General features: G+C 41.6%; 2 protein-coding genes across 2 annotated transcripts; one reads left to right on the top strand and one right to left on the bottom strand.

Moving 5' to 3' along the window:
• Window positions 1–1,021: 1,021 nt before the first annotated feature.
• Window positions 1,022–2,242, bottom strand: LOC141109854 (protein FAM200C-like). Its single transcript, XM_073601112.1, has one exon. It carries the CDS (start codon window positions 2,240–2,242, stop codon window positions 1,022–1,024), a length of 1,221 nt encoding a protein of 406 aa, XP_073457213.1.
• A 13,942-nt stretch (window positions 2,243–16,184) lies between these two features.
• On the top strand, window positions 16,185–69,398 carry LOC141109853 (zona pellucida-like domain-containing protein 1). Its single transcript, XM_073601111.1, has 8 exons — window positions 16,185–16,272; window positions 17,865–18,091; window positions 40,387–40,574; window positions 46,576–46,648; window positions 47,463–47,557; window positions 61,358–61,444; window positions 68,032–68,191; window positions 68,271–69,398. The coding sequence occupies exons 1-8, from the start codon at window positions 16,185–16,187 to the stop codon at window positions 68,430–68,432; spliced, it is 1,080 nt and encodes a 359-aa protein (XP_073457212.1). The 3' UTR covers window positions 68,433–69,398.
• The last annotated feature ends 2,691 nt before the right edge of the window (window positions 69,399–72,089 follow it).

Below are 72,089 nucleotides of genomic sequence, written 5' to 3'. Positions count from 1 at the left end.
TGATACTGATGTAACCAATTGATTTTTTTTTAATGTGAGATCCCTTCAAGACTGCCTATGCTGATGCTGAGTGACTATCCTGTTATGCTGAGTGACAATCCTCTTCCTCCTCAATTTTCATGCTGATAGCTTGTAAGAACATTTTTGGTTCTGGGCACCACCACCAATGGCCAAGGCCCAATTTTTCTGCCCCTGTTTAACAGGGGCGTGTAATTACAATTTTTGATGCAATACTTTGCAGCAGGGCTCATTCCTGCGCTCCTAATATAGCAGTGGTTCTTAACCTTGTTGGAGGTACTGACCCCCACCAGTTTCATATGCGCATTCACTGAACCCTTCTTAATTGGAAAAATAAAATATGATTTTTTCAAATTCAAAACATAGGACTAGGTATATATTTATACATAGGTATATTTTTATACATAGGTGCACAAAATGAACAAAACCATTAAAGAATAAAACCATTAAGAACAAAGAACAAAACCATTAAATACTAAAACATGATTTTCACACAAAAAAAAAAAAAAACATAATAATTAATATTTACTGCAAATCAGTGTGACTTCTGCTGTTGCCTTTCAGAGACCAGTTCAGAAATGGGCGGCTTTACCTTGGCAAGTGCCACTCTCATGTCATTTTCGCAACAAAGTCTGTTCCTTTTCTTCGTTTTTATGTCCAGCATCCTCGAAAAGGATTGCTCGCAAAGATATGTTGTAACAAACGGTATGAAAATCTCCAGAGCTTTCTTAGCAATAACAGGGTATGTTACCATTTGTTGACACCAAAACGTTGAGAGCGTTGTTGTTCTGAAGAGTTGCTGTTGAACCTGGCTCTGCTGAATTTCAATGATTTCATTGAGGTATTCATCATTGACATCTGTTGTCTCAACACTAAACGTGAACGGCTGTCTCACCCATGCTGGATATGACTCTCTTGTAGGGAAGTATCCGTCGAGAGACTTTGCAAGCGAATCTAAGTGCGTGGCAATTGCTTGCTTCAGTTCCGCAGGTACAGAAATATCTCAGATTCCAGATACATCTTCGATCTTACTTACACAGTCGTCTAGCAGGGGAAAGTTTGCAAAGTTATCGTTCTCTTTTCGTCGTTTCCATAACAGTAGCTTTTTTTGAAAAGCCTTCAGGTTTTCTTCCGCTTCGATGATATTGACTCCACCGCCCTGCATCTGTTGATTGAGATGATTGAGAGCTGCGAGGATATCAGCCATGTACGCTAAAATGAGAATGAACTCAGAATTTTTGAAGCAATCTGCATGAAAATGTTGGTGCTCTTGCAAAAACAGAGCTAATTCCACATGCACGGCAAAAACACGATTCAGCACCTGTCCCCGGGATAACCACCGAACGTTAGACAGAAGTACCTCGAATTCAGATCCCATTTCTTTACACAGCTCCCTGAAGATGCGGTGCCTCAGAGAACTATTTGGCACATAGTTCACGCATTCCACTACAATTTTTAATACTTCTGCCAGTTTTGGAGGCAAGGTTTTTGTTGCCAACGCATGCCTGTGCAGAATACAATGCGTAACAATGATGTGTGGTGCATCGGCTTTCACTAGCGCACCAAAACCAGACTTTCTTCCCAGCATGGCTGGAGCTCCGTCCGAACAAACTGCAGAAACCATATCCCACGAAAGATTGTTGTCTTTGAAGAAGTCATCCACAAGTTTCTTCACATCGGCTGCCTTAGTTGTTGTTGTAAGAGGCTTACAAAATAAAAAATCTTCCTTTATCACGTCGTCTTTCACATAGCGCACGAATACTGAAAGCTGGCTTAGATTGGAAACGTCTGTGGTCTTGTCGATTTGAAGGCTTGAAATCAGATCTGCAACTACTTGAGCCAAGATGTCTTTGCTCATGTCCTCTATTCTGTCGCTGATGGTGTCATTTGAAAGAGGAATTTGGGATAACTTAACTTCAGCTGCTTTTCCCAGCATGATATTCGCCATCGTCAACACAGCTGGTTTTATGAGTGTTTCAGCAATGGTGTGTGGTTTGCCCTGCTTTGCGATCAGGTAAGCAACTTCGTACGATACTGTGAGGATCGGTTTGTTGATGGGTACAAAGCTGAGAACAGGCAGAGTAGCCTTTTCTTCTAATCTAGCTCTCTTCACCTTGAATTCAGCGAGCGTTGTGTTCTTGTATTTTCCATGCAGCTTAAGGAAGTGTTCTCTTAGTTTTGCCGGTGCTAGACTAGAATTGCTCAACTTGGCATTGCAAATCATGCAGTTAGGACACTGACTCCCATCACGTTCCGTTATACATGTGAATCCAAATTGTACATATTCGCCCGACCACTTTCTTTTTTTGCTCGACATAGTTAGTATGAAGGGATTAAAATATTAAGAAAGAAATCACACGATGTACCATCACGACAGTTACAATTCGACTACTGGGCGCACCAAATTCCCTGCAGCACACATAGGCCAAGCGATGTGGCGTTATCACCTGCAGCCAATGATGGACAAGCGGGGCGTGTCATCACGAATCATATGAGTCGGGTGTGTGTCTTGACCTCTGCCGAACCCGCGAGACTGACTCACCGAACCCCTGGTGCTTGATCGAACCCAGGTTAAGAACCACTGAACTATAGTATCTGTGAGGGGTTGCAGTGTTGTGGCACCAGCACCAGTGCCCAAGGCACAATTTTTCAGCCCCTGTTTAACAGGGGCGTATAATTACAATTTTTGATGCAATAGTTTGCAGCAGGGCTCATTCCTGCACTCCAACTATAGCATCTGTGAGGGGTTGCAGTGTTGTGGCAGTTTTTCAGCCCCTGTTTAACAGGGGCGTATAATTACAATTTTTGATGCAATAGTTTGCAGCAGGGCTCATTCCTGCACTCCAACTAGAGTATCTGTGAGGGGTTGCAGTGTTGTGGCACCAGTGCCTAAGGCCCAATTTTTCTGCCCCTGTTCAACAGGGACATGTAATTACAATTCTTGATCTAATATTTCACAGCAGGGCCCATTCCTGCGCCCACCAAGAGTAACTGTGAGGGCTTACAGTGTTGTGGCAACACCACCACCACCAAAGGCCCAATTTTTCTGCCCCTGTTTAACAATGGCATGTAATTACAATTCTTGATCTAATATTTCACAGCAGGGCCTGTTCCTGCGCCCACCAAGAGTAACTGTGAGGGCTTACAGTGTTGTGGCAACACCAACACCTAAGGCCCCAATTTCTGCAGAGTATATAGGGCAGGCGCCTACTTTTAAGCACCCAACTTACAAATGACTCCTACTTGCAAACGGAAGGAGACAACAGGAAGATTTCTTCATCAATTCAGGTCAAAATGTATTCTGCTACATATATTTGGTAAAGAAAATTCCAATAAGCATATATGGATTGGTTTGTGCAAAAGTTATAGCATCTACAAACTAGGGGATATTTTTATGTATTTATTTTTATATTTTTACTAATAATGGCGGCGAACTGTGATATTGCGGCAGACAGTCGGGACACTAACTGACACTTTTAACACTTTTTGGGGACCAGTGATCAGTGCTAAAAATACTAATACAGTGATCAGTGCTAAAAAATATACTCTGTCACTGTACTAATAACACTGGCAGGGAAGGGGTTAACATCAGGGGCGATCAAAGGGTTAAATGTGTGCCTAAGATGTGCTTTACTACTGTGGGGGGGGAAGGTGTTTAGCAGAGACACAGGATTCATAATTTCTGTAGTGACAGAACGGTGATCTGCCTTGTTTACGTAAGCAGACCGCTATTCTGCCACTGTACCAAAACATCGGTGGGTGGCGGCGGACATCGAATCTGTCGTACCCGCCAATCAGCTCCCGCTGTATCTAATCACAGCAGGAGCGGGCCGTCGGTGGCCTGCACGCACGTCCCAAACCTAGAAGTGCCGGATCTGGTGCAGGAGAGCCACTTTGCCGCCCTATATTTACAGTGTGCGGTCGGCAAGTGGTTAATTGAACAAGCTGAAGTTAGAAGCTAATTGGTTACTAGGGATGAGCTTCGAGTTTGAGTCGAACTCATGTTCAACTCGAACATCGGCTGTTCGCAAGTTCGCCGAACAGTGAACAATTTGGGGTGTTCGCGGCAAATTCGAATGCCGAGGAACACCCTTTAAAAGTCTATGGGAGAAATCAAAAGTGCTAATTTTAAAGGCTTATATGCATGGTATTGTTATAAAAAGTGTTTGGGGACCTGGGTTCTGCCCCAGGGGACATGTATCAATGCAAAAAAAATGTTTTAAAAACAGCCGTTTTTTCAGGAGCAGTGATTTTAATAATGCTTAAAGTGAAACAATAAAAGTGTAATATCCCTTTAAATTTCATAGCTGGGGGGTGTCTATAGTATGCCTGTAAAGGGGCGCATGTTTCCCGTGTTTAGAACAGTCTGACAGCAAAATGACATTTCAAAGGAAAAAAAGTCATTTAAAACTACTCGCGGCTATTAATGCATTGCCGGTCCGACAATACACATAGAAGTTCATTGATAAAAACGGCATGGGAATTCCCCACAGGGGAACCCCGAACCAAAATAAAAAAAAAAAATGACGTAGGGTGTCCCCCTAAATTCCATACCAGGTCCTTCAGGTCTGGTATGGATATTAAGGGGAACCCCACGCCAAAATAAAAAAAAAAAAAAAACAGGCGTGGGGTCCCCCAAAGATCCATACCAGACCCTTATCCGAGCACGCAACCTGGCAGACCACAGGAAAAGAGGGGGGACGAGAGAGTGCCCCCCCCCCCTCCTGAACCGTACCAGGCCACATGCCCTCAACATTGGGAGGGTGCTTTGGGATAGCCCCCCAAAACACCTTGTCCCCATGTTGATGAGGACAAGGGCCTCATCCCCACAAGTAGTAGTATGGCGCTATATTTTTCTTCTTTGTAGTAAATGTGTTACCTAGTGACCTTATTCCTAAAGAATTGCTTCTAAAACCTGTATGTGTTAAAAGGTTGAATAAAAACTGACTGGTGACATATTTTTTCTATTAAAAGTGAAAAATGCAACATATGGTGCTCCAATTATTCAGCAAAGGTGCATTGTGCGCTTTAAATTAAGTAATAAATTGGGTAAATATAGTTGTGAATATGGATACATTACCACCTAAGTGGAATGTATAAAAAAAGGAAAACAGGAGTAGTATGGCGCTGCCCTTATGGAGACAAAATGACTTTTTCTTTAAAATAAACAATAGCTCTATAATTCCTAAAGTATTGCTTCTAAGCCTGTGTGCCAAATAATTAAATACAATCTGTGACTGGTGCTAAGTACTTACTATTAAAGGTACAATTGCAACATAGGGTGCTTCAATTATTCAACAAAAGTGCATGGTGCAACATCACTAAAGTGACCAGTGTTAAACCATAAAAATGTATACAAAATTGTGCAAGTTATCCATCATATATAGTGCCTGATGTGCTGTGACCAGTATTAATTGGATAGGAAAAGTTCAGTTTATGAAAAAACAAGTTCTTTTTAAAATGTTTTGAAGTGTTCAATCTCTGGATATGGCTGCTGCCTCTACACATACAATACCACCTAAGTGGAAAGTATTAGAAAATGGTAAAAAAAGCAGGAGTAATATGGCGCTGCCCTTATGGAGACAAAAAGATATTTTTCTTCTTTGTAGTAAATGTGTTACCTAGTGACCTTATTCCTAAAGAATTGCTTCTAAAGCCTGTATGTGTGAAAAGGTTGAATAAAAACTGTGACTGGTGACGTATTTTTTCTATTAAAAGTGAAAAATGCAACATATGGTGCTCCAATTATTCAGCAAAAGTGCATTGTGCGCTTTAAATTAGGTAATAAATTAGGTAAATGGATATGGATCCAATACCACCTAAGTGGAAAGTATAAAAAAAAAATAAGGAAAACAGGAGTAGTATGGCGCTGCCTTTATGGAGACAAAAGGACTTTTTCTTTAAAATAAACAATAGCTCTATAATTCCTAAAGTATTGCTTCTAAGCCTGTGTGCGCCAAATAATTAAATAAAATCTGTGACTGGTGCTGAGTACTTACTATTAAAGGTACAATTGCAACATAGGGTGCTTCAATTATTCAGCAAAAGTGCATGGTGCAACATCACTAAAGTGACCAGTGTTAAACCATAAAAATTTATACAAAATTGTGCAAATTATCCATCATATATAGTGACTGATGTGCTGTGACCAGTAATAGTTGGATAGGAAAAGTTCAGTTTATGAAAAAACAAGTTCTTTTTAAAATTGTTTTGAAGTGTTCAATCTCTGAGGGTCAAATATCTGTAGGAAAACTTCTTGTCCAGGTGCTGGTTTCTTTAATTAGTGCCTTGTCTGCATGCTCTGACAATGCTTGCACTCACCGGATTTTTCTTTCCCCTGCAGGTGTATGCACGGTCACAGTGTCTGCCACTGTGCAGCAATCAAGGATGTCCCCCAAACTTTACTTGCATATTGTGGTGTAGTAATTACATGTAAAGGAAAGAAGGTATGCCCATCGCGTAAAACCATAAGAGAACTTTTATTAAAGCTTAATAAAATATATGTACTCACATTTCAAATGAAAAAATCAAGCATAGAAAAAGTTAACGAATTCCCTTTGTTAGAGGTGCTGCAAGACGTCCGTAGCCCGCCCTACGCGCGTTTTGTCGTCAGACTTCTACTGGGGCGTTCATCTTGCTGTACCTCCTGGGTTTAAATAGTGTGGCCCGTAATAAGTGCAACTATTATTGGATCGGCGGCCATTTTTGCTAAGGTTTTGAAGACCGAAGCCTAATGGGATTGTGCATTGGGTTGTTAGCGGCCATTTTCTTGGGGATATTGTAGACCGAAGCCTAGTAGAACTATCCATTGGGTTCTTATGGCGGCCATTTTCTTGGGGATATTGTGGACCGAAGCCCGGGTAGTGTGCATTCGCTTAGCTATTAATGAGGGAACGTTAAGTCCGAGCTGTCAGCAAAGAATGTCACAGTTGACGCTCGGCCGCATTCTTTCTTCCCCCACTTCTAAGCTGGCTTCCGGGTCGGTGACACCCCCCCAGGGCACTGCTAATCGATTTTTTAGAAAAAATATATGCACATACTGGTCCCACTATTACCCTATGTTCTAATGGTTTAAACATACATGACAAAGATTGACATTTTAAACATTGTAAAAAATTATATATATATATATATATATATATATATATATATACATATATATATATATATATATATAACTACATATAACCAGGGGAGGTTATCCTTATACCATTTTTTTAGAACTAAGGTTGGAAGCAGTAATGGGTACTGCATTGGATAAGGGAAGAGGGTGTGTGTGTGTTACACATAATCTATATATAGTTGGGGGCTTTAAATTATATTCTGTATGTGTGCTCCTAAGTGACCTTAATTTGAATTAGAGTGGGAGTTGAGGAGTTTCTTAGGAAGTTAAAGTGCATGTTTCAGATCTCATGGACAGTGAGAAATAGACAATCAATGGGACATTGAAAATAAAATAAAAAATATAGAAATGATTAAAAAAAATTTTTTTAATTTCTTTAAAATTCTTTCAAAAAAAAAAAAAAATTTTTTTTTTTTTCCCCTGATTGTTAAAAATTATGATTATAGTTCTAGAAATTTGTGAGGAAGCAGTTTAGATCCATGTCTATGTTCATTCCTGCCGGTTGGAGGGTGTCCAGCAGGAAGATCCATTTGGTCTCATTTTGTGAGATTTACATTTTTTTATTCTCACCCCTCCAATGTCCTTTAATTTTATGCCCCCCTCTGACTCACGGTGACTTGACGGGACTTCCCTGTGGCGTCACGGGGAATGCCACAGGGAAGTCCCGTCATGTCCCTGTGCGACAGAGGGGGACAGGGTCACCGGGTGGCCCCGCCCCCCGTTATTTAAGAACCGTCAGAAGAGGAGAAGCGTCACACAGCGGGAGCCTCCCTCCATGCCAGCATGGGTGCGGAGCGGCTCGGAGAAGAAGATGAAGAAGAGAAGAAGATGAAGAGAAGAGCGGGAGCCTCCCCCCATGCCATGGATGCGGAGCGGCCCGAGGAGAAGAAGAGAAGAAGACGCCGCGGAGGAGATGCTGGACGAGAACACCGGAGGAAGAACCAGAAGAGCCAGAAGAACCAGATGAAGAAGAAGAAGATGAAGGAAGAGAGAAGAAAGAAGAAAGAAGAAGCATTTAAATAAAGGAATTGTCAAAAACTGTCTCTTGTCATTTTTAACATTTCTGACACTTTTTTAGTGAAATGGTAGGGGTACTTTTGTACCCCCTTACCATTTCACACAGGGGGGAGGGCCGGGATCTGGGGGTCCCCTTGTTAAAGGGGGCTTCCAGATTCCGATAAGCCCCCCGCTCGCAGACCCCCACAACCACCGGCCAGGGTTGTGGGGATGAGGCCCTTGTCCTCATCAACATGGGGACAAGGTGTTTTGGGGGCTACCCCAAAGCACCCTCCCAATGTTGAGGGCATGTGGTCTGGTACGGTTCAGGAGGTGGGGGCGCTCTCTCGTCCCCCCCTCTTTTCCTGCGGCCTTCCAGGTTGCGTGCTCGGATAAGGGTCTGGTATGGATTTTTTGGGGGACCCCACGCCATTTTTTAAAAAATTTTGGCGCGGGGTTCCCCTTAATATCCATACCAGACCTGAAGGGCCTGGTATGGAATTTAGGGGGACCCCCCACGTCATTTTTTTTTAATTTTGGCCGGGGTTCCCCTTAATATCCATACCAGACCTGAAGGGCCTGGTATGGAATTTAGGGGGACCCCCCACGTCATTTTTCTTTTTTAATCTTGGCCGGGGTTCCCCTTAATATCCATACCAGACCCAAAGGGCCTGGTATGGAATTTAGGGGGACCCCCCACGTCATTTTTTTTTTAATTTTGGTTCGGGGTTCCCCTGTGGGGAATTCCCATGCCGTTTTTATCAATGAACTTCTATGTGTATTGTCAGACCGGCAATGCATTAATAGCCGCGAGTAGTTTTAAATGACTTTTTTTCCTTTGAAATGTCATTTTGCTGTCAGACTGTTCTAAACACGGGAAACATGCGCCCCTTTACAGGCATACTATAGACACCCCCCAGGTACAAAATTTAAAGGGATATTACACTTTTATTGTTTCACTTTAAGCATTATTAAAATCACTGCTCCCGAAAAAACGGCCGTTTTTAAAACTTTTTTTTGCATTGATCCATGTCCCCTGGGGCAGAACCCAGGTCCCCAAACACTTTTTATGACAATAACTTGCATATAAGCCTTTAAAATTAGCACTTTTGATTGTTCATGTTCGTGTCCCATAGACTTTAACGGTGTTCGCGTGTTCGAACGAACTTTTTTCCTGTTCGCATGTTCTGGTGCGAACCGAACAGGGGGGTGTTCGGCTCATCCCTATTGGTTACTATGCAAAGCTGTTTTAGATTCTTTGTGCACCAGTTTTTGTAAATCTCCCTCTGCGTGTACACCTGACAATACAGTATTCTTTATTCTGTGTTCATTATTATACAGGGTTTTTTATGACGTTAACAGTTTGCACAGCACTTTACAAAATAAAGAGAGACAGTACAGTTACAAAACAATTCAATAAAATAAAAAAATTGGAATAGTACAATACTAAATTCTGTGAATATCATGAGTAGCGAATACTGTGGGAACATTGATGGCCTAGAGTAGACTTATTCGTTATATTTGCCTGAAGCATATCACATGTCACAAGATACAGTGTGACAGTCACTAAACTAATGTCTGCCACAAAAAACATGCCAGAGGATGGGATTGTCTTTGTTCTGGTCATTGTTCCCTAGCTACCCATGGGTATATCAGGTTTGTTGTAAGCGCACATGCTGTTATAACAGACAACTGGTTCAACCACAGTCTCAACATAATGGAGCATTGTTCTTGGTAAAAGGAAACTGCCTTTGTTGGTATGCAATTTGAAAGTGATTGTAAAGGTTTATTTTGTTTTTTTTTTTACATAACAAACATGTTATACTTACCTGCTCTGTGCAAGGGTTTTGCACAGAGCGGCCATGATCCTCTTTTTCTGGGGTCCCCTGGTGGCGCTCCTGGCTCTTCCTTTTCATAGAGTGCCCCAAGAGAGAGCTGCTTTCCATGGGGGTACCCATGCGGGCGCGCTCACGAGTCCCGCTGCTGCGTCCATTGGCACAACCACATTAGGACTTGGCCCTGCCTCCTGCTGGAGCCAATGGCTCCTGCTGCTATCAATCTATCCAATGGAGCCGCTGGGCTTGTGCTTGTCTCTGGAACGCTTTGGGTTCAGGTAAGAAAAAGAGGGGGGGATCTGGGGGGAAGCTGAAGCGCAGAAGGTTTTTTACCTTGAGACTTTACAACTCCTTTAAGATGCCTATAGTCTTTAGAGGTTTGGATGTGTAGATACTGTATGCCAGCCTGCCCTAAACTCAGCCCTTAATCCTAGACAAAACAGCAAAGTCTGAAATTGGTGAGCAAACAAGAGAGTTTTCTCATAAGGCAGGCCATAGATGATTCAATTTACTTATTTGGGTTGCTGGAAAGAAAAATGCTCAATTTCCCCATCAACACAGTCCCTCCCACAGAGCTATTGTGTTCTCCTGGAGGGGGACACAAGGAGCCGTCCCTGCCGGGGCAACACAGTAATTATTGCTAGTGGCTATAGCCGCTGACAATAACCGCGTGTAAAAATCTGGCATGCTGGTTGTACGGTCGATGGATGAACTTGGGTACAATCAGCCTGCCCATAGGTGGTTTGAATCATATATGATTTGAACCATCTATGGCTGGTTTTAAGTTGGTCTTTATCTATCTATTGGTGAGACTTGCTGGTTGGATGATTGGGCCGCTATCTATACCCATCATGTTTTCTTGTGAAAAAAAGCATACTTTGACCCCTTTCACAAATGTTATAAGGTTACAGTCACAAGGGGTTTGGTTATTACTGACATATTTAATGACAAGAGCTTATTTTGTAAAATCCACATCATTCTCTGCATCAGCACATGCTTGTTTCCTCCTTGTATATTGTAGTGTCTGGTTATTGCTAGTAGATGGCAGCAATGTTCCACCATTACATAACATACAATGCAATGCAAGTGACTAGATTAAGATTGAAGAGAAAGAATAATATGGATACCAATAAAGATATCACAATATATTTGGCTTCTGTGACTATTATAAACATATAACGTTATATTCAGCTTCTGGGACTCTTTTATTTAATTTATTTTTCTAAAATGTAGATGTTCTCCCTGCTAAAGTCAAGTAAATTTATCTCTGAGCAGAAAATCTTTCAACATTTCAAAGTGAGTGTAATTGGGAAAAACTGGGTCCTATCAAATATACTGTACATCCTATAGTATGTCAGGATTGATTATTACTGGCAGATTAGATCATTTTAGACATAGTGAAAAGGTTTTATAAGCAATTTTTTAGTCTCTATTCAGACCTATGTTTTACCAAGTGTTTTGTAACGCATTGGACTTTGTGTGGTACATTGCAGTGCCATTTATCTAGACTTGCACTACAGTGAACCACAATGGGCAAGCCATGCGTTCTGGTATGCATCATTAAAAGAAATGCCATGGGTCAAGATTCGGTCCATTACTGTGTGTTGTTGGCCCATTCATAATGAGTTGAGGCACAGTATACTGCATGGTAACACACCCCAATAGACCATAAAGGTCTGAAGGGCCTTTAAACACTAGGCCCATGAAGAAGAAGATATGAAGATGTGTGAGTAAATTAACCCAACACCTGTGCAAAGGTGAGTGAATGTGCTAATATCAATTATGTCTATAAACAACCAAACAAATAAAAGTAGTGAGCTGGCGGGGACAGCCGTTTACTTTAGCCTCCAAGGTACCCTATTAGGGTTGGGTTTGGCTGCATTTTTGAGTCCCCAGGCAAGGGAAACCTCACACAATATTGGAAGGCTTCTCCAGACTGATTGGCCATTGGTTTGAAATTCAAAAGGGTTATATTAAAACTATCTAGTAAAATCATCTATTTTTGACTCGTCTACCTTTGGTATTAAGCTTACAGTAATTTGTTTTATTTCACTATTACTGGTCACCTTAGAGGGTGGATTCCTCTTTCCTTTTCCCTGTTCAGGGTCTATTATAGGAGAATTTTATGCCTCACATTTTGAATTTGGTCCGTGGATGGATTGAATTGGCTCCCAGTCCATTTTATATTGTGTTACCCCATACCTCAGGGCTCAAAATTGAGCCACTAGCCAGGCCTCAAAGGTTACTCGCTACTAGTTGCCCCACCCAACCCCTACCCTGCCTCATCCCTAATTCCACCCCTAAACACTCCCTCATAGATTATCTCATGAAATGACACTTAAATGTTTTATGCAGAATTAAGTTACAAAAATAAATATTAACTACAACTTTATCAGTGCCCCTCAGCACAGCCTCACCTGTGCTCATCAATGTAGGCTCACCTGTGCCCACCATTGCAGCCTCACCTGTGCCCACCATTGCAGCCTCACATGTGCCCATCAATGCAGCCTCACTTGTGCCCACCATTGCAGACTCACCTGTGCCCACCATTGCAGCCACACTGTGCCCACCATTGCAGCCTCACTGTGTCCACAATTACAGCCTCACTGTGCCCATCATTGCACCCTCACTGTGCCCACCATTGCAGCCACACTGTGCCCTTCATTGCGGTCTCACTGTGCCCACCATTGCAGCCTTACTGTGCCCACCAGTGCAGCCTCACTGTGCCCACCTCTGCAGCCACACTGTGCCCACTATTGCAGCCTCACTGTGCCCATGGCAGCCTCACTGTGCCCATCATTGCAGCCTCACTGTGCCCACCATTGCAGCCACACTGCACCTACAATTGCAGCCTCACTGTGCCCACTGTTGCAGCCTCACTGTGCCCGCCATTGTAGCCACACTGTGGTGTGGGGGGGTGGTTGTTTTCTGCCCCCCAAAACAAAACAGCCGCCACTGCATCTGACCACAACACCTTTTTCCCTGTGGCCTCAGAATCTTCAAGGTGCATTTAAGGTGGTCAAATGAGACCAAATGAAACCAAAAAGAAACAAATCTTTCCTTGGTGCACATATCTAATCACTGAGCTGTGGAAGGGGCTGGAGTGGCTCTTATGCCACGTACACACGAGCGGACTTTACGGCAGACTTTGTCCGGCGTACTTTTCAACGGACTTTACGGCGGACTTTCCGAATGAACGGACTTGCCTACACACAATCAACCAAAGTCCGACGGATTCGTACGTGATGACGTACGACCGGACTAAAACAAGGAAGTTCATAGCCAGTAGCCAATAGCTGCCCTAGCGTCGGTTTTTGTCCGTCGGACTAGCATACAGATGAGCGGACTTTTCGACCGGACTCGAGTCCGTCGGACAGATTTGAAACATGTTTCAAATCTAAGTCCGTCAATCTTTTGAGAAAACAAAGTCCGCTGGAGCCCACACACGATCGAATTGTCCGACAAAATCCGGTACGCCGGACCAAGTATGCCGTAAAGTCCGATCGTGTGTACACGGCATTAGTGGTGCGCTGAAAAGTTTAGCCAGCTACTGTGCAGGCATCTGGGAGCTTCCTGACATTATCGTCGGAAATTTCTGCAGAGCCCAGACTAGCCCTGTGACTTCAGCCGACAGCAGACTTTAGCCCACTGTGGACTGAGTAAGGGTCACAGGAGTGCAAATTGTACCCACAAGAGAAGCATGGCCAAAAAGGTTTGGCCATACTTCTCTTTTAAGTCTCAAGCTCTTTAGATAGATTATCAACTTGGGTGTCTCTTGTTATGCTTCTGTTTATGCAGAAACCAAGCCACATTATGTTTTGCTTTCAGGTTACCTATATATTGTAATTCTGACATTTGTTTTTTCTCTTCTAGAAATATGACTCTTTGTTGGTGATATCATCTTTTGTTCTTGAAAAAAACCCACAAAGATGAAATTCCAGTTGATGTTACAAAATAAAAATTTGCCCAATAGATAGGTATTGGTTGAAACTTCTAAAATTAACTTCCGTCTTTCAACAGCTCTTATAAACCCTTTGAAGGCTTTATCTGCATTTTCTTACCGTCAGCAGCATTGATTAATACCTCTGTATCTGGTGAGTAATACAGTATATTTGTATGTATGACAATTTAAAATATGTTTATAATATAATATAATCTGACCTACAGAATGAAATCTACAACATTTAGCAGAGCTTACTCCTTTATAAAAGCTGTGACTGCAAAGAAGGCAACTAGTTAATTAATCTGTAACAGTTTATTGAATTTGCAATGTATAGTATACCAATCCATTCATCTTTCTCTCAACTCATTATAGTAAGCTATTGTCTATTGGAATGGGTTACTGCACTTAACACAGAATCATTGCCCTTTATACTTTTTGGAGACTAATCTTTATGTCAGCTTTATTGTGAGTTTTCTAGACATTGTCAATAAAGGCATTTTTACAGCTTTTTTAAAAAAGCTTCCAAAAATATTGTGTCATTTAAAATGATTTTCTATATTAATTATACCTATATATCATCATTAGCACCAAGCATAGAGTAAAGCTTTGTTAGCCAAAACGTGTTAGTTGCAATATTGGATTATTTGGATTTTATTGAATAAAGGATTTATGGTTTACGTATGGACTTCAGCACTGATGCTATTATGAAACATTGATGTAGCATTGAACAACGCAACATAATTATAACTAAGGGAATTACTTTATATTTAATAAAACCTCTTAAAATGATAGAAATCTGTACCATCAAACCTGGACTTGCATAGAAATCTGTACCATCAAACCTGGACATGGACAGACAAACGTTCCCAAACAATTATGGGTGGGAAGACATTTGCTTGTTATATACAATGCTGGGATCCAACATTGCTCCTTGTGTGACTCGCTTGGCTGACACATGTGGTGCACTTGCAGTTATTACCTTCCTTCACCCTTCTCATGGATCAGCCAAGTCATAGAGATTTCTTCTAAGATAATGGAAAGATTACATGAATGATAATGAGTATTTCTGATAGGCAGCGGGCCATTTCTGAACACCATTTCAGAAATGTTTCCAGCTTTGGGAATGTAAAGATTTGCTGAGTTATTATTCTTAAAGTTAAATTATAATGTTTTTTGGTAAATTTGATATTATATTTCCTATATAAGTTCATGTACACAGTTTTGTTTACCACATTCATTTATACAGTCATTTTTAAATACTTTGATTTATAGGGGACGCTACACAACTGTTATTCCAGAGAAAGTACAGTTATCCCTGTTTGACTAGCCCCCTTAACAAAATAATGTCCTCTCCCCCATCCCAGACATCTACTTACCTGAAACCAATGGCCCCAGCCAATCTTAAGATTCTTTGGCCACTGTCCATGGCTGCACAGTCAATCCCTATTAACTTCTATGTAGCCATTTCCCAATACAGGGGAAACTCAAGAGATGCCCCATAGTAGTTTATGAGGATTGACTACAGAGGTATAGCAAGAAAAAATTGGCAAAAGGATCTGAAATTGCTGCAGGTGACTTCCATCTGTCAAAAACAGCTACAAAAATTTGCTGCATGGAGGCTTGATGAGGGGTTAACACTGATCTCCATACTGGACACTCCATTCTCAGTGTAGGATCAGCCCCCCCAACACTCCCAGACTGGGAGATTCTTGTCATTGTCCAAGTATACTCATCTCTCATCAGCATCCCTACCCCATATGTTTATATTCAGCAGTTGGCTGGGGAATTTCCTGGCTGACAACTCAAGGGGATTGGGGATGAGTCCCTGGTTGCTAGCACACTGGTCGCTGCTGGCATTAAAGCAATCAAAGTGCCCAGTGTAGAAAGCTTACATTCCTGACAGCTTCCCATCACCTACATGCCCTAATCTGAGCACTGGCATCTCTTTGTACACCAGTTCACAGTTGGACTTAATTAAAGCCAGTTATTTGATTACATACTGCATGCTTGTTATCAGCTGCTAATGGGCCTACTTGTATTGTAAACCTTATTGCAAGGTGTTTATGGTTTGTACCTTTTATATTCCATCTGAATATTAATAAAAATAATTAAACACAAAGGGGTCATACTGCCAGAAAAGTTTTGTAACTTCTTTATTGAATTCCACAATTGTATTTATATGTAATATTTCATGTGTACCTAGAAAAAAAAAAATAGTTTTTTAGTATCATTAATATTATTCTTGTACCTTTGATTATAGGATCTAAAAATGAATTTAGCCTTTATTCTGCTGTTAGTGGTATCTTCGCATCCATCATTTGGACAACTCTGCTCACCAATATATAATCGACTTCCAGGTATGGGTAATGAGGCGCCTATGTGTAGAAAATCTTTATTCCTCTATTCAATGTTGCCTTGAAATCTTCCAGTTGCCACTTTTAAAGCGGTAGTAAACTCTTTGATTAACTAAAAAAAAAAAAATGAGCCCCAGAGTGGTTTAAGCCATATTGTGCTAGTATGCCGCATACTAGCACATTATGGCAGACTAACATTAAAATGAAGTCCTCCAACGGTGCTCTGTCATGTTGACATGGCTTCCATCTTCACCCGGTCTTCCTTCTGGGTTTGCAGGCTCTGGCCCTTTGAATGGCCGAGCTGCAATGACATCACTTCCATTCATGTGCACTGGAGTCTTGGCCATGGCACAAAGCTCTGAAGGGATGAAGGGATGGCACAGTGCTCATGCGCCAGTGACATTAATGGCTGCTTCCAATTTCCAGAATTTCTCCTAAATACCGCAGGTTTAGGAGATATTCACTGCACCTACAGGTAAGCCTTATGGACCTTGCTTTGTGCACTGGTCCAAATCATTTGGTGGAGGGGGGATTATGGTGTGAGGTTGTTTTTCAGGGGTTGGGTTTGGCCCCTTAGTTTCAGTGAAGGGAACCCTTATGTTTGAGAGCTTGCTATAAAATTTTCCGACAACAAAATCCGTTGTCGGAAATTCCGATCGTGTGTACACAAATCCGACGCACAAAGTGCCACGCATGCTCGGAATAAATTAGGAAACGAAAGCTATTGGCTACTGCCCCATTTATAGTCCTGACATACGTGTTTTACGTCACCGCGTTCAGAACAATTGGATTTTCCGACAACTTTGTGTGACCGTGTGTATGCAAGACAAGTTTGAGCCAATATCCGTCAGAAAAAATCAATAGATTTTGTTGTCGGAATGTCCGATCAATGTTCTACCGTGTGTACAGGGCATTAGGTCTTCAGCATACCAAGATATTTTGGACAATTTCATGCTCCCAACTTCGTGGGAACAGTTTGGTAATGGCCCCTTCCTGTTCCAACATGACTGCGCACCAGTGCACAAAGCAAGGTCCCTAAAGACATGGATGAGCGAGTTTTGAGTGGATGAACTTGACTGGCATGCACAGAGTCCTGACCTCAACCTGATAGAACACTTTTGGGATGAATTAGAGCGGAGACTGGGAGTCTGGCCTTCTCGTCCATATCAGTGCCTGACCTCACAAATGTACGGCTGGAAGAATGGTCAAATATTCCCATACACGCTCCTAAACCTTGTGGACAGTATTCCCAGAGTTGAAGCTGTTATAGCTGCAAAGGGTGGGCCAACTCAATATTGAACTCTACGGACTAAGACTGGGATGCCGTTAATGTTCATGTGCATGTAAAGGCAGGTGTCCCAATACTTTTGGTAATATAGTATATTTCTAAATTGGCGTGTATTCACAGAACAGATATTTTTTGCATTGAATCAAAAAATGTTCAAAAAAGTAGACACATTGCCCAGAGAAACTTTAACATGTGAAAGCATGAATGAATATTTCCTATGAAAAATGGCAAAATACAAGTTTTTCAAGTTTTAATATCAGGTGCCCTAAACTGTTGCTGTATTGTATTTTTATTTTTGTCTACCTAGATAACACTGACATTTCTGTAAATTGCGGACCAAGAGATATTCGCCTGTCTATAAAAGTATGCCCAGTTTACTTTGCTAACTTTAATCCAACTGATCTTGCTCTTAATGGAATACACAACAATACAGGATGTCTGGGTACCTGGGATAACTCAACCGATACTCCATTGCTGAATTTTACTCTACTTCTTGATGACTCCAGTAGTAATGTATGTGGAAACATAATTCAAGTAAGTACCGCTGGTATACAGTAAATAAGAGCATCAATAGACCATGTTTACATAGCACCTGATAATTTCTAGCAATAGATAAAGCTCTTGATTTTTGTGCATGGGTTGTTGTGATCTGGATTATAGGGAAATGAAAGACAAATTGGTAATGAATGTATTCACTGATTGGAAATGTACTGGGCCATTTTAAGGCAGAAGGTTTGATATCTGTTAAAAATTACTGGTATGCATGGAATATTAAATGGTAACTCCACTTTCATGAAAAAAAAAAAGCAAATACAAATAAGTAATATAAGATATAAAATTGCTACACAAGTCATATTGTAATTTAATGTTATTAAAAATTACATTTTCTTTTCAATCTGCAGGTGCTGTAATTTTCTGTAAAATTCAATGCAGTATGGCAACTTGGAGGATTTCTGTACACAGATGGTGTACAGAACTTCCCCAGAAATTTCATTTACTGCTTGTGTGATTGGCTTACTGATTTTCCCATAAGTTTGCACTAAGATACAAGTAAAATTTTAGACATCCTTCGCAATGGCCATTATACTGTATATTTGGTAAGATACTCCCTTAAAGTTAACTTCTAAAGGGATGCAAACACTGCAACTTTCCTCATTCGAACACAGAAAGAGCACCAGATAATTAGAATAAACACAGACACTCCCATTCAGGAACCATACTTCCAAGGACATAGTAGAACATGCAGCGTTTTATTAAAAACAGAGACAGGAAAGACTCAGCTACAATGTTTGCTAAAAAAACTTGCAACAAATATACAGTGGATCTAAAAAGTCCACAACCCCTGTTAAAATGTCAGGTTTCTGTGATGTAAAAAAATGAGACAAAGATAAATAATTTCAGAACTTTTTCCACCTTTAATGTGACCAAATAAACTGTACAACTCAGTTGAAAAACAAACTGAAATCCTTTAGGTGGAGGGAAGTAAAAATAAAAATCTAAAATATTATGGTTGCATAAGTGTACACACCCTTAAACTAATACTTTGTTTTTCTTACAGCACTCAGTCTTTTTGGGTATGAGTCTATCAGCATGTCTCATCTTGACTTGGCAATATTTGCCCACTCTTCTTTGCAAAAACACTCCAAATCTGTTAGATTGCGAGGGCATCTCCTGTGCACAGCCCTCTTCAGATCACCCCACAGATTTTCAATCAGATTCAGGTCTGGGCTCTGGCTGGGCCATTGCAAAACTTTAATCTTCTTCTGGTGAAGCCATTCCTTTGTTGATTTCTATGTATGCTTTGGGTCATTGTCATCCTGAAAGATAAAGTTCCTCTTCATATTCAGCTTTTTAGCAGAAGCCTGAAGGTTTTGTGCCAATATTGACTGGTATTTGAAACTGTTCATAATTCCCTCTACCTTGACTAAGGCCCCTGATCCAGCTGAAGAAAAATAGCCCCAAAGCATGATGCTGCCACCACCATGCTTCACTGTGAGTATGGTGTTCTTTTGGTGATATGCAGTGTTGTTTTTGCGCCAAACATATCTTTTGGAATTATGGCCAAAAAGTTCAACCTTGGTTTCATCAGACCAGAACACATTTTCCCACATGCTGGGAGACTTCAGATGTGTTTTTGCAAAATTTAGCCAGGATTGGATGTTTTTCTTCATTAGAAAAGGCTTCCGTCTTGCACTCTGCCCCATAGCCCAGGCATGTCCAAAGTCCGGCCCGCGGGCCAATTGCGTTTCAAACGGCCCCACTGGTAATTTGGCTATATATATCTTTTGTGGCCCTTAACGAATCCCCGAGCGGCCTCTGTAATAGGAAATCCCGTCTCCTGGGCTGCCATTGGACGACTGTTCTGTCTATCATAAGAGGCGGGACTTTATATTAAAGAGGCCACTGCATTCATGCAATGGTGAGGCTGCAATCATGCAATGGTGAGGCTGCATTTGAGGCTGCATTCATGTCAATGGGGAGGCTGCATTCATGCAATGGTGAGGCTGCATTCATGCAATGGTAAGCCTGCATTAATGGCAATGGTAAGGCTGCATTCATGGCAATGGTGAGGCTGCATTCATCGCAAGGGTGAGGCTGCATTCATGGTACTTGTGAGGCTGCAGATGGGCACTGACCCTTATTTTGCCTCACAGTTCTTTATTTAAAATTTATTTTTTTCCTGAAACTTCCCTCTTAACCACCTCAGCCCCAGAAGGATTTACCTCCTTCCTGACCAGAGCGTTTTTTGCGATTCGGCACTGCGTCGCTTTAATTGACAATTGCGCGGTAGTGCGACGTGGCTCTGAAACAAAATTGACGTCCTTTTTATCCCACAAATAGAGCTTTCTTTTGGTGGTATTTGATCATCTCTGCGATTTTTATTTTTTGCGCCATAAACAAAATAAGAGCGACAATTTTGAAAAAAAACGCATTATTTTTTACATTTTGCTATAATAATTATCCCCAAAAAATATATAAAAAAAAATTTATTTCCTCAGTTTAGGCCGATACATACTCTTCTACATATTTTTGGTAAAAAAAAATTGCAATAAGCATTTATTGATTTGTTTGCGCAAAAGTTATAGCGTTTACAAAATAGGGGATAGTTTTATGGCATTTTTATTAATAATTTTTTTTTTTTACTAGTAATGGCGGCGATCAGCGATTTTTATTGTGACTGCGACGTTATGGCGGACATGTCGGACATTTTTTACACATTTGTGGGACCATTGTCATTTATACAGCAATCAGTGCTATAAAAATGCATTGATTCCTGTATAAATGACACTGGCAGTGAAGGGGTTAACCACTAGGGGGTGGGGAGGGGTTAAGTATGTCCTAGGGGAGTGGGCTGGTGTGTGACGTCACTGATCTTTGCTCCGATGATAGGCAGCAGAGATCAAGTGACACTTGTCACTAGACAGAACGGGGAAATGCTGTTTACAACGGCATCTCCCCGTTCGTCCTCTCCGTGAGGAGATCGCAGGTATGCACGCGGCGATCTAGTCCGCGGGACCCGCGACCCGACTCACGGAGATCGCGGCAGGCAAGCGCGCACAAGGCGGCAAATTCAAAGTAACGTACGGGTACGTTACTTTGCGCAGCCGTGCCATTCTGCCGACGTAAAAGTACAGGAGCCGGTCGGGAACCGGTTAAAGTGAAGGTGCGTGGTATATGCCGATAAATATGGTATATCCAAATAACACACCCAAGCTCATCCTTAGTCCTGAGCGTTGCTCTGGGATTCATTGGGGGCCACAAAAGATATATATATCCAAATAACATGCCCGAGCTCATCTTTTCACAACACACAGCCACACAGCCACTAGGCAGTGTATTAGTGCTCGGACGAACACAACTAATTTTAATGGTTCAAAGAATGTCAGGCAAAATGGTTGGCCCTCATGCATGTTCACTTCATCAAATCTGGCTCTCTTTGAAAATAGTTTGGACACCCCTGACATAGCCCCATAGCCCCACTTGCCCTACTATTCCTGCAGCTCCATTATTGTTGCTGTAGGCCTCTTGGGCAGCCTCCCTGACCAGTTTTCGTCTCGTCTTTTCATCAATTTTGAAGGGACATCCACTTCTTGGAGTTGAGTTGTATTGAGTTGAATTGTGCAGTTTACAGGTCACATTAAAGGTGGAAAACATTCTGAAATGATTTATCTTTGGTTCATTTTTTACATCACAGAAACCTGACATTTAACAGGGGTGTGTAGACTTTTTATATCCACTGTAGATCACCCAGGGGGAATTTTATTTTCTTGACAAAAGTGGATTTACTCTTTATCAATGATCTTCTTATCAAGTCTTTATAGTGTTAGCAATGCAACTAACATTTTCAGAATCAAATATCACAAAATCCTGACAAGGCTTCCTTGAAGGAACCATGGAAATTGTGATTCATGAATTGTACAATCTGCAGGTTGGACCAATTTTCTTGTATATATTCAGGATAATGAAAAGTTTGCAATCCTTATTTTGGCTGGTTCGCAAACAGATTTGCTTATCGCTAAACATGACTAGCCTACTGCCACATACCTGTCAATGGAATTTAAGATGAAGAGGCTGGCCTCTTACACAGTTCATGTCCATGCACCCTTAGTAGACACAGGGACTGCTATGGCAACAGAAGTGTGCAGGTGCCAGGAAGTTGAATCAGCAAATTTGAGCTTGGAAATACTGAGGTCAGATAAGCAGAAGCGTGGAGTCAGGTCACAAGCCAAGTTGGGTAACAGCCAGGCAGAATTTAACAGAATCACGATCAAAGTCCAGGTCAGAAACAGGCAAGCGTCAGCAACGTGCTGGCAAAGTACAACATTAGAAGGCAGAATCTTATATAAAAATTCAAGGCCGAGGTTGGTAACACTGGTGAGCAGCAGAAATGAGCAGGCAAGGGAAATTCGGAGAAGCAGTAATCGGTTCAGTGACAGGATCAAGCAAGCTTTCAAGAACACTTTACACAAGGGTATAAGCTGTAGACTACCCAGAGATAATATCATGCAGGCCTTAAAGCGGAAGTAAACCCATCGATTTAATAGTTTTAAAAAAACAGTTACTTTCCCGGCATGCCGGAAATACTAACTGTCATATTGGTTGTGCTCTCAACCAAACTGTCAAACCATCCAATGGCTGGTGTCATAACTGATTACATGTGCAGCACCATGGAAGTTGAAGATTAAACGGAAGCCAAGATGGCAGCTTTCTTGGCTCAAAATGATAGCAGGGTTTACTTCCACTTTAAGTTTTAAATAGGCCATCAGATGATAGGATCTGTGGCAGACACACCTTTGCATCCACGTGTGCACTGTGGTGCGAGCATGGCTGGCATGACGCTCCTGACACCTACTTGGCAGAGAAACTGTTTGTTTAAAGGTGATGCGTTGTTGCCTCTAAATGGTGCTTAGAGCCCTTTCACACTGGGGTGGGGGCGGCGTCGGCGGTAAAACGCTGCTATTATTAGCGGCGTTTTACTGTCGGTATGCGGCAACTAGCGGGGCGGTTTTACCCCCGCTAGCGGCCGAGAAAGGGTTAAATACCACCACAAAGCGCCTCTGCAGAGGTGCTTTGCCGGCGGTATAGCCGCGCCGTCCCATTGATTTCAATGGGCAGGAGCGGTAAAGGAGCGGCATACACTCCGCTCCTTCACCGCTCCAAAGATGCTGCTAGCAGGACTTTTTTTACCGAACTGCCAGCGCATCGCTCCAGTGTGAAAGCCCTCGGGGCTTTCACACTGGAATGAAAGCAGAGGCACTTTCGGGTCGGTTTGCAGGCGCTATTATTAGCGCAATAGCGCCTGCAAACCGCCCCAGTGTGAAAGGGCTCTTAGTGATTTCTTAGGGAAAATACTAGTGTTAAAAACATAGAGAATTTAATTGTTGATCCATACTGCATTTATAAATAGACCCTTTAGTGTCACCTTTACTATTTATTGAGCAGATGGATATGAATTTCAAACTAATCTTTAACACAATTTGCCCTAAAAAGACCAAGTAATAGTTCTTATTTGGGCAAAAATATGTAAGTTCATTATCCCTTCAGAATCCAGCAAATACTCTTTCTCTAGATTGTATATGAGCAGATCATTCATTCAAACAGCAACAAATTCCATACACATGCTCCCCCTATGCTGTGATTTTTTTATGGGGTGCATATGGGGGCGATGGGGGTTCCTTCCTTTTTAAAAAAAATTTACTTTATATAATTATTTTTTTTTTACATTTGTTTTTATTTATGTTTTGCTACTTTATTGCTATCATAAGGGGGCTAATAAGCCCCGTATGTGATAGCATAGGCAGGTGACAGGGGTCCTCTTATGGAGACACTGGTGGTCTAGTAGACTCGGATGTCTCCCGTGCAAAGTTGCTTGAAAAGCTGTATCCTCAGCTATACTAGTCATCAATAGGGATGAGCCGAGCACCCCCTGGTTCGGTTCTCACCAGAACTTGCGAAAAGGCAAAAAATTTGTGCAAACCCTGTTAAAGTCTATGGTACACAAACATGAAAAATCTAAAGTGCTCATTGTAAAGGCTTATATGCATGTTATTGCCATAAAAAGTGTTTGGGGACCTGGGTCCTGCTTCACGAGACATGTATCAATGCAAATAAAAGTTTTAAAAACGGCCGTTTTTTCGGGAGCAGTGATTTTAATAAAGCTTAAAGTGAAACAATAAAAATGAAATATTCCTTTAAATATCATGCCTGGGAGTGTCCTTAGTATGCCTGTAAATTCGCACATCTTTCCTGTTTTTAGAACAGTACCACAGCAAAATTACATTTCTAAAGGATGTCATGCTCGCGGCTTTAATAAATTGTCGGATCCCGGCAATATAGATAAAAATCATTGAAAAAAACGACATGGGTCCCCCCCAGTCCATTACCAGGCACTTTGGGTCTGGTATGAATATTAAGTGGAATTCCGCACCAAAATAAAAAAAAAAATGTGTGGGGGTCCCCCCAAAATCCATACCAGACCTGAAGTGTCTAGTATGGATATTAAGGGGAAACCTGCACTAAAATTTAAAAAAAATTGCGTGGGGGTCCTCCCTAAAATCCATACCAGACCATATCTGAGCACGCAACCTGGAACCTGGCAGACCACAGGAAAAGGGGGGGACGCTTTCTTTTCAGGAGGGGATGCTTTCCCTCCTGAACCATACCAGACCACATGCCCTCAACATGAGAAAGGTGTTTTGGGGTCCCTCAAAACACCTTCCAACGGGGGGCTTATCGGAATCTGGAAGCCCCCAAGGGGACCCCTAGATCCCGCCCCCCTATGTGAATGGGTATCGTGTACATTGTACCCCTACACATTTACTAAAAAGTGTCAAAATGGTAAAAATGACAGTAGACAGTTTGGGAGTCCTTTATTAAAAAATAAAAAAAATTAAAATGTCCCGCTATGTCCATTCATCTTCGATCCAAGCACCGACAACCCGAGAAAAAAACCCAGAAAAACTCCACCTCGATGAGAGGCGTCCCGCGACTGCAGGCTTTTTAAAATGACAGCTGTTATATAGCTGAGGGCGGGGCCATCAGGTGATGTAAATGGGTGGCCCGCCCTCAGCTATATAACAGCTGTCATTGCAAAAAGCCTGCAGTCGTGGGACGCCTCCCATCGAGGCAGAGTCTTTTTTTTTTCCTCGGCGTTGGCGCTTGGATCAAAGATGAATGGACATTGTGTGACACTTTTTTTTACATAGAGGACTTGTCCCAAACTGTTTCCTGTCATTTTTACCATTTTGACACTTTTTTGGTGAATGAGTAGAGGTACAATGTATCCGATACCCATTAACATAGGGGGGCCGGGATCTGGGGGTCCCCTTGTTAAAGGGGGCTTCCAGATTCCAATAAGCCCCCCTGCTGGCAGACCCCCACAACCACCGGGCAAGGGTTGTGGAGAAGAGGCCCTTGTCCCCATCAACATGGGGACAAGGTGTTTTGTGGGACCTTACTCTATGGGCAGAGTAAATTTAATAAAAATGCATTTTTATTGCCTACATTTCTTAATATACTTGCGAATTTCCTGCGCGCGATCCTCGAAAATAATTGAAGCAAATTGATGATATCTGCTCTTAATTCCTACACAATATTAAACCTCCTAGGTTATTCTTCACAACACTTTAATTACTAGTGGGACTGGCTTTTCCCAATTTCTATCTATACTATCTTGCAGCCCAATTGACTCCAATACACAATTGGCTTAGGCCCTACCAGGGTAACCCCTGTATGGCAAAGAAGGCAGCTGTTATGTCCTTATTTTGAATCTTTACATAACTCTGTGTATAGAAAAATCACAGGTTTTATACCAGGTGCCGCCATCATAAACTCCTCTCTTAGAAACCTCTGATATGTTAATTGATTCATATATTGTACAGACTGGGGTTCTTCTATTATTAATCCCATTTCCCCAGAGCTCCTTAAGGTGCCCAATTCTGGATTCTGGGCCTCAAAGGGTCTAAAGATTCTGCACTAGTTATTCCATGAAGGTAATATGAAGCATTTTGTTATAATATGGGAGGAGTTCAGGATCCCTTGGTACCACTTTCTCTTTTATCTTCAGCTGCGACATGTGGTTCATGCTCAATTTCAGTGCCTCCCTTACGCTACACCAAACACCACTGGAGAAGCTCCTGCTATCATCTTATGAGATCAAATTGATTTCACGTTATTACTCAAAAGTTCTTAGTAATAAAGTAGCCTCCCCCTCCTGAGCTAGGTCTAAGTGGCATGAGATGATACCCAAGTTATTGGAGACAGATTGGGAAAATGTGAAGGAAACCTATATGACCCCAGTTAGATCTTCCAAGGATAGGCTTATACAGCTTAAGTTATATCATCAAAACTATTGTAAACCTCACCGCTTATAGAAACTTAATCTCAGATAAATTCCACTCTGTTTTTGCCTTTGTGGTCTAGAGGTGGACTTTTACCATGCCCTGTTGCTATGCCTTTGGATACTGTCAGAGAGGTTACCTCGGTGGACATGGTGTTGCTCGCCGTGGTGTGCGTCGGGGTGCGCGCTCGCACACGTCCCTGTTCGTCCTGGCGTGCGTGCTCCTGTAGGCAATAGTGTGTGCGACTCGGCTGGCCCTGCTGTGCGCGCTGGTGTACAGATGCGTGCACGGGTGCGTGCGCGTTCCTTTGGGCACTGATTCGCATCTTCCGGTGGATGCTGATGTGCACGCCGTTGTGCGAGTGTGTGTGCGTGGGCATATGAGGGTGCGCACGCCCGTGCGCTGTTTGGCGCCAATCTGCCTATTTAGGCTGGCTGCACTCTCTGCTTGGTGCTGCCCGATCAACAGTTCTTCCGTGCCCTTGTTCCTGTTTCCTGTGCCTGTACTTTGATCACCTGACAAACCCAGCTTGCTTCTTGGATTCCTCTGAACTCTGCCCGCACCTGACCTCTGGCCTGTTTGACTACTCTTCTGCCTGCTCCTTTGTACCTCGTTGCCTGCCTGTTGCCGAACCCAGCCTGTATCCGGACCTCCCTGCTCAGCTCCTGTTTGCCTGTGTTTCAGCTTGCACCTTGCTGCTAAAGGACTGTCTACCTACCAGCATCTGGACTCTATTACCAGGCTCCCATACCACTCCGCACTCCCGTGCTTCCTATATACTCTACCAGGGGCCGCGAGTTGGACGCGTAAGGGAGCCTACCCTCTGCCCAAGTGGAATCGCCGGTCAGGTACGTAGAAGTCTGATAGTATCAGGCAGCCATGACCGAGTCCGGGCAGGGGGCTTCCCCCATGGATGAACTCTGCAGACATCTGGTGGGCCTGACCCAAGCGGTAAAAAGCCTACAGGAGGGCTAGTCATGATTGGAGGAACAAGTCCAGGCTCCTTCCTCGCCCACCAGTCCCCAGGGGGCTTCGTCTGCCGGATTATCTTCCGCACCCTCCGTAGTTATGCTCCCTCCAGAGCCCAGAGTACCCATACCTAAAAGGTTCTCCGGAGTTTGTAGCAAATACCGTGCGTTCCCAAATGCCTGTGAGCTCTACTTTGCCTTGCAGCCCCGTACCTTCTCACTAGAAGCAACCAAGGTGGGCTTTGTCATTTCCCTGTTGTCCGGTGAGCCTCAAACCTGGGCCCACCGTCTCCTGGAGCAAAAGTCAGACTCTTTAGGAAGTCTGGATGCTTTCTTCCTGGTGATGTCTCAGCTCTACGAGGACCCCCAGCTGACTGCAACTGCTGAAGCCGCATTGCACTCCCTCCGACAAGGCCGCAGGGCGGCTGAAGATTATGCAGTTGAGTTCAGACGCTGGAGCTCTGACACGGACTGGAACGATGCCGCCTTGCGTCACCAGTTTCGGATGGGATTATCTGACCCACTTAAGGATGAGCTGGCACGGGTCAGAGTGCCTCAGTCCCTGGATGAGCTCATCAATCTCTCCATCCAAATTGACCGTCGCCTGAGAGAACGAAGCACCGAAAGGTCTACCAGTGCTTTTCGCCCCACCTGGATGCTCCCGCAAGTTCCCAGTCCCCCCAGTCGGCCCTCCGCTACATCAACTGCTCCAGTCCTAGATGCTCCAGAACCCACGCAGCTTGGCCTGCTTCGCCCTTCCCTGACCCCCGAGGAGAAGTTACGCAGACGTGCTCACAATTTGTGTCTGTACTGTGGGGAATCTGGGCATTATGCAAGTGCCTGCCCAAACAAGACGCGTAAGTGCCATTCTACTTCTCGTATGTGTGCAACTGTTATGCCTAAACCTAGTACTCACCTTGCCATCTCTATCACATTGCAGCTTCCAGGAAAGACTATCCCAGTATCAGTCATCATTGACTCCGGAGCATGCAGCTGCTTCATTGACCTGATTTTTGCAGCCGATCACGGCATTCCACTTTCTACCCAAAGCCCAAGGCCTTGCTGTACACCTTGCAGATGGTTCCAGCCTCAGTTCCGGTCCTGTCATACAGGAGACTGTCCCTTTATTAGCTACCATGGGCCTTCAGCACCAAGAACTCCTTTGTCTAGATGCCATCTCCTCTCCTCTTTTCCCTATCATCCTGGGAATGCCTTGGTTACAAGCTCATAATCCCCGTATTAATTGGGCGCAGGGAAAATCGAGTTCCTCTCTGAGTACTGTCAACAGCATTGTCTGCAGGGAACAATCAGTAAGACTTCTCAACTTCTCTGCTTAGATTCAGATACAGAACTATGCCAAACTATCCCAGAACCCTACCAGGACTTCTCGGATGTTTTCAGCAAAAAGGGAGCAGAGATCCTTCCCCCGCACAGACCTTATGACTGCCCAATAGAACTTTTACCCGGAACTGAGGTACCCTTCGGGAGGATCTTCCCATTAACTGAGCAGGAGTTAGACACATTAAAGAAATATATTGATGCAAATCTGGAAAAAGGATTCATCCGCCCGTCCACCTCCCCGGCCGGTGCTGGCATATTTTTCGTGGAAAAGAAGGATCACTCCCTTCGTCCGTGCATTGATTATCGGGAGTTGAATAAAATAACGATTAAAAACCATTACACGCTACCTCTGGTACCTGAACTGCTCCAAAGGTTGGGAACTGCAACGGTTTTCACAAAACTGGATCTCCGCGGAGCTTATAATTTAATCCATATCCGAGAAGGGGACGAGTGGAAGACCGCTTTCCGTACTTGCTTTGGGCATTTCGAGTACCTCGTCATGTCCTTCGGTCTCTGCAATGCACCAGCAACATTCCAACACTTCGTCAATGATATCTTTCATGATTACCTTGATTACTTGAATGTCTTTGCTCGGCTCAGGCAACATGGACTGTATGCTAAATTCGACAAATGTGAGTTCGAACTCCAATGCATTCAATTTTTGGGTCTCATCATTTCAGTCGAGGGCATCAGGATGGACCCTCAAAAGGTGTCTGCCATCCTGAACTGGCCTGCACCAACAGACAAAAAGGGGATTCAGCGCTTCATCAGGTTTTCCAACTTTTATCGGAAATTCATCAAAGACTTTTCTAAAATCATTGCTCCTATCACTGAATTAACTAAACAGAGAACCCGATTCTGCTGGACTCCCAGGGCGCAATCGGCCTTTGAGAAACTTAAAGAACTATTTACCTCGGCCTCCATTTTGAAACACCCTAACCCTGCCCTGCCATTCATTTTGGAGGTCGATGCCTCAGAAATTGCAGTAGGAGCAGTGCTCTCCCAACGTCAAGGTGCCAAGGCTCTCCTATTTCCAATAGCTTTCTTCTCACACAAACTCTCTACATCTAAAAGGAACTATGACGTAGGGGACCGGGAACTTCTGGCCATCAAAACGGCTCTGGAGGAGTGGCGCTATCTACTGGAGGGTGCTGCACAACCCATTCTAATTTACACCGACCACAAAAATTTGGAGTACCTGAGATCCGCCAAAAGACTAAGACCATGACAAGCTAAATGGGCACTCTTCTTTTCTCGCTTTCAATTTCACATTACTTACAGACCCGGCTCTAAAAACATCAAGCCAGATGCACTTTACCGCATGTTCCATGACTCCAAGAAGACAGTTTCTCCGGACACTATCCTTCCTGCTGGAAATTTTTTGCTCCTTCAAGGGGATCTAATCTCTAGGATAAGACAGGCCTCTATGGGACTACCCCAGCCTGCTGAAACCAACCTGAAGGACAGTTTGCTGTGGCACAAAGGCAAGATTATGGTTCCTAAGGACCTAAGGGTGCCGGTACTGGAGCTTTGCCATGACCATAAGCTGGCAGGTCATTTCAAGGCCCTGAAGATGGCCGAGCTGGTACAGCGTACTTTCTGGTGACCACAACTGGTCATTGATTGTAAAAACTATGTGGATTCCTGTCACACCTGTGCCCGAAGTAAGAGCAGCCGGACAAGAGCTTGGGGCCTATTGAATCCCTTACCCATTCCTGAGAGACCGTGAAAAATGATCTTGATGGATTTCATCGTGGAACTCCCCCCATCAGAAGGTTTTTCTACCATCCTTGTTGTAATAGACAGATTATCCTAGATGGCACATTTTCTTCCAATCAGGGGTAAACTCTCAGCCATGGAGACGGCGAAGATGTTCATTAAGGAGATCGTAAGGTTGCATGGGGTTCCTTCAAATATTGTCTCTGATCGATGTGTCCAGTTTACCTCAAGGTTTTGGAAGGCCCTGTGTGGTTCCCTTGAAATAGAACTGGCGTTCTCTTCGGCTTACCATCCCCAGATGAACGGCCAAACAGAGAGAACCAATCAAACTTTGGAGCAATATCTCCGTTGTTTCTCCACCTTCTCCCAGAATGACTGGGTCTTTCTGTTACCTGTTGCGGAGTTCTCTTATAACAACTCTCTGCATTCTGCCATCAATCAAACGCCATTCTTCGCCAACTATGGTTTTCATCCATCCTTTTTACCCAGTTCAATACCTGAATGCACCATCCCTGCAGTTTCCGAAACTATGGAGTTCTTCTCTGCTAATAACAAACTCCTACAAGAAACCATGCCCAAATCCCAGGCCTATTACAAGAAGATCTTTGACAAAAAGATACGTGGGGAACTCATCTTGGAACCTGGTAACCAAGTGTGGTTGTCCACAGCTAACTTGAAGATGGCCTGCCCTTCTAGAAAACTGGGGCCTAAATTCATGGGTCCTTTTCCGGTGAGGAGGAAGGTTAACGATGTTACATATGAACTTGATTTGCCTGACTCTTTTAACTGGTTCCCGACTGGCTCCTGTAGATATACGTTGGCAGAATGGCACTTCTGCGCAAAGTAACGTACCTGTACGTTACTTTGAATTTGCCGTTGTGTGCGCATTGTAAACAGCGCTGTTGTAAACAGCATCTCCCCGTTCTGCCTAGTGACAGTGTCACTGGATCTCTGCTCCCTGTCATCAGAGCAGAGATCAGTGACGTCACATACACAGCCCATCCCCCCTACAGTTAGAATCACTCCCCTAGGACATACTTAACCCCTCCCTGCCCCCTAGTGGTTAACCCCTTCACTGTCAGTGTCATTTACACAGGAATCAGTGCATTTTTATAGCGCTGACTGCTGTATAAATGACAATGGTCCCAAAAATGTGTAAAAAATGTTTGACATGTCCGCCATAACGTCTCAGTCACTATAAAAATTGCTGATTGCCGCCATTACTAGTAAAAAAAAAAATTAATAATAAAAATGCCATAAAACTATCCCCTTTTTTGTAAACGCTATAACTTTTGCACAAACCAATCAATAAACACTTATTGCGATTTTCTTTTACCAAAAATATGTAGAAGAATACGTATCTGCCTAAACTGAGGAAAAAAAATGTTTTTTTTATATATTTTTGGGGGATATTTATTATAAAGCATAAAAAAAAGGAAAAACCGCGCTGAAAAATAGTATAAACATTTAAAGCTGCACGAATAAAACACCAATACCTGTGTACAATAAAATTAAAAGAAAAACAAACGTGCGCTCATAATAAACATAATCTGTGTAAAGAATAAATAATCAAAATTCCTGTAAAAAAAAGTGAAAATATACATCAAAAATAATATTGATAATTATTGAGTAGTGGAAAACTGTGAAAAGCGTGCTTAAAAAATATATATATATAATGTTATGATATATATTTTTTAAGCACGCTTTTCACAGTTTTCCACTACTCAATAATTATCAATATTATTTTTGATGTATATTTTCACTTTTTTTACAGGAATTTTGATTATTTATTCTTTACACAGATTATGTTTATTATGAGCGCACGTTTGTTTTTCTTTTGGATATTTATTATAGCAAAAAGTAAAAAATAATGTGCTTTTTTCAAAATTGCTGCTCTTATTTTGTTTATAGCGCAAAAAATAAAAATCGCAGAGGTGATCAAATACCACCAAAAGAAAGCTCTATTTATGGGGAAAAAAAAGACGTCAATTTTGTTTCGGAGCCACGACCACGCAATTGTCAGTTAAAGCGACACAGTGCCGAATCTCAAAAAGTACTCTGGTCAGGAAGGGGGTAAATCCTTCCGGGGCTGAAGCGGTTAAAGTGCACCCGGATTTCCATGTGTCTCTACTGAAACCAGTTGCCTCTAATCCCTTTACTGGCCGTAGTACTGGCCCCCACGAACCTGTCATGATCAACAATGAGGAAGAATTTGAAATTGAAGCAATTCTGGATTGCAGAAAGAGGCGCAATCAAATCCAATACCTTATCAAATGGAAGGGGTGTGGACCCGAGGATAACTCCTGGGAGCCCGAGAGTAACCTTCATGCCAAGGAACTGTTGCAAACATTCAAAAATTCCCATGCAACCAGATTGGCCCAACTGGGCATCCGTAGGCTGCCCTTGAGGAGGGGGCACTGTCAGAGAGGTTACCTTGGTGGACATGGTGTTGCTTGCCGTGGTGTGCGTCAGGGTGCGCCGGTGCGTGCGTTCCTATTCGTCCTGGCGTGCACGCTTCTGTAGGCACTGGTGTGTGCGACTTGGCTGGCCCTGGTGTGGGCGCCGGTGTTGAGACGTGTGCGCGGGTGCGTGCTAGCGCACGCGTTTCTGTGGGCACTGGTTCGCATCATCCGGTGGATGCTGCTGTGCACGCCGGTGTGCGGGTGCACACGCGTGGGCATGTGCGGGTGCGTGTGCCTGTGCGTGTCGGTGCGCACGCACGTGCGCCATTCTGCCTACAAGGCTGGCTGCACTCTCTGCTCGGTGCTGCCTGATCAACAGCTCTTCCGTGCCCTTGTTCCTGGTTCCTGTGCCTGTACTTTGATCTCCTGACAAACCCAGCTTGCTTCTTGGACTCCTCTGAACTCTGTCCGCACCTGACCTCTGGCCTGTTTGACTACTCTTCTGCCTGCTCCTTTGTACCTTGTTGCCTGCCTGTTGTCGAACCCAGCCTGTATCCGGACCTCCCTGCTCAGCTCCTGTTTGCCTGTGTTTCAGCTTGCACCTTGCTGCTAAAGGACTGTCTACCTACCAGCATCTGGACTCTATTACCAGGCTCCCATACCACTCCGCACTCCCGTGCTTCCTGTATACTCTACCAGGGGCCGCAAGTTGGACGAGTAAGGGAGCCTACCCTCTGCCCAAGTGGACTCGCCGGTCAGGTACGTAGAAGTCTGATAGTTACAGTCATTTTGGTCACAAGTATGTGGATTTCTTGAAACAGTTGTAGGTCGGGGGGCAGGAGGCAGAGCCTAGCAGAGCAGACATGCATTGTTAGAGCTCCACACCTCTGAGGAGAGAAGAGAAGGACAAAGCGGAACCTGCAGACTCAAAAAGTATCCATTTGAACCTTTTTGCCCCTGGGAACAAACTGTGAAAGCAGCTCCAGTCACCTCACAAGATACAGCATCAGGGCGCTCTCACAGACAGAAAATGTCACAGCAAGACTCTCCATTTGAGTCAGATACAGAACAAATCCTCTCACAAACTTCTCCACAAGCCTCCTCAGTATCCCCAGTAATATTATTACAATTTGAAAAGATGCTTCATAAGGCTTTAAAACAAACCTCAGACCAAATATCAAAAAGCCTAACCAAAGAAATAAGAGAGCTGGGAAACCGCCTTAGAAATAAAAATGGATGAAATTGAAATTACAACCCAAGAAAATATAACAGAATTGGAACAATTAAAAAAAGATAATTTAATACTTCAAACTAAGCTCGAAGATTACGAAAATAGAGCCAGACATTCAAACTTGCGCATAAGGGGAATACCTGAAACTGTGACAGACCTGCAATCTACTATTACTGCTCTATTACAAGAACTAAAGCCAGATATCCCTATTGAACGTTTAGAACTGGACAGAGTACACAGAGCCCTCACAGCCAAAAAGAAAGATGGACCCCCACGTGATATAATCACAAAATTTCATTATTACAGAACGAAAGAACAAATACTAATTGCTGCAAGAGAAAAAAAGGAACTTAATTTTCAAGGACACAATTATCAAATTTTTGCTGACCTATCCCAACTTACTATTACTAAAAGACGATCCATGAAACCCCAACTAATGGAACTGCAACGCCACAACATTATGTATCAATGGGGCTTCCCCTTTTCAGTCAGATTTAACTACCAAGGTACAATTTACAGAAGCAGATCAGCAGATGAACTACAACAAACCCTTTTAAAATTAAATCTGACGGAACCCACAAGCAGCAACACTCCCACACGCAGAAGAATGGCATCATCTTCACCTTCAGGCAGCACCCAGAAAATTTCAGAACAAAATGGGAATCATCATTCTCACAAAAGAGGCCGTTATGCCACATCATCCATGGACCAAGAAGATTCAATGGACTGACATCCTAATTCCTGATATCTCTTAATTTATTATACTAAGAGATGGTTCTCTATAAAAAACCAGTATTTATAACTGAATGTAACTGCATTCTGATAGTCACACACTGTGTGGGATCATGTTACATTCCAGTTATATTTCTTATTACTTCTGATTCATATAGCCTTAGAATATATAAGTGAAATAAGGAAATTCTTGTTCAGTTATATATTATCAGGTAATAACAATAGATTTATTACTTTTTAGGACAAATATGTTCAATAATCCAGAAGTAATTGAAGCTTTTTCTTTCTTTTCCTAAAACAAATATATTATTACCTAACTAGTTCCTAGAATTATGTTTTTGTTTATTCTAATCTGAAGCAATACAACCTCAATTTTATGAGTTAACATATCTAAACAGTTACATATGAATAAAATATGTAATTGTTTACTCTAAAAGGGTTAAAATCCCAAAATAATGCAAACTATCTTCATCAATACCAAAGTTATTAACAGTACCTTTCTAACTGAATTATTTAGCCTAGGGCAAGACTAACCATATACAACCACCCTGGAATAAATAATTTCAACAAAAACTATATTCTGCACTCCAATTAATGAAACATCATTTTGATGTCTTTTGACATAGCACTTCTCTCCTGTAAGCGGAAGATCCGTGTACCCCCATTAGCCCTCCTCATTCTCCCAACCATATTATGTGGGAGTGTGACGAAGGCACTTATTCCCCTGAGAGAGATATTTATTCTCTTTCATGGGTAAATTGTGATTACTTGCAAAAAATAATTTATACAATGTATCATCTAATCTCATATGTTTTTTGTTTACTCTTTACTCCAGAATTCACTGGTTTCTTTTCTATCTATTCATCTCTTCAGTCCACACAGGTTGATCTGCGCAGTCAGCTCTGCATAACAAAAAGTAAGTCAAAACTATTTGATCTATTGCCATGGCACCACTGAATATACTTTCCCTGAATGTTCAGGGAATAAATGTCCCTCAAAAAAGGACCAAAGCCTTCCGTACTTTCCATAACAAGAAGGCTCACATAGTATGCCTCCAAGAAACACACTTCACCAAAGATTCTACTCCAAAATATATTTCTCCTTTTTATCAACAAATTTACACGGCTTCTGCCTGTACCAAGCAAAGGGGAACTCTAATTGCATTTCACCGATCCACACCATTCACCTTATCATCAGAAATTAAAGACCCAGAAGGTAGATACCTGATACTCATGGGTTATATAATGGATACAGCAATCACGGTGATTTCCTACTACGCTCCTAACAAACAACCTACACCATTCCTCTCACATATATTACAAGTGATTAATACACACAAAATAGGAACAGTGATAATGTGTGGGGATTCGAACCAGGTCCTCCTCCCATTTCTAGATAAATCACCTTTTACACCATCCAAAATAACCTCTAGATTACCTTTTTCTCAACTTCTTTCCAAATACAATCTGGTAGATTCATGGAGAGAAATTAACCCAATGAAAAAGAAATTCACTTATTTCTCGCACCCTCATCAAACCTTCACCAGAATAGATCATATTTTTCTAACAATAGGAATGATACCAGAAATTATTGCATCAGATATAATTCCGATTCCGTGGTCTGACCATAATGCAGTATACACTACTATAGCCTCAGCCATACCAAAAGCGCATGACCCAACGTGGTACTTACCGGACATAATGCTCAAACACCCACTACATCAGATGGCCATTGAACAAGCTTTAAAGGAATTCATATCAATTAATAATACAACAGACATCTCCCCAATAACACTGTGGGAAGCTCATAAGCCTGTCTTGCGTGGTACAATACAAAGACAAATGGCACTATTTAAACGGGAACGCAAAAATTTAGCAAAAAAACTAGAACTCAATTTTAATGCAGCCTACATATCATTTCAAGATAATCCATCTCAGAGTACAAATTCTCATCTGGAAAAATCTAGATTGGAATACGATCTATTTCTCACTGAGTCAGTTGATAAATCCCTCAAACGCTCCAAACACAATTTCTACATGAATACAAACAAACCAGGTACATATTTGGCTCAGGCATTAAATTCAACTAACAAATCTTTCAAACCAATACGTTTGAAATTATCAAAAAATGTTTACACTTGTAATCCAGTTAAAATAGTCCATAAATTTCACTCACATCTCGCAACTTTATACAAGACAAACAACGAATTTAATCCTACAGAGGCTGAATCCTTCTTCTCAAAAATAACCTTACCTGAGTTATCTCAGAATCAAAAAAGCAGTTTGGATGAGCCTATAACTATAGATGAAGTTGCTAACGCCATAAAAGACCTAAAACTTAACAAAAGACCAGGCCCAGACGGCTACTCGGCTTTATACTATAAAACATTCTCAGAAATACTCTCTCCCATTCTCACTGAAACTTTTAACAAACTTCTAGATGGACATTCTTTTCGGCAAGAAACACTAATGGCAATTGTTTGTATGATCCCAAAACCCCTTTCTGATGATACTTCCTGTGTGAATTATCGGCCTATCTCTCTGTTAAACCTCGATATTAAATTATTAGCAAAAATAATAGCAAAACGCCTCAATAGCCTTATAGGAAAATTAATACATAGAGATCAAGTAGGCTTCATGCCAAATAGACAGGCAGGCGATAATATACACAGGGCAGTGTTATTGGCACATATTGCTAAAAAATGGAAAATCCCTTTATGTTTTCTATCTCTCGATATTAAGAGGGCATTTGACACAGTATCCTGGCAATATATGCAATATTCATTACAAAAATGGGGTTTTGGACCCCACTTTTTAACATGGATCAAAGCATTATATAATAAACCCAAAGCCTATATAAAATATGCTGGATACAAATCTGAAGCCTTTAATATCGAAAGAGGTACCCGACAGGGTTGCCCATTATCTCCCTTATTATTTGCCCTTATACTCGAACCCATGGCCCAATACATCAGAACAAACCAAACTATAACTGGCATTGAAGTAGGAGGTATTACACACAAATTATGTATATTTGCAGACGATATATTACTTTTTCTATCATCACCACAGGTCTCTGGTCCTAACTTAATACCAGCTCTTGATGGATTTGCAGCCCTATCCGGCCTTATGATTAATCCTAAGAAATGCCTAGTGCTTAATATTTCACTCACAAACATGGAATTGATCCCGGCTAGGGCTGCACTCCCATTCACATGGGCAGAAAAATCAATCCCATATCTTGGAATTCATTTAACAGCATCTCATTCTGACTTATTCTCAACCAATTATCCTCCTGTATTAAGACAGATCACAAATCTAATAAAACAATGGTCGCAACTTCCTTTATCCTGGATGGGGAAGATTAATGCAATCAAAATGACTATTCTACCCAAATTGCTTTATCTATTCAGAGTCCTCCCTATTCCAATTCCTTCCTATTTTTTGAGAATAGTACAAAAAAGAGCAACTTCGTTTATATGGGGCTCTTCTAAACCACGTATACCTATACACACACTACATCTTCCCAAAAATAAAGGAGGCCTGGGATACCCTAATTTTACTAACTACTACAGAGCAGCACATTTGGCCAGTCTGTCCAAATACCATGCAAAACAGGAAATCCCATTATGGGTATTTATAGAGGCTTCAGAAAATGACCCTCTATTAATATCAAATTTATTATGGCTTGATCCTAAAGACCGCTTTAAAATTCATAATCCCATAACTAAACACTTCTTATCTCTCTGGGATAAACTAAAAACCAAATATCAGTTACAATCTCCACACAATCCTCTCCTTTCTTTTATCAGAAATCCGGCCTTTTATCCGGCATGGATCTACCCAAATTCTTTTAAAGCTTGGACAACATCAGGCATTCAGACACTAAATGACTTCATAGCATCTAAATCATTCCTTTCATTCCCATCGCTTAGAGAAAAATATGATCTACCAAACTCTGAGATATTTAGATATCTCCAAATCAAAAATTTCTATACACCATTCCTAAAGGGGGATACACCATTATCCCAATTATCCATTTTTGAATCAATCTGTACAAAAGATCCATTTGCTAAAGGTACAATTTCATCACTTTATAATCAATTATATGGAGTAGCAAATCTTAATAGACCCTCTTACGTTCAGAGGTGGGAGGAGGACCTGGGACGAACTTTAGAAGACACGGACTGGTCTAACATATGGCTCACATCTAAGTCATCTTCACCCAACATCTTAGCACTGGAGACAAATTATAAAGTCCTAACTCGCTGGTACCTTGTACCCGCTAGAGTGGCAAAATATTCACCTAATACCTCAGCTCTTTGTTTTCGAGGATGCCCAGAAATAGGCAAATATTTACACATATGGTGGACGTGCCCAGTAATCCAAACCTTCTGGAAGGAAGTCTTCGTGATTGCATCTAAAATATTAAAAAAAATAATACAACCAGATCCATATTTAACTTTACTTAATCTAAAACTGGAATGGTTAACACTCTCTCAATTCAAACTAATGATCCAACTAATAGCGGCTGCAAAACAAACAGTGGCCAAGGCATGGAAATCTCCTACATTGGTACTAGCAGAAACAATTCACAGAATGAATATTACAATGTCCCATGCTAAGATGGTAGCCATCGATCAAAATCAAATTCCAAAATTTGAAAAACTTTGGCATCCTTGGATAAAACAACAGTTCCTGTCAAACTTCAATGACTCTGTCCTGTTGCCATGGTAACAGATTAAATGACTTACAGAGACACCCATTCTAAGGCTTCAAAGAGAACTAAAAAGAATAATAAACTGACGAGCGGGACAACCTTGTGGACCATACCTCTACCTTTCAACCCTTTTTCTTCTTTCTCTTTCCTTTTCTCCACCTTACGATTAAAGCTCATTATCATAATTTATTTGACCTATATACACTCTACTAGTAAACAATATGTATAGTAGGTATAAATCATTTAAATACCTACAAAAGTAACTAAGGAAATGATATATATCTTTAATTTAGGTTTACGTGAACCCAATGTTTAATATTTGAAATTTCATGATATTTACCTATATAAACCCTACTGTAAAACAATGAGCTTACTTTATAGATCCTTGTAAACTTACTTTATGTATCTTTATAACATTGTATACTCAATAAACTTCTTTTGACAAGGAAACAGTTGTAGGTCTCCCAAATGTCCAATGCAAAGAAGATTATTCTGGTCACCTGAGAAATACCCTTTCCACCAACCCTTACAGAATCGGAGCATTTGATTAACGCAGCCCTACCATTATACCAACTTACCTACACATTTTTAGGAGCTCTCCTAAACAATTTGATAAAATATGGGCTGCGGGGACTGATTCCCTTCTTACTGTCTGATCCACTTTGGTTCCATGATTTATGCTGTACATTCAATCTAATTTTTTTCGACTATATATATATATACAAGATGAAGGTTTCAGTATGTAACAACTCTAATATATATTACACAGAACACCATTATTGGTAATCTGGCTTTATTGTAACTGTCATGGTGGGATTTTTTTTGAAATATAAAACAAGGTTACCATTTTTTGCATTTTTTTTTCATATGTACACAGATTGTGAATGAAGCTGGCAGTGGAGCATTCAGCCAGTATTCAAATGTCCAAACAGTGATCATCTCTGGATTTGTGGATTCTAGCCCATCAATAGATACGGGAGTTGTCTCCTACAGTACAAACTTACACTATGATTTTTCTTGTCGCTATCCTATGCAGTACCTCTTGAACAATACTGAACTTTTAACGTAAGTGTATTTAAAATACGGTATTTAACATCTAAATTTGCTTAAAGGTCTTATAATGGTTTTGCTAAGAAGTCTTATTTAGGTAGTTATTGAAAATATGGCAAAAAGTATGTGGACAACCCTGTAATTTATTGAGTTCAGGTGCTTCCAGTGAAGGGTACTGTTATTGCTACAGCATATGATATAAAGACATTTCAGACAATTATGTGCCTCTAGGGCCATAGATATTTTTTCCTGGGGAGGGGGTAGGGGGAATCTGCCTTGAGTACCCAGAGGAGTATAAATTGTGGGTGTGGAAAAATTGTGCTAACAGTGAGAGGGGCTTAACCCTTTCTCTGCCAGGCCCTGTGCTCCATTTTGTACACTCAGGTGGCCAGACCATTTTTGCAATTTTTCCTTTGCTTTTTTATTTTTCACTTCTAGCTTTCAGAGTTTGCAAAAGACCCCCCAAACCATATATTTTCTGAAAGCACATGACCAGTAGAATAAAAAGAAGGTGCTACTGATTTCTAAGGTCCCACAATATTTGCGCAAATGTTTATCAAATCAATATTTTTGCTAAAAATCAAGTAAGAGCAGGATTAGCAGATACATGCACAGCACATTTTACAAAATTTCTACTAAATATAAAAGCTTAACCTGTATTGAGTTAATAAATAACAAGTATTTGTAACATTTAAATTGCGCCTTTTTGTGAATTGGTGAAAACTGAACAGACGGAAAAAATGTAAATATCCAAATTTCTCTAAAAATCTGAAGGTTTTCATTTTTCCCTTACGGATTTCAGAATTGTGACCCCCAAAACCATATATTTTCTGAAAGAATATGACCTCAAGAATAAAAAAAAGGTGCTACTGATTTTTTAGACCCCATGGTATTTGCACAAATGTTTATCAGAAAAAATACACTAAAACCATTAGTAGCAGATAAGAACACAGCTAATTTTACAAAATTCCTGCTAAATTCCAATTAAATATAAAAGCTTAACCTGTATGGAGTTAATACATAAAAAATATTTGTAATTTTTACATTGCGCCTTTTTGCAAAATGGTTAAAATCGAACAAACATACGCAAAAATGTAAATATGCAAATTTCTCTAAAAATTGGAAGGTTTTCATTTTTGCCTTGCAGTATTCAGAATTTGTGAAAGACCCCCCCAAACCATATAATTTCTGAAATCATAGGACCAGTAGAATAAAAAGAAGGTGCTACTGGTTTTTAAGGCGCCACAATATTTGCGCAAATGTTTACCAAAGCAATATTTTCGCTAAAAATACACTTATCATTATTATCAGATACAAACACAGCAAATTTTACAAAATTCCTGCTAAATTACTACCAAAGATAAAAGCTTAACCTGTATTGAGTTAATAAATAACACATATTTGTAAATTTGAAATTGCGCCTTTTTGAGAAATAGTGAAGATAGGACGTACGCAAAAGTTTCTTTGAAAGTCTGGAGCTTTTCCTTTTTTCACTTACAGCTTTCAGAATTTGCAAAAGACCCCCCCAAACCATACATTTTCTGAAAGCATATGGCCAGCAGAATAAAAATAAGGTGCTACTGATTTTTAAGGCAGCGAGATATTTGCACAAATGTTTATCAAAACAATATTTTCGCTAAAAATAGTGCACATACAGTATATGCAACATAACTTACAAAATTCCTGCTAAATTACTACTAAAGCATTTTTCACATGTAGCATAATAAAGTGTACGCCCATGGAGGGCCATGTTTACTCGCACAGGGTTGCACAGGTGTTCCATGAATCCCCATACAGGCAGTCCCATTTATGCAAATTTGGATGCAAATAGCTGCTGCTTCCAATCTGATATCCGTGTGGGTACATGACCCCTAACACAGGCAGTGTGTGCTCAGGGACATGCATGCAGAGCTACATGGATGTAAAATTGGGAGCAACGGCTCTGTTAATGCAGTTGCTACATCCCAAATGACATTAATGGGACTTCTGGCACAGAGATGCACCAAACACCTGTGCATCCCTGTAAAGGTACACTGTGTATGCCTATATGTTTATTTGGTATGATTGATAGATCAATCTAGTGGCTATAATGCAGTATTTTCCAAAATACCTCAATTAGGAAAATACTGTATTATGGCCACTAGAAGGAGGTGAGGAGAAGAGAAAATAAACATACTGTATCTGGCAAATTATGGTAATTATTTTTAATGGCTGTGTGTGACCTAATACTGTACCTTTCTTACACAGTGAAAGAAAACAAGAAACATTTCAATAAAAGTATAGGCAAGAGAAAAGAGAGTGACTGAAAACATTGCACTTTATTGACTCATACAAGGGCATATGGTCCCCTTTTTTAAATGCTTTTGCACTTTTTTTAATGTCTGCCTGCCTTAAAGAAGCTCATTTATAAGCTCATATATCTTTTTGAGCTTTGAACTTCACATCTTTAAAACTGCATATTTTGCCACGTTCTCATGCACCAAAAAATACAGCTCTTGCTTGGAACATTCGGGGTGCCATTATTGGCACTGCAAGCACGATACAGGTTTAACTGTGCAGTTAACCCTTAACAGCTGCCATCACATGTTTTAACTGCAACATGCACCATTCAAAGTATCTGCTGTAACAGTTCTGACCTTTGGGAAACGTATAGCACTCACTGCCAGACAGAAAGAAAGGTATCAGAATTTCAAACATGGTGCTCTCTTCACAGCAATTAGTCAGCTTGAGCCTGGGTTCACACTGGTGCGAATTTACAGCGGGTTTGATGCATTTAGGAACACACAGATTCGCAGGTCATGTAAAAAGCATAGTATTCCATGGCTTTGGTTCACATCTATGCTTTGCGAATTTGGTGCAAGAAAAAAAAGGGTCCTGTGCATGTTGACTGTGAGTGCGATGCTAATTCTTATGGTGCAGTGCGAATTTTACCTTCAAGGCTTCAATTGAACTTGCAGTAAACACGTAGCACACAGTTCACATCTCTGCGAATTGTTCACTGTCTGCCTCCTGAAATTTGCTGTAAAATCGCGGTAATTTGCGGTACATTCGCACCTGTCCACCTCAAAAACCAAGGCAAATTCGCACCTCACACAGGACAAAAAATGGATCAAATTCGCAGTACATCTCATTGCAATAGTGTAACCCTAGGCTTAATCAGCTTAATTTTTAAATAGCGGTTAAATGAAAGAAAGGAATAGCAGTGCAAGAAATATATTTAGAGAAAAGATATTACAAAACACAGAAAATTGTAACAGTAAAATAAATAGGAAAAAAGTGATAAATACTTAAGGTGGAATTTCACCCAAAAGGAGAAGTTCTGCTTGTTTGCCCTTCTCCCCCCTCATTTGGCACTTTTTGTGGGGGGGTACCTGGTTTTGACGGGTACCTGTTCCCTCTTCCACTCAGATTGCCACAGCAAACCAAGCGGAAGTTCACCCCCTCTCCACCCTAAGCCTCCTGGAACACATCACAAGTCCCAGAAGACTGCAGGACCATTCACAAAGCGCAGCTCATGCATGTGCAGTGGGAAGCTAGCTGTTAAGCCACAAGGCTTCACTGCAGGTTTCCCTTAAAGTGGTTGTATATCCTTTTTTTTTATATATATTTACCTACAGGTAAGCCTATAATATTTTTTTTTTGTGCGGGTATACAACCGCTTTAATTAAGATGCCAACACCTGGACCCAAAGCCCATTGAAGAATTGGCTCAGGTGAGGACAGCGCTGGATCCCTGAACAGGTAAGTGTCCTTTTATTAAAAGGCAGCTGCTACAGTATTTGTTTTAATTTTTTCGGAGGAGACTGAAGTTCCTCTTTAAGAAGGTTTTTGCTGGTCTTTCAGCAGAGTCAAATTCTGACAGCTCTTATAAATGACTCTCATTATACGTACATAGTTTTGATGGAAAATTGAGAGCTGTTGAGCTGCAGATGCAGTCATCTTTTCTAGTCCCTTAGATGGGCATTTACAAAAATAGGTTGAGGGGTGATGAAGTGTTTTAGTCCAGCAGCTACTCCCTTAGTTCCAGTTTTTCTATTGCATCAAAATTTCCAGATGCCCCTGTTTTTCAGTCTGACAGCCAACATATTATTGCATAAAGTGAAATCATGACTTGATAGAGACCAAATATTATATAATCCAGTGGTATACATCACCTAGCAGATGTAATATGACCAGTTTGTCTTCTGTATATATTTAACATTGGCAGGTTTGGTCTGATCGGTATTCTTTCTTGCATTTGTGTAAACATACGGATGTGTATTGTGGGATCATGTACCACATGGACATTTTAGGACCATTATTAGCAGGCCTAGACTAAGAGATATCCTGTTAATAGGGTTTGCAGCATCAAATTAGCCATTTATGACTAGGCTCATTGACAGGATTTGTAGATTCTGACTAATCAGGATTTATGATACTGCTGAAATTGTAACCATATTCTACCATTGAAGGTTAATGGAATTTATTACAGCCTGCTTGTCTTGAGCTGGGCTGTGTTCAAATGTGGGGGTTATATGGAATGGTCAGCTTTCTGAATTGCCCTACAAATACAAGATTTGAATCTAATGGTCCAACTTGCATACTGTGGGTAAATAATAGTGGCACTGGATTTAGTATGATTCCCCATTCTCTTTACTCAGTTAGGGGTTTATCTGACTTCCCTACTGTCACAGAGATCACCCAACTTCCATTTACTGAGTATTTTTAAAGTAAACTGCCATACAGAAAATAAAGCCTGCCCTGATTAATGTTACAAAGAAATACATTATTTTTTAAATACCTTTGATTTTTTGGCACTTATAGTGAAGACTAATTTTCTATTAAAATATTATTGTTATATGCATCTCTTTTGAGGAAATTTCTCCACACTCTAGGTCTATGTAACACCAAAGCTAGAGATAAGGGAAATTAATGTCTATGGGACAGAAAGAAGTAGATAGCAAATGTAACCTGGCATAGGTTCTAACATTTCCCCACAAATGTTTTTTATATCTGTTTTGCTCCCCCATTGGAGAGATTTTCCATTATCCCAGTCCTTGTGACATTAGGACAGGAAGAGAGGAAAATATTCTCTGTGGGAGAAAGAGAATGCAATAACACTCTCAGAGGTATGATTAGCCCATCCTCATAGCAAAAAATCCCGCCTGAACTTAAAGTGGATGTAAACCCAATGTCATCCTTTCTAAACTACTGCTATAGGGGTTATCTATAAGGATATACATGCCTCCTGCATGTATCTTTACCTGTCAAATGTCTCCCCTCTGTCTGTTATGAGAGAACCGAAAAACTGCAGATTCTGTGGGTGGGTCTGTTGTCTGAATCTCGGTGGGTTGAGTCGTGATGTCAGTAGACTCCCCGCCCACCTCTAACTCCCCTTATCAATATGCATTTTCTCCTTGTATTTCTTACACTGAACTTCTGCTATGATCTCTAACATCCAGTGAAAAGACAGGAAAGTAACCACATGACTTCAGCAGGCCAAATCATGCTCAGGTGTGGAACAGCCAATCCTTGCAGAGCTGCTGAAGAAAGGAGTGCTGGTGGGAATTAAAAAATAATGCATGTCTTAGGCTAGTGCACGAGATATGTAAATCACCTGTCACTCACAGCAAGGGGAGGATTTGACAAAGTTTTTCTCTGTTTGTCAAGTTTTATCTCACTGAAAAATAAAAGAGGATTTCTCAGAGCTGGATTAACTCTTTGTGGCATTTCTCAAATGATAGGAAATCTTATACTCTACATCAGGGATATGCAATTAGCGGACCTCCAGCTGTTGCAGAACTACAATTCCCATGAGGCATAGCAAGACTCTGAGAGCCACAAGCATGACACCCAGAGGCAGTGGCATGATGGGACTTGTAGTTTAGCAACAGCTGGAGGTCCGCTAATTGCATATCCCTGCTCTACATTATGACATCAAAAAAAAATAAAAAAATTTTGGGTTTACATCCACTTTAATATTTCAGTATTTTGTCTTCTGGGGCACATTTGATGTATTCTTTCTCTCTTTTCCTTAGGTCATTTGGAGATGTAGCCGTTAACAGCAACAATGGTAGCTTTATCAGTACCTTGCGAATGGAGATTTTCACTGTAAGTTTGCATGAGAAACATTCAAATGTCTTTGTATTGTAAAGAATGATTACCAGTTTTTAGGTGTGATTACTGCATTAGTGTTAGTTTTTCAGATGAAGAACATTTTTAGCAAGTACAGAAAATCCCTGTAAATCTTGCCAGATACTGTCTTCCTGTGAATCAAAAAAAAAGCACAAACCTCCTCGTCTTAGTTACATAGTTACATGTAACTTTCTTTCGTAAATTACTATTTCCATCAATCCACCTTGCAATGTTGACAAACAAATGGCTCCCTCTATAGATACAGGAGAGAAAATAGTGTAGACATGAATGGACAGGCAATGTGTTATTTAAAGGATTACCAAGTGAAAATAAAGGGAAAAGATCCTGAAAAGGGCTTGAACCTCTGTTTTGTATTTATTTTTGTCTGTGTCCCTGCTAGATAAGTACTTGTTCCGGTGACAACTGTCTAAGAAGGGTTTTATCTCACTATGGAGAGATTTCCTTTCACTTCGTGTGAAGTGAAGGATTTTACCCTATCCTTACTCCTTCCAAAATTAAAAAAGTAATAAATTATGGTTTAAAATATATTTTTAAACCCCACAAAACCTATTCAGGCTGCCCATATACTCTGGTGAAGCAAATGTTGTGTCCAATCATATTGGCAGTAAATCAAATACTAATTTGTTTGTCTATCTCTATGCAAGATATTTCATTAAAAGCAGAATATATAGTAACTTTTTGTGTTTGCTGATTGTTATTGTTCATCTGATTAATTGTCAATTATTATAGCTATAAAGTGTTGCAATCATTTCTTACCTGTTTTGAATAGGATCAAAACTTTTCCACAGTTGCATCAAACCAGCCAGTTTTTGGCCTGAAACAAACAATATATGTTCAAGTAAGCAGTAATAACACAGCAACAAGGTATGCAAGCTTTATGTAATAAGAAGTGGTAATTTGTAAAAAAAAAATGTGTAATTATGTAAAACGGATAGCATTTCTTCTAAATAAATAAATAAATAAATAAATAAAGACATAAATCCTGCCATCTCTACACTGGTACCAATTTTGTATGTGGTTAAGGCGGGTTACCCAACTATGGCTCTTGACAGCTATTGCACAAAACTATCATCTTTTAATTACCAGAGTTAGGAAAATCAATATTACAAATAGGTATTTCAACTCAATCTCCCTGATTTATCCTTGATTTTAGATGATTTGGTTCTTGCTCATTCAATGTATCTTCTTTTAATAAGGCACAAATACAATGTAGGAATGCAATCACCTCTATCAACCTATCATCCATCATTGTTCTAACATCTCTAAACTGATTAACAGTTGATAGGTTCTGTGGGTCTGTCTTCACCATTCCTTTCTACACTTCTTAATTTAATACATTTATATTTTTATACTGCTTTTAAAATTAACTTTTGCCTTTGCGTAAAAAAGGTTCAGTGACTCAGACTATTCACTGATCAATACAAGTCCCTGATGAACCAAACAAATTTCGATCAGTGTATGGTCAGCTTTAGTCTTTTTTCGACAGAAAATGTTTTCGGACAACTAACAGAACCCTTTGCTTTTCTGAACGTAAATAGGATCCAATGTGGCAATTATGTTACAAAAGGATGAGGGTGCATTTCCCTACATTTATAAAACCAATAAATTGTAACTTTTATTAGGAATTTTAAATAAAATGCATATCAAAGACTGTACGTGCTTATTTACTCATGGGGAGTGGGGGGCTGTTAAAAGCTCCAAAAATGTACAAGTGCACAGAGATGTTGGTGATCATAATTAACTACTTGCCCTCTGGAAGATTTTACCCCCTTCATGACCAGGCCATTTTTTGCTATTCGGCACTGTGCTATTTTAACTGGCAATTGCGCAGCCATACAACACTGTACCCAAACGAAATTTACATACTTTTTTTCACACAAATAGAGCTTTCATTTGGTGGTATTTGATCACCTCTGGCTTTTTTATTTTTTGCAATATAAACAAAATAAGACCGAAATTTTGAAGAAAAAAAAATATTTTTTACTTTCTTCTATAAAACATATCAAATAAAAATGTAAAAATCAAAATTTATTATGAATTTAGACCAAAATGTATTCTGCTACATGTCTTTGGTAAAACAAATACCAATAAGTGTATTACGTGAAAGTTATAGCATCTATAAACTATGGTATAGATACTGGAATTTTTTTTTTTACTAGTAATGGTGGTGATCAGCGACTTATAGTGGGACATAAAGGCTGCATTCACACCTGAGCGTTTTCAGCTCATAAAATGCCCAAAAAAAGCCTGAAAAATTCCCAACAAGCAAAATCCTATTCATTTCAATGGCACCTGTAAAAATGCCTCAGGCTGCATTCACACCTGAGCGTTTCAAAGTCACGCGTTTGTATCACGATTTTACCGCAATGTTAAACGTGTTTTTACCACAATTTTGCCGCGATTTTGTATAGGTCACCAATGTAAAAAGCTGAAAAATGCCTGCCCCAAAGAAGCTCATGTTCTTTTTTGAGCTTGGGCCTTTTTCAGGCGTTTTGCTTCAGGTGACAAAACAAGCAGTTATAAAAAACTGGTCTATAAACAAACAAGTCCCCACTAATTCCACCCCATAGTATTCCTGCAGAGCAAGGATAAATGGTGCCCATATAAAAGGAAACCACCAGCACTGGTGATAACTGTCCTTTTGCATGATATTATAACCCATTGTATGAGGCCATAAAATGGAGGTGCCAAATAATTCTGTAAAAATCTGTGACTTTGGTGACAAAGGCAAATCCCCCTTTTTTATCTGGCACTATACCTCCTCCAAGTAACATAGCTGGGTTATTTAAATGACCACCATCACCTCAGCAAGGAGATCACCAGCCCCCACCCCAGTAAACCATGTGTATCCTCAAAAAGTAATCAAAATTCAAAGAGTGCTGTCAAAAGACCCAACACGTTTCACTCCAATAAACTAGAGCTTCGTCAGGGGTGCAGAAATAAATCAAAAGAAGCAAAACAAATCAAAATAAGAAGAGGTGCAAACTAAACCCACATAGTTAAAAAAATGAGGGCTCTGTTTGTATTTCCCCTATTTATAGTGTTATTCAAAGATGGACGCCATGCTCATTGCACGATTACATTATCACACTTGCCACATGAAGACGTCATCAAGCATGCAGCATCATGATGTCTGCGCATGTGCGATATGTATATAGAATATGACATCACCGTATAATGAGCATGGTGACCATGTCTGAATGACTAGTATATAACTCTATATTTGAATAAACTCTAGTTTATTGGAGCAAAACATATTGGGTCCTTTGGGAGCACTCTTTGAATTTTGATTATTTTTTGGGGGTGCACATGGTTTATTGGAGTGAGCACTGGTGATCCCTTGCTGAGGTGATAGTGGTCCTATTAAATTGTTATTTTGAGACAAAAATCATTACCGGATTTGGCCACTTTTCTGGCCTGACAATTAACTGGTCTAAGTCGGCTCTGATGTTGCTGGACGAGGGGGGAGTGGTGAATCTGCCATATTCCTGCTCGGTTCCAGTAACGTCATCATTTAAATATTTAGGCATACAAATTTCACCTAAACTAGCGGAATATTGTCCTTTAAATATACATCCCCTGCTATCCAGATTTAGGGACAAAATTAATACATGGAACAGGCTCAAACTTTCACTGGCGGGTAAGGCAAATTTAAAAAAAATGATACTAATGCCACAGCTACTCTATTTCTTACACAACTCCCCAGTAGTGATACACTTAAAGATTTTTAGGGTGGTTAACACTCTCTTCCGAAGATTACTGTGGAGTACGGGCACACCTAGAATCAAGTTGGAACAACTACAAAACCCTAAGGACAGCGGAGGGCTGGCAGTACCCAACCCTTGGCTGTACTATATAGCAGCTCAGCTGCAGCATCTGGTTGGCTCCATGGCCCGGGACCCTACTGGCTCATCGGCGCAGTTAATGCTGATTGGGACAGGGGCGGAAACAATCCCGATGGGCCTCGAGGCCCAGGTGTTTCACAAGTCCAATAAACTGACAACCACTTTTACTTTAATACAGAAACTTTGGAACAAGGGAAGGCAGCTGCAGGAAGTGACAGGTTTCACGGAATATAGCCCAATATGGGGGAATCTCTCGTACGTCGAGTTAGCAAAGCTGCAACAGGGTCCCAAATGGCGCTCCTTTGGTGTTATTCTTTTATCCCTTATATTTAGAGATGGCAGGCTGCTGACGTTTTCAGAGTTACAAGCTAAATATAACTTGCCAAATACTATGTACTATTCCTATATCCAGCTCAAACATGCGGTGGACACACAGGGAAAAGCTGCTCCCTGGACTCTGTCAACCACCCCTATTTTTCATTTGATACAGTCCAGCACAGAAACTAAAGGATTCATCTCGTATTGCTATCAAATGTTATTGATGCAACTTTTGAAAGCGCACCCGACTAGGGCACCATCCCTATGGGAGCAGGATATAGGTCCAATTACGGGAGATCAATGGGAAGAAGTTCTACAATCCACTAATGTATGCTCTCTCAATGTGGCCCAAAAGCTATCCCAACTATATATAGTATTTAGAGTGCACTACACCCCACTTAAACTCTATAATATGGGTAGAAGGCCTGATCCTTTATGTAGTAGATGTGAACGACATCAAGGTGATCTCATTCATCTACTTTGGAGATGTCCAAAACTCCATAGGTATTGGAGTGAGGTTATGGGAACACTTAACCAAGTGTTCCAGACTAACATTCCCCTAGACCCAATTCACTGTATTTTAGGAGTCCTAGAAGATATTGTTCCGGAAGAGATGACTAGAATAGCACTCACTAGGGCACTGTTCCAGGCACGCAAACTTATATTGCTTGGCTGGAAATCGACCTTGCCGCCATCAGTGAAATCTTGGATAACGCATATGGGTAACACCTTGATTATGGAAAAATGCATTTACCAACATAGAGGCAGCTCTAATAGATTTGAGAGGATTTGGGCACCATGGTTGGATACCCCTGGACTGAGTCCTAACGAGCTGGTAATGTCCAGACTGCTACAATGTCCTGGGGGGGGCACATGAGGTTCCTTAAACGATTATTGACCATAGAGTGGTAGAGCACTGGAATGTTATAGAATTTTCGGTAATAAATGATGATTGGAATGTACTATTCACATGAATGTATATTGCTGAATGATGCTTGTACAATGGAAGCTATGTAAACTTGCTCAATAAACACCTTTTTGATTTAAAAAAAAAAAAAAAATTGTTATTTTGAGGAGGCATAGTACCAAATAAAAAAAAGGGAATTTACCTTTGTCCCCAAAAATCACAGAGTTTTAGAGAACTATTTGGCACCTCCAATTTATGTTGTGCAAAAGGACAGTTATCGCCAGTGCAGGTAATTTCCTTTTATCTGGACACAATAAGATTTATATTTTCTGTCTCTTATCCCAGAGATCTAAAACTGACCTTTGGGATGTTATGTATGTCCCCTTGCTCTGCAGGAATACTGTGGGGTATTATTAGTAGTGAGGACTTGTTTATAATCACCAATAGAGATAGGCCTGCTGTTCGAGTCAAGAACAAATGTACATATGGGGCGCTCACGGGACGTTCGACCGCTGACAAGCACCCTATAATGCACTGCGTGATCGCAGTGCATCAAAGGCTGCTGAATGGCCAAAGCATGCACCTGACCTGTATGCTTTGGCCAATCACAGTGCAATGTACTGTGAGAGCCATGATTGGCCAAAGGCAGGGTGCAAGTGCAAGACCAAAGGCAGGTGCAAGGGCGGGGCCACCCAGTGACATAACCGGGTGACCCTGCCCCTTCTGACACCATGTTGACATCAGAAGGGGGCGGGGTCACCCGGTTACATCACCGGGTGGCCCTGCCCTTGCACCTGCCTTTGGCCTTGCCCTTGCACCCTGCCTTTGGCCAATCATGGCTCTCACAGTACATTGCCAAAAAAGTGTGGTTTTTACTTTTTTGACACTTTTTTGGTGAATGGGTAGGGGTACAATGTGCCCGATACCTATTCACATGAGGGGTGGGATATGGGGGCCCCCCTGTTAAAGGGGGCTTTCAGATCCTGATAAGCCCCCCGCCCGCAGCCCCCGACAACCACTGGCCAGGGTTGACTCGAAGGGCCTGGTATGGACTGGGGGGGGACCCCAGGCCATTTTAAAAATAAATAAAAATTTCCATCTATATTGTTGGGAGTCGGCAATACATTACAGCTGCAAGTAAGTTTTTTTTTTTTTAATTAAATGTTCTTTATTAAGATTATAGAAAAAGAAAAACATGCAGTTGCCGACATTTTTACATAAGTTAATTGAGTTAATAACTGATAAATCCTTGCAACAGACAACCATAGAAGCATTTTTCCTTTGCTTTTTCTCCCCTTTCTTGTTTCCCTATCCCCTCTCTTTCCTGAATTATGTCTGCCCACCCCCCTCCCTCCCCCAGAGGATCCCCCCCCCCCACCCATCCCAATCACTATTCTTAGAAAAGAGTGCTTTTTAATCTAACTAATATAGTGTCCAAAATCCGTTTACTAAACAGGGTTACCCTAATTTCCTTCCACCACCCCTCTGTATTCCCAGGTTCTCTTCTACTTGAGCTTTCTTTTGGATTCATATGCAACTCAGAGGGAGATGCCCAACCAATGTAGCCAGGGTCTCCATATCTTTATAAATTTACCGTAGCTACTCCTCCTGATATAAACTGTCTTTTCTGTCCACACCAGCTTATCCATTATAGTAACCCACTCTTCTGGCGTTGGGGGTGTGGCAGAGAGCTAGGACTGTGCTATCAGTTTCCTTGCTTGATAGAGGCACCTCACAATGGCAGTATTAGTACTATTATTCCCTATATTCTCTCCTGTCAGGCCAAGGACACATACCTTGGCCTCCAGGACCAGTTTAATTTTAAACCTAGTTTCTATAATCTTTACTATCTCTGCCCAAAATCTTACTAGTTTTGGGCATCTCCACATCATATGAATGAGATCTCCTGTATCCAGGCACCTGGGGCATTTATCATCCAGTCTGTTACCGAATCGAAATAGGCTCTGTGTAGCAGGAGGAGATGCGAGGCCTGCTGCGACGGAGAAACAGACACCAGCGGGCCAGACTCCAAAATCCTTTTCCACTGGTGGTCCGTAATCTCCCCCACATCTACTTCCCATCTCGCCCTAAAACCCATAGTCGCTTGTGGGGCAAGTAGCTTTTCAGCCAATTGTCCATATGTCATTGCAATCAGGCCTTTAGTATTGTTTGTTCTAGTTATTCTATTAAGACGTGGAGCTTTGCACCATTCAGGTGGGCAGTTCCTAAATTAACTGTCCAAGGCATGCCTGGTCTGCAAATAGCAATAGAATGTTTTATTTGGAATTCTGTATTCTCGTCTCAGCTCAGTAAAGGATTTTAGGATATTATCTTCATATAACTGGACCAACCTGCATATTCCATAATGTTCCCATATCCTGTTTTTTTCCAAGGCTAACAATTCTTGTAAAGATTTGTTATGCCATATGGGTGAGAATTCGGTGAAGCCCCTATAACCCATAATCCTCTTAACAGTCTGCCAGACTTTGGTAACTAACCTGTATGTTGGAAGCCCTTCCTGTAATGAACCAGCCTCCAATGCCTTCGCCAGGGAATTATGTGGATTGCCCTGCAGCATGATTTTATCACTAGTGTCCATCATTCCTTGGGTCTCGCATCCCCCTATGTGCTGCAGCTGAGCAGCCAGAAAATAGCTATATGGTTGGGGTACTGCCATTCCCCCCTCCCTAATAGGTCGCTGTAAATTTGTAAGCTAATCCTTGCCTGCCCTTTCCTCCATATTAATTCTCTAAATAAGGTGTTTATTTTTAGAAACCATTTCTTCCCAATCCAGACTGGGGAGTTATGGAGCACATACAATAGTTGTGGCATCCATATCATCTTGACTAGGTTGGCTCTACCTGCCATAGATAAAGGGAGTTGGCACCAAATGTCACTTTTCCTTTTGAATTTTGCCAAGAGGGGGACTAAGTTATCTCCAATATATTGGTAGGGGTCATTAGAGACAACTATGCCCAGGTACCTCATCTTCTCTGTTACCCTTAACCGAGATATATGACCAGTAAAAGCATTAATAGTTGAGTCTATCGGTAAAAGTGTAGATTTTCCCCAGTTAACTATCAATCCCGATAATCTCCCAAACCTTTCCACAAGCTGTATCACTTTTTCTAGGGATGGCCCCGTATCACCCAAAATAGTAGCACATTGTCTGCGTATAACGCTATCTTTTCTTCCCCATCACTCTTCCTAAATCTTTGCACATCGGTCGATGTTCTCATTACTTCTGCTAGTGGCTCCATTGCTAGAGCGAACAGCAGGGGTGACAACGGGCACCCCTGCCTCGTCCCTCTCTCAAGAGGCAGCCATTCTGAGTATTCATTATTTATCTTTAGTCTGGCGCTTGGGTGGGAATATAAAGTTTTCACCCATCTAATAAACATAGGACCAAACCCGAATCTCTCCAGTACCCACCAGAGATATCCCCATTCCATGCTGTCGAATGCCTTGGCAATGTCCAAGGACAAAATCGCTCTGGAACCCTTACCCCCTGTCGGGGACTGGAGATTCAAGTACGTCCATCTAATGTTTACACTGGCGGACCTATTAGGGATAAACCCTGCCTGGTCCGGATGTACTAATCCCGAGATACATTTATTTAGCCTAATTGCCATTACTTTTGCCAAAATTTTGATATCAGAACATAGAAGTGAGATTGGTCTACATAAAGATACATCGAGATGATCTTTCCCCTCTTTCGGTATCAGTATTATGTTGGTCTCTGACATCGAAGAGGGCAGCCTACCCTCTGTAGCCGCCCAGTTCAATGTTTTCAAAAGTAGTGGAAGCAATACCGCGCCAAAATGCTTATAGGTTTCCAAGGGCAGTCCGTCCGGGCCTGGGGATTTTTGGTTGGGCATATCTGCTACTGCTTGTTTTTGTTCTTCAAGAGTTATGGGAGATTCCAATCCGATCCTGTCTGCATCAGAGTCGGCAAACTGACACCCAATAGGAAACTTTCAATCTCTCTCGGTTCTAACCGATGTTGTGACTTATATAAGTCTTTATAAAATTCAAAGAATGTTTCCTTAACTTTCGAGGGATAGGATGAAATTTCCCCACTAGGAGTCCTAATCATAGGCATCGATGATGAGGGGGAATTGGTGTTAACCAATAATGCCAACATTCGACCCACTCTTTCCCCCTCTCTAAAACACCTCTGCCTCTGAAAAAGTCTCCTATTCTCAGCATTTCTGGTTATATCAGTCTTATACTCCTGTTGCTTTTTCAAGCATAACTCCTGATTTTCTGGGCTTGGATCTTCCACATATTGCCTCTCCAAATCCAACACCTCTTTTCTAATCTGCTCACCCCTTGCCTTTGATTGTTTCTTAACCCTTATTACCTGTTGCATTAAAATCCCCCTAAGAAATGCTTTTAGGGAATCCCAGACCACCCCCTCCGACGCTGATCCCAGATTATTTTCTATAAACTCTTCTAATTTTACAGATATGTCTTCTGTATCCCCTATAATCTCCAGCCACACTGGGTTTAACGCCTATAATCTCTGAGTATATCTATCATGAACTTTTACCACCAGCGTCAGAGGCGAGTGATCCAATATCCCCTTCGGGCGATATTCTATCTTTCTTACAAGGGGCTGTGCTACCCCATTACTTATCGCCAAGTCAATGCAAGATGGTACGGTGTGACCCCGAGAAACAAGAGTACCACCGGTCCTTTGGGTTTCGAGTTCTCCAAAGGTCGCACCACCCAACCTCCTCAAAGAACTGGGCAAGCCACCCCCTAGATGCCCTTTCCACCCTGGCCCCTGGTGGAAACCTATCCAGGCAGTTGTCAAGGACCATGTTGAAATCGCCCACCGCTATGATCGGGATGTCGGCTTTATCCTCCACATACTCCAATAAACAATACAGAATCTCCATCTTAAAGGGGGAGGGATATACAAATTTGCTATAATAAAGGGGTTACCCTCTATAAAGCAGTGTAAGAAAACACATAGCAACCCAGTGCATCAATCTTGACATCCCTGCAGGAAAACGCCAGACCTTTTTTGACCAATATACTCACTCCCCTTGAATAAGAGGAATACACTGAGTGAAATTGGGCTTGAAATTTCTTATTCCCGACCAATAATTTGGACTCATTGGTCAGGTGTGTCTCCTGCAAGCACATCAATCCCGAGCCGCGGGACTCCAACTCCGAGAATACAGTGGCCCTCTTAATAGGGTCGCCCATTCCCCTGATATTCCATGAACTTATTCCTACTGTTCTAGGCAGCATTGGCAAAAAAACTAAATAATCAATAATAAAAGGAAATTACAACCCTTGCAAACAGGGGGCCGAGAAAAAAGAGACTGTCTTAAGTGACTGAAAACACTCATAACCCTTCTACCATGACCAACCTGTCTAGAGTACCTATCTTTTTGTATATCTTTCCCTGCCACACTCAACTCCACACTCAGCACCATTACTAACCTTGCTTTACTATTCTTAATTGTGCGTGAATATCTCAAAAATCTATGTGCCATTTTAACCTTTTCTATCCCCAGCTTTTGTTCTAGTGCGGTGTAACCCTTTTTTATTAATTGAAACTTATGTGCTTCTTTACCCTCTTGTGACCCCACCCTCCTCCCCCCAAGCCTAACTTGGCAAACCCTGGGGACAAACTTTGTGACCCTTCTGACCCCAACAACATACTTTTTTAAAACACTCCTTCCCCCAATCAAAATATACTCCCTTACTTGTCCTTACTTGCCCTCCCCTAATTCCCTCCCTTCCCCTAACCCAAATTTCATACAGTAATGTTATCAAAAAAAACATCAACTTGCCACCCTTTACCATCTCTCATTAAACACCTTCATCAACCATCCCCTCCCCCTCCAGCCCTGGCTGCAAAAAAAAAAAACCCCATCAAACATCAAAAATAATTTTCACTCATTATATTCCAGCTCTAAAAGTTCTTCTTGTTGTCTTCGAGCCACTTTGCGGCCCTATCAGCAGAGTCGAAAAATTGTGTTGCCCTTAGGGCCTCAATGCGCAAACGCGCCAGGTACAGCAAGGCATATGATATTTTGAGAGTCCGCAAACTGCGCTTAATATCCGCAAATCCTGCCCTTTTCTTCTGTAGGTCCGGTGAGTAGTCTGGATATAATGAAATTCGGGCGCCATTATAAAAAATATCCCCCCTCTCTCTGGATTTCTGCATCAGTGCCACCTTATCTTTATAACTAAACAGTTTCATAATCAATGGTCTGGGGCGAGTGCCTGGTGAGGTAATCCTAGTGGGTACTCTGTGCGGCCTCTCAATAGCAAAAAAGTGCGAAAATGTCTCAGTTCCAAAGACCTCCCTGAGCCACCCTTCCAAGAATTCTTCAGGACAGGAACCCTCGCTTTTCTCTGGGAGGCCCATCACCCTCACATTATGTCTACGTAATCTGTTCTCCATTTCATCCATTTTAAACTTGTATGTATCTAACTGGGTTTTCATTACTTTAAATTCTTGTCCATTGGGTATAAGACATCTTCAACTTGACTTAGCCTCTCCTCCAGAATGGAGATCCTTTCCACAGCTTTTTGTAGTTCTTGACTCATAGAGCATAGCTCTTCCTTAAGACCCCTTAACTGGTCACATAGATTGCTCAGTGATCCCCTGCAGGAGTTGACTGCATTCAGTACCTCTTTTAATGTGGGCTCAGGTCCGCCAGTTTCACTAATATCAAGGGTAACTTCTGGCGCTTTTTCCGAGAGATCCCTCTCAGGACTTTTTTTATTCGCCATTTTAGCGGTAGCTAACGATGTTGATGAAATTTTACTTATGCTTTTTCTGTCCCCCGTACATCCCAGCTGTGTCTTCTCATGAGATAGCTGGGGAATGTGAGAGGGAGTGCGCATATATCTCTAGTTTAGCCGCCACTGCCATTGCAGATGCCGCCTGGTTCCCCTTCTCTTTGCGTGAGCGGGTAGACTGGGCCGTTGAGCTTTCCTGGGTGTGCTGGGCCTGTTCCTCCCCCTTTTTTCTAGTCATGATGCAGCTATGCAAAGATAAGGTGTAAAGTAGACAGAAAAAATAATAATAATAAAGGGGGGGTACCAGAGTGAAAAAGAAAGTTCCTTTAGTAAGATAAGACGTTACTGCTCACCAAGCACCTGCACTCCCCCGGCTTCACTAAGAAATGTACATGACCTCCATTGCTTAATGCCGCACAATGTAAAAAATACCAGTTCCACCGCAGTTACCTTTTGGCGCTTCCCGGTATCAGGGCTATCAGGCGGCTATCAGGCAGCATGGACAAGCCCTCCCAGCGGGTCTCTCACTATTCCTGGATCCAGGACCTGGTCCTCCGATCCTGTAGCGTCCGCCACGAGGAGTGTCTGTCAGACCAGTCACCGCTTTCCCCTCCAACTCCTACGGGGTTCTCTCGGCTCTCACGAGAGTGCAGAGCCGTTGCCGAGCAACCAGCCGGCGCGAGCAGCCCAGGACGCCGTCACCAGGCAGCCAGGCGTCCAGCCTCCACCAGCGTCAGTCTCCCGCGCACACTCCACTGTCTCCAGCCAGCCAGTCCGCACGCCTCGGAAGTCTTGAGAGACGGTAAGCCGGGTAGGAAGGGGCAGGATCAGACGAGAAGAGATAGCCAGATACGTAACGCTGGATCAGTTCATTAGGGGTGGCAGCAAGGAGCTAGAGCGAGGAGGGAGCTCACACACCTCCACTCACCTCCACATCCGGTCACGCCCCCCAAGTAAGTTTAAATTACATCTTTTCCTTTAGACATGTCATTATTGCTGTGGCATGTTCTATACATTGTACAGATGTGCCACTTTACGGGGAGACTAAGGGGACCCCCCAGGCACGAGATTTAAAGGAATATTTAATTTTTATTGTTTCACTTTAAACATCATTAAAATCACTGCTCCTTTAAAAACTGACGTTTTAAAAACTTTTTTTTGCATGTGATACATGTCCCCTGGAGCAGTACCCGGGTCCCCATATACTTTTTATGGCAATTACGTGCATATAAGAATCAAAAGTATGTAAAGTAAGTTATTCCTGCGCTACCTAGGAAAAAAGGTGTACACGCGGACAGCTGCGGACACCGAATGGGATCAAACAAAGCCCACAGGCGGTAAAAATGTAAAAAGTGGGTGCTGCGCTGACCTAATAAAATAACGGGGTATAATACCCTATAACAGTGTAAACTTAATACATAAAACTGTGAAATCATATATAGATAGACAGTACCAATGTACACGGTGTGTAACCTGTAGAACACTTTCTCGTGCTATAATCATCAATATGTGTCCAATGTAGCAATACTAAGCATGCAGGGAATAAGCATAATCAATCCTCATGCATGCGTAGCAGCTTGTGTAAAAACTTAAAGTGCTATTGTGCTGATGTGAAAAACAAAAAATAAATAAGAATATTCTACAAATATGTCTGCCTGTGCAAACAAATAAACAAAATTGCTTGATTTTGCACAATTTTGCTTATTTGCACTATATTGTATATTTTATATGTCATTTGGTTATTTTATGCAAAAGGAATTGTTTTTGATCCCTGTAAGTTCACAGTATTTGTTTGCACAGGCAGACATATTTATAGAATATTCTTATTTATTTTTTGTTTTTCACATCAGCACAATAGCACTTTAAGTTTTTGCACAAGCTGCTATGCATGCATGAGGATTGATTATGCTTATTCCCTGCATGCTTAGTATTGCTACATTGGACACATATTGATGATTATAGCACGATAAAGTGTTCTACAGGTTACACACCGTGTACATTGGTACTGTCTATCTATATATGATTTCACAGTTTTATGTATTAAGTTTACACTGTTATAGGGTATTATACCCCGTTATTTTATTAGGTCAGCGCAGCACCCACTTTTTATATTTTTACTTGCATATAAGCCATTAAAATGAAGACTTTTGATTTTTCATGTTCGTGTCCCATAGACTTTAATAGGGTTTGCATGTTCGCTAGAACTTTTTGCCTGTTCGAGGTGTTTGCCTGTTCAAACTGAATCAGAGGGTGTTCGGCCCATCCCTAATCACCAACCATTCTCTGTACACCTTTTTGCAGCTCCCTCTATGAGTAAATAAGCACATAGTCTTTTATATACAGTACATTTTATTAAAAATCCCTAATAAAGGTTAAGTTTTATTCCAGTGGCTATTGGTGTGTAGGGAAACGCACCCTTGTCTTTTTGTAACATAGAAAATCTTTTCTACAGATCTCTTTTACAAATTCTACATTTATTATCCAGTAAGAGTTTCTTACAAATTGTAGTTAGAGTTAGGCCCCTTTCACATGACAAGTCAGCTCGGATCCGGATTCGAGCGGGCCATCCGTTGACTCCTGTGGGGAGATGGATGTCAGTGGAGATGTGTCTGCTGACACCCGTCTGCCATCCGATCTGCTAAAAACAGGTGTATGGAGATACGTTCGCCATCCGCCTCGCTAAATGGATCCGCCTCGTGTGAAAGAGGCCAGTCGTTTTTACAGGTTTATATGTGAGTATTAATAGCTCCCTTGAGATTTATAGCATAGATATACAACATACAACAAACACAGTATTAAAGGACTGTCATTCTCATTTCCCCACAGCTACAATGTATACCTAGATCGATGCTTTGCTACTCCTTCTCCTTTGGTTTCACCTGCACAAAATGAATTCTACGATTTCTTCACCGGGTAATTGCTCATATTATATCTTATGTAAGAAAGTGGCAATACATCTAGTTTTACCAAATGATAACATCAGTTTATATAATAATAAAAAAACATAGACTTATGAGAATATATCTATATGGCTATATTATTGTTTTTCAGAAAGCAGGAATTCTTTAATGTGTTGATGTTTCAGATGTAGCACTTGAGTAGTACTCTTTGATATACATTTAATATTATATAGGTTTAATGTCAATCTCATAAGTTATATGTAAAATGTATGGATTTCTTAAACTAGCCATGGGCCAAAAATACCTCCTCTCGTTTTATTTTCATACATATGCTTCTAAATGGGATATTATCCTGTAAAACAGATGTTAGTAAGCAAAAGAAACCAGTCATACTCAAAACACTCTCTGTCGTTACTCCTGAGATGCATCTGCTATTGGTGTCAATCATTTTGTAAATGTTTTGTTGGCTGATCAACGAAGGGCTAGCATTAGGAATGGGGTCAGGCTTATGCTTAGTGTTAGGTTTAGGGTTAGTGTTTGAGCTACTAGTAGGGTTGGCTTTGTTTATCAACAAAGGCACTGATCACCATTGCAGCTTTGAGATGATGGTCATATGGTTTTGTTAAAACATAAAACAATATGGGGGCAAGTTACTAAAACTGGTTCACTCAGAATCTGGTGCGGCTGTGCATAATAACCCATAAGCTTCTAACCTCAGATTGTTCAATTAGGCTTTGCCAATAAAACCGAGACGCTGATTGGTTACTATGCACAGCTGCACCAGATTCTGTGTGTACCAGTTCTAGTAAACCCCCCGTGTTTTTTTTTTTTTTGACTGGTAACATTTGAGGCTGATTTAAACAAAATTTAAGTAATTTTATTGCAAAATCAGTTTTCCCATCACTCCGCTTAATTCTCATAACTACATTATTTGTGCATAAATTTACCTTTCTTTTTTACACCAGAAACAGAATAACATTTTTGTTATCTTCATCTTTTTGGCGTTTTAGATATATGTGAATGAACCTACAACACTTATTCTCAAAGACATAAATAAACAATCTTTTAATGGAGTTACAATTTCTATTCATAATGGTGTTACATTTAAAGTGATTGTAAAGGTTTCTTTTTTTTTCAAAATAGCAAACATGTCATACTTACCTGCTCTGTGCAAGGGTTTTGCACAGAGCGGCCTCGATCCTCCTTTCCTGGCAGTGCCCCCACGGAGAGCTGCTTTCCATGTGGTCACTCGTGCGGGCGCACTCCTGAGTACTGCTGCTGTGTCCATTGACACAGACAGCAGGACTTGGCCCCGCCCCTGGCTCCCATGTCACTGGATTTGATTGACAGCAGCAGAAGCCAATGGCTCCTGTTGCTATCAATCTATCCAATGAGGACCTGAGACAGAGCCTGGAGCTGCTGTGCTCATGCTCGCCTCTGGAATGATCGGATTCAGATAAGAAAAAGGAGGTCTCTAGTGGGCAGCTGCAGCACAGAAGGTTTTTCACTTTAATGCATAGCGCTTAACGTTCCAGTCGTGCAATGTCTATAATTTCCTTTGTCACTGCCAACATCTTTACTTGATCTCCTTTTGGGTTAGTGTCTTCGTCTATTTTTATTGATTGGTCTAGGGCAGTGATGGCGAACCTTGGCACTCCCGATGTTTTGGAACTACATTTCCCATGATGCTCATGCACTCTGCAGTGTAGTGGAGCATCGTGGGAAACATAGTTCCAAAGGTTCCAAGGTGCCAAAGGTGCCAAGGTTCACCATCACTGGTTATCTCGTGTGCATGCGCATGGGAGCTAATTCATCCTGGTATGATATGCTGAGAATATATACTTATGCCCTGTACACACGGTCGGACATTGATCGGACATTCCGACAACAAAATCCATGGATTTTTCCGACGGATTGTTGGCTCAAACTTGTCCTGCATACACACGGTCACACAAAGTTGTTGGAAAATCCGATCGTTCTGAGCACAGTGACGTAAAACACGTACGTCAGGACTATAAACGGGGCAGTAGCCAATAGCTTTCATCTCTTTATTTATTCTGAGCATGCATGGCACTTTGTGCGTCGGATTTGTGTACACATGATCGGAATTTCCGACAACGGATTTTGTTGTCGGAAAATATAATAGCAAGCTCTCAAACTTTGTGTGTCGGAAATTCCAATGGAAAATGTGTGATGGAGCCTACACATGGTTGGAATTTCCGACAACAAGGTCCTATCACACATTTTCTGTTGGAAAATCCGATCATGTGTACAGGGCATTAGTCTTACACGTGCAGCTCAATATAAAATCTAAAGAAGAAGGAAATAAGCATTTTTGCAGCAGAGACCTACAAAGTAGAGTCTCTTGTGTAATCAAAATCTTCCAGCTACCCATAGGCGTGCGCAGCCTATTGCATTAGGGTGTGCACCCAAAAGCTCAAGCACACATACGTGTGTATGTGTGTGTGTGTATATATATATATATATATACACACACACACACACACACACACACACACACACACACATACACACATACACATATATATATATATATATATATATATATATATATATATACACACATATATATATATATATATATATATATATATATATATATATATATATATATACATATATATATACATATATACATACATATATACATACATATATACACATATATATATATACATATATATATATATACACACACACACACACACACACACACATATATATATATATATATATATATACAGTGGGGACGGAAAGTATTCAGACCCCCTTAAATTTTTCACTCTTTGTTATATTGCAGCCATTTGCTAGAATCATTTTAGTTCATTTTTTTTCCTCATTAATGTACACACAGCACCCCATATTGACAGAAAAACACAGAATTGTTGACATTTTTGCAGATTTATTAAAAAAGAAAAACTGAAATATCACATGGTTCTAAGTATTCAGACGCTTTGCTCAGTATTTAGTAGAAGCACCCTTTTGATCTAATACAGCCATGAGTCTTTTTGGGAAAGATGCAACAAGTTTTTCACACCTGGATTTGGAGATCCTCTGCCATTCCTCCTTGCAGATCCTCTCCAGTTCTGTCAGGTTGGATGGTAAAGGTTGGTGGACAGCCATTTTTAGGTCTCTTCAGAGATGCTCAATTGGGTTTAAGTCAGGGCTCTGGCTGGGCCATTCAAGAACAGTCACGGAGTTGTTGTGAAGCCACTCCTTTGTTATTTTAGCTGTGTGCTTAGGGTCATTGTCTTGTTGGAAGGTAAACCTTCGGCCCAAGTCTGAGGTCCTGAGCACTCTGGAGAAGGTTTTCGTCCAGAATATCCCTGTACTTGGCCGCATTCATCTTTCCCTCAATTGCAACCAGTCGTCCTGTCCCTGCAGCTGAAAAACACCCCCACAGCATGATGCTGCCACCACCATGCTTCAATGTTGGGACCGTATTGGAAAGGTGATGAGCAGTGCCTGGTTTTCTCCACACATACCGCTTAGAATTAAGGCCAAAAAGTTCTATCTTGGTCTCATCAGACCAGAGAATCTTATTTCTCACCATCTTGGAGTCCTTCAGGTGTCTTTTAGCAAACTCCATGCGGGCTTTCATGTCTCTTGCACTGAGGAGAGGCTTCCGTCGGGCCACTCTACCATAAAGCCCCAACTGGTGGAGGGCTGCAGTGATGGTTGACTTTCTACAACTTTCTCTCATCTCCCGACTGCATCTCTGGAGCTCAGCCACAGTGATCTTTTGGTTCTTCTTTACCTCTCTATATATACATCCTTTGCAGCTATAAAAGCTTCAACCCTTCTGGGAAGGCTGTCCACAAGGTTTAGAAGTGTGTCTGTGGGAATGTTTGACCATTCTTCCAGAAGGGCATTCGTGAGGTCAGGTGCTGATGTTGGACAAGAAGGCCTGGCTCACAGTCTCCACTCAAATTTATCCCAAAGGTATTCTATCGAGTTGAGGTCAGGACTCTGTGCAGGTCAGTCAAGTTCCTCCACCCCAAACTCCCCCAAACTCGCTCATCCATGTCTTTATGGATCTTGCTTTGTGCACTGGTCCAAATCATCTGGTGGAGGGGGGGGGGATTATGGTGTGGGGTTGTTTTTCAGGAGTTGGGCTTGGCCCCTTAGTTCCAGTGAAGGGAACTCTTAAGGCGTCAGCAAACCAAGACATTTTGGACAATTTCATGCTCCCAACTTTGTGGGAACAGTTTGGGGATGGCCCCTTCCTGTTCCAACATGACTGCACACCAGTGCACAAAGCAAGGTCCATAAAGACATGGACTTAGCAGGGGTGGTGGGAAATTAACTTCAATTGCAATAATTCACATTATAACCGTAACTAAAACATATACAATTAAGTGTAACACTCTAAAAAATAAAAATTCCAAAGTGCTATAATGGTGTGAACCTCCCAACTAAAAAGTTGTTGCAATTGAAGGTAATTTGTATTGCAATTATCTGTAGAGGGGTTTCCCCCATCCCTGCCAAGGCAGCACTAATGGGCACTGATAGGCAGCACTGATGGGCACTAATAGGCTGCACTGATTGGCAGCACTGATTGGCAGCTTTGATTGGGCACTAATTGGTAGCACTGATGTGCACTGATAGGTGGCACTGATAGGCAGCACTGATGGGCGGCACTGATGGGCACTGATTGTCAACACTGATTGGCACTGATAGGCGGCACTGATGGGCACTGATATGCATCACTGATGGGCTCTGATTGGTAGCACTTATGGGCACTGATAGGCTCTGATTCGCAGCACTGATGGACACTGATTGGCACTGATAGGCAGCACTGATTGGAAGCACTGATGGACACTGATGGGCACTGATAGGCTGCACTGATAGGCAACACTGATGGACACTGACTGGCAGCACTGATGGGCACTGATAGGTGGCACTGATAGGCAGCACTGATGGGCTCTAATTGGCAGCACTGACTGGCACTGATAGGCAGCACTGATGGGCACTGATATGCAGCACTGATGGGCGCAGATTGGCAGCACTGATGGACAGCACTGATGGGCACTGATATGCAGCACTGATAGGCAGCATTGATTGGCACTGATTTACAGCATTGGTTGGCACTGATTTACAGCATTGGTTGGCACTGATAGGCAGCACTGGTTTGCACTGATTGGCAGCACTGGTTGGCACTGATAGGCAGAATTGGTTGGCACTGATAAGCAGCACTGGCATGGATAGGCAGTACTGGTTGGCACTGATAGGCAGCATTGGTTGGCACTGATAAGCAGCACTGGCACTGATAGGCAGTATTGGTTGGCACTGATAGGCAGCACTGGCACTGATAGGCAGCACTGGTTTGCACTGATAGGCCGCACTGGTTTGCACTGGTTGGCACTGATAGGCGGAATTGGTTGGCACTGATAAGCAGCACTGGCGCGGATAGGCAGTACTGGTTGGCACTGATAGGCAGCATTGGTTGGCACTGATAAGCAGCACTGGCACTGATAGACAGCATTGGTTGGCACTGATAAGCAGCACTGGCACTGATAGGCAGCATTGGTTGGCACTGATAAGCAGCATTGGCACTGATAGGCAGCACTTGTTTGCACTGATAGTCAGAATTTGTTGGCACTAATAAGCAGCACTGGCACGGATAGGCAGTACTGGTTGGCACTGATTGGTAGCGTGGGTTGGCACTGATAGGCAGCATTGGGTGGCACAAATAGGGGAGAGGGGGAGTTTCACATTCAGGAGATCGTGAGAATTGAAAGAGCTGTTCAGTGAATGAAACTGTCAGATAATGACACTGCATGCAGGGAGAGACACCAGCTGTTAAAAGTCAGCAGTGATGTTGGTGGTGGGCGGGACTGATCAGTTACCAAACACCAGCCAATAGGATGGGCCTGGGCGGACCGCTACATTTCTCTGCTCCGCACCCTCTGAAGCAGCCTAATCATTGGTTGGTGTTGGCACTTGATCCCGCCCACCCCCGACATCGCGGCTGAGTTGTGATGACTTACAACTCAGCCACGATGTTGGGGGTGGGCGGGACCAAGCGCTATAAACACCAGCCAATGTTTGAGCTGCTTCAGAGAGGGGGCGGGGTCAGATAAATGTAGCGGCCCGCCCAGACCCCATCCCATTGTCTGGTGTTTGATGGCCTTTCGGTCCCGCCCACCCCCGACATCACCCCGACATTTTGACAGCTGGTGTCTCTCACTGCATGTAGTGTCATTATCTGACAGTTTCATACACTGAACAGCTCTGGCAATTCTCACGATCTGCTGCCTGTGAAACTGTTTTACAGGCAGCGCGGACCACATACTCTCTTGGATGCAGCATTTTGGTGCAAATCTCTGGAGACAGCACGGGGTGATTAGGGTGTGCCCAGGCACACCCGACACACCCCGTGTGCACGCCTATGCAGCTAGCATTTTTTACACTAAAGTTTAATTTTAAGTTTAAATTACGGTGATTTTTCTTATTTTTTCTATAATCTTGCTTAGGCTGTAATATAAACATAATTACCTGTAATACTTATACAAATGTTCATATTTGTGTTTTCTTTATTTTACTGACAATATCAACAGCAATTATTTTTTTCCCTAGTTGTTCTCCACCAAACCAGACTTCTATTATTGCCAGGGGAGTGGATAAGTTTGCCCGGTTCAGCTTCAAGTCTTTCCGTTTTGTGCAGCACAGTGGACAACCGGCATCAACAATATACTTACATTGCTTTACTAGCCTTTGTCTACCTGGCCAGTGTGATGTAAGTCATCTCTTTATAAAACAGATTCATTGCAGATATAACTGAAATATGTTTTAATTTATTATTTTTTTTTTTAAAGAAATGTTCAGGTTCAAGAAGGAAGAGAGGGACTAATACTGATAGTACAACAGATTCAGTTGTCATTTCACTTGGACCTTTACTTGTTTCTGGTATGGATTTGTTTGGAAATTGTGAAATGTTTATGTGTATCAGTTTTCACTTTTGCTCTAATGTCAGTTAAAAAATAAGTGCAGGAAATCATATTGTTTAACCACATGCTGACTAGCCACCGCAGTTGTACTGTGGCAGAATGGCACGGCTGGGTGAAACGATGTTATGTAACGTCGCTTTGCCCTGTGGCCACTAGGGGGCGCGTCCCCCGAGCCGATGCGAGTGCCTGGCTGTCTCGATCACCGTCAGACTCCTGCAATCGCTCGGGGCACACGGGGAACCCGGAATTGTGTGTGTGTAAACACACAGTTTCCGGTTCTCTGAGGGGAGAACTGACAGAACTGACACACTTGTTTAATAATAAAAGTAAAAAGAACAAACGTAGTCAAAACATAACCAAAGTTCAGTAACCGGAACGGATAGTCAGCCAAGCCAGAAGTCAGGGATCAATGTAGTGGAACAGCAAGCAGGATCTGGAGCCAGAAGGGATGTCAGCAAAGCAAGTCTTGAACAGGATTGCAGGAGAGTTTCTGTGATGTTGACCAAGGCGAAGGCAGAGATCCACTGGGCTGAACAGCTTAAGTAGGCAGGAGTGACGAGCAGGATATCATCAATAGCTGAGTAACTGTGGAGATATAGGAGCTGGCAATTAGCCGACAACTGAGCAGCCAGCTCTGAGAAGGAATGGCTGAGCCCAGCCCTGACAACGACAAAAGTAAAAAAAAAAATAAAAAATCAATTGATGTTGAAATACAGTCTTTAATTCAAAGTGGACTCATAGTCCAAAACTAGAAGCACCTTAAGCCTAATTCTAGGTAAGTATTCTTAAAAACTGGGGAAAGAGTGAGAAAGAATCAAAATTTCTATGAGTTTTTTACTGGGCTAGACTTTCCACTTATCCCTTGTCTCTGCGATGGCCATAGAAGAATTGGGGTTTATATATGTCCCTGAGACAGGAAGGCATGGAATGCAATAGCAACATTGTAAGTTCTAACTTTTTCTTCACTCTATGAAAATGTGTTTTTGTCCTTATCTATGTCCCAGAGGGGAAATCTCTCCAATAAGGGCACAGATGGCAATTAAAACTCAGAGGCTCTTTTTCTTGCTCCATTCATTGGTCTTACTGTATCAGTGTACAATAAATGTATTATTACTTTTGAATAAGGGTGGTATTCTTTTTTGTTACATGGGATATAACTGATTATTATCACGCAGCCTAATTGCTGCAGTGAAGTGCTTTTATTTTTAGACTAATGCCCATACACACGATCCAAAATCGGACGACAGATCGTCTGACTTTTTTCGCTTAATAGTCGCAAGTAGACATTGAGTAGGTTACTAAAGTCACGAAAATTCTCGTACAACAGAAAAAAAAAGTCAGAAGTGATGTCATGTGTTGTAATGTATTTGTACTGTATTTTCGGACGACAACTGTACTGACTAAACGAAAATCCTACGATCTGGTATCGTACGAGGAAAATGTTCATGCTTGTCCAATCAAATAATATCGGATGAATTGTCATGATCAGTTCTCGAAAGCTCTGTACTAACAATCTGATTATCGTACGTACGATCACGTCGAAAGTGATATTTTTATCCGATTTTCGGATTGTGTCTACGTGCCATAAAGCTCAAGTTTACCACTGGCATAGACTCAAGAAAGAACTGTATGTTTTCTTTCTACAAAGCATTACTGTAAAATCCTCTGAAGTCTACTAAATTAAAACCTACAAAGCATCTCATGCAGGAGGAAAGTACAAAAGTGAATAAAATAACCATGCTTTAAATGGCCCATAAAGATGTTTGTGGTTGTAAAAAGAAAAGCTTTATCTTCTCCTGACAGTTACCTACAATTTATATCAAATGCTTTAACACACAGCTCATAACTCTTTGTAATTGAAAACACTTCCTATAGCTGCTAACAAGATGCATTACAAATTCTGTTATCTGTGATACAAGAGGAGAAAATAAAAAAACACCATCCTTGTAATTCATCAATGAACAATAGAATGTTGTCATTGATCTGGTAGCAGTTGCAGCTGCCACTTTTGGTAATCTAATGCTGTATGCTGCAAGACATAATGGCCATTTGATGGATGGTGTATTTTTGGTAATCAAAACAATGTATTGTGAGGGATCTCTGAGAAGATACTTTTTTTCAAACTAGCTCTCTGCACAAGTTTCTTTATTGTTATTTTTTTATATTTTGCAGATAAGGCAAGCCAAGTCCCCAGTGGAGGTAAGAACTTCAAATTAGTAAAGCAGATGTAAAGTAAATCAACAATAATAAAACTGGAATTCAATAACACACAACTGATATAGTGTTAGTAATATATGGTAAAAAAGTTGCATGGAGACACAGACTCTTGCCCTCAAATAACATCATCATGAACCTGGAGAAATAAGCTGGTCATCCCCACATGTGTGGTGTCACCTCCAGTAATGTCCCCTCTCCAAAGTGATTGACAGCAGCTTGCTTCTTCAAGATACCTCTGTAGGCTAGGAATAGGAAGTGTGACCAGGCCTGGACTGGCCATAGGCCATTTCCCCTGCTACCTTTTGTAATATTCTGGGCAAGGGTTACGGGTGGAGAGTAACATCAGCACATGTCTACCTTGGACACCAAATGCTTGGTGAGCCCTATGGCCAGTCCAGGCCTGGTCACACTTCCTATTCCTAGCCTACAGAGGTATCTTGAAGAAGCAAGCTGCTGTCGATCACTTTGGAGAGGGGACATTACTGGAGGTGACACCACACATGTGGGGATGACCAGCTTATTTCTCCAGGTTCATGATGATGTTATTTGAGGACAAGAGTCTGTGTCTCCATGCAATTTTGGTGGCAGCAGGGCTTAAAAAAAGGTGTGACAATGCTGAGGGAATTTGAAAGGGCAGATTACAGAGTTGCCATCCTATTCCAGTAAATCTGCTAGAATCAACTGGTATGTTTAACAATAAACACATTACTGACATCGTCAGCTTTTCAGGACTAATCATTTTTGTGTTGTATCACGTAAAAAATAAATAAAATACAAATGCAATGCTGCATGATGTTTCTTTTGTTGTAAAACAAAAATATATCTCATGACTTTTGTATATATTAACAAGTGTTTCCTTTCTATTGTACACAGGGACATATCAGTGGTCTGAATCGCATACAGGTCTTCTTATGACGCTCATCGTCGCATTGGTTGCGGGGCTTAATTTCGCCACTTTCTCCTTAAAATGTTTTTAATCTACTCATGAAGCGGGTTAACTGTAATCAGTGCAATAATTAAACTGAATTATATTGATTATCGGCAATAAGGGTATATAGTATAGAATGCTAATAAACACTATATACAGTATATATTACTGGTCAAAGTACTTGTAAACATACATTGTTATAGACACTTTCTAACACAGTTATAACTATGCAGGCACCATAAGTGCACCATACATGCTTTTGCTTAGCTTCATAAATTATCTTTTTGACTTTTACAAGGTTAAAAGTTCTGGGGGGGTTCCAGGACTCAGTGTGCCTGTATTCCAACCTATAGCCGGATGAAAGCTTTTCTTGAGCAAGGGGAATGTTCAAAAGGCAGGCTGTGATTGGGAGGGGACATGTGATAGAGACAGGCTGTGATTAGGGGAGCATGGTGACTGAACAAATGACCCAATACAGGTATTCTGTGTGTCTGCACAGTGTCTTGTACTCTGAATGGCCAACCAAAGGATGAAAACTGACC

This window comes from Aquarana catesbeiana, linkage group LG10 (assembly GCF_042186555.1).
Source record: "Aquarana catesbeiana isolate 2022-GZ linkage group LG10, ASM4218655v1, whole genome shotgun sequence".
In the NCBI taxonomy this organism is placed as follows: domain Eukaryota; kingdom Metazoa; phylum Chordata; class Amphibia; order Anura; family Ranidae; genus Aquarana; species Aquarana catesbeiana.
This window is presented reverse-complemented; position numbering and strand designations above follow the sequence as displayed.

Excerpts from the sequence above, each read along its gene's own strand:
- LOC141109854 (XM_073601112.1), bottom strand. The coding sequence starts at position 2,242 with ATGATTTGCAATGCCAAGTTGAGCAATTCTAGTCTAGCACCGGCAAAA.
- LOC141109853 (XM_073601111.1), top strand. The coding sequence starts at position 16,185 with ATGAATTTAGCCTTTATTCTGCTGTTAGTGGTATCTTCGCATCCATCA. Across the intron at positions 16,273-17,864 it reads AATATATAATCGACTTCCAG|ATAACACTGACATTTCTGTA; the intron begins GTATGGGTAATG and ends TTGTCTACCTAG. Across the intron at positions 68,192-68,270 it reads GTCTACCTGGCCAGTGTGAT|AAATGTTCAGGTTCAAGAAG; the intron begins GTAAGTCATCTC and ends TTTTTTTTAAAG.